Source organism: Urocitellus parryii, chromosome 7 (assembly GCF_045843805.1).
Source record: "Urocitellus parryii isolate mUroPar1 chromosome 7, mUroPar1.hap1, whole genome shotgun sequence".
Taxonomy (NCBI): domain Eukaryota; kingdom Metazoa; phylum Chordata; class Mammalia; order Rodentia; family Sciuridae; genus Urocitellus; species Urocitellus parryii.
In genome coordinates, this window is record NC_135537.1 from 130,714,489 (window position 1) to 130,772,688 (window position 58,200).

Here is a 58,200-nt window from a genome sequence, read left to right on the forward strand (position 1 = left end):
TGTGGTCATGGTTCTAAGGGTGTGATGGTATTAAGGAAGGAGATGATAGTGATGAGGGTGATGATGATGGTGCTAATGATGGTGGTGATAGTGAAGGTGGTGGTGGTGGTGGTGATGGTGATGGTAATGGTGATGGTGATGGTGATGATAGTGAAGGTGGTGATGGAGGTGGTGGAGGTTGTGATGGAGGTGGTGAAGGTGGTGGTGGAGGTGTTGATGGTGGTGGTGATGGTGGTGGTAGTGGCTATAGTGGTGTTGCTGGTGCTGGTAATGGTGATGGTAATGGTAGTGAAGGTAGTGGCGCCTGTGTTATTTATGAAGGTGATGGCAATGGTGATGGGGGCAGTAATGGTGGTATGATATTAATGATGGTGGTGATAGTGAGAATATGGGGATGGTGGAGACAGAGCAATAGTGGTGATTTGCTAACAGCAGTGGTGGTGAAGGAGGTGAAAGAGTGTATCATGGTTTCAGCTGCAGTTGGCATGAGTCAATGCTAGGTGGTAGTTAAACATTAATCTTTGGGATCCTTAACACTTAGACTTGAATCCCAGCTCCAACTCTTATTCTCAGCGTGCTCATTACCATGTTAGTCATTTCAGTCTGCCACACTTACTTACTCAGTGTGGTGGTCATGGGACTCACCTAAGGTGACTGGAGAGTAAATGGAATAAGTCTCACAATGAGCTTAGCCCAAGAATGGCATGGATGCCTTCTTCCGAATCATGGGTTTACAAACACCAGCCCAGACATGCAGCCCTACTAGCTCTAATGTCTCCAGATTTCCATTGATTTCTGGCTACGTTTAGTTCTTGTGACCTTACCATGACCCACCCATTTGTCCCCTAAATACACTTTCTTGGGTTGTGACTGAGCTCAGAGGTAAAGCACTTGACTAGTGCTGCCCCTGACCCACGCAGGCAGCTGAACTTAAGGTCGCTTATGTGAATTCCCAGGGACACCAAATAAAACACAGACACACACTTTACCTTTAAACAAGCTTCAGGATGGCTTCTCTGCTCTTGGCCTCAGGCTCCCCAAATGGGAGAGCAAGAGAAAGTCACAAGAGCAAGAGTGAGCAAGTTTAGAAGTGGGCTTTTATTGGGGGGACCCTTATTCTTAGAAAGTTCCATCCAAAAAAGGTCTGAAGGGGCAGGGTTACAGGGAGAGGTGAGTGTAATTCGACCCAAGGGGTGACAAGCCTACATCTGAAGACACGTCCTCAACTTCCTGAACCTGGACAACATCCAGGTCAGTACAAAATGTCATGACTGGTCAAAGCCTCCTGCTTCAGGATGGAAGGCATGAATCCTTCAGAGTGGCTCCTCATAGACCAGCATGTACACGGCCTTGGGTTCAATCTTCAGCACTGAAATAAACAAATTCATAAACTCTCTTCTGCCCCAACAAAGGTGAATTTATCTGGCACTCTGATGCCCTTCTGTGTGGCTTCTGGGGACACACTGCAGTTTGCCACAGGCTCATACACTCTGGCCCCAAAGGCCTTGAGAGTCAGACAGTTTCCACCCACTTTACTCATCTTTACCAACTCTTTGCAAAGGCTCTTTATATCCCTCCATGCCTTGAAGATATGACCATTTAGATGCTGTCCTCGGCCCAGGAGAGTCCATCCCAAACCTGTGTCCTTAGGCCACATGAAGACAGGAAAGCCCACACAAGCGAGACATCCATCTGCCTTCCTCTATTTATATCTAATTGGTCCCAAAGTTCATCCAACCCAGAATCCCACCTCTACACTGTTGCTGCCACAGCACAACTCTTTTCTGGCAGGGTGACACTCCTGCTTTTGTCTCTGGGCCACCACCCACTTTTCCACTACAGACACATGCCCCAAGCCATGCTGGCTCCCAGTATCCCCATGCCCCAATCCAGTGCACAGGTCATTCCCTGTGTACTTTAATGTCATCAATCTCGGATCAGGATGAGGAGATGGAAACCCAAATCGAGTGTGCCTGGTTCTAATACAGCTCTGCCACTTACTTGTTATGTGAACTCGAGTTAGTCAACTTCTCTGTGTGTCAGTTGCCTTATGTGTCAAATGGTTCTCAGGACAGCACCTACTTCCTAAGGTTTGGGGGAGTACGTGTGATACACACAGATCCTCTTAAGGTATAACTGCCCTGGTGCTCCCTAGACATGGTCCAATATAGTTCCAATATAGTTCACAGCATGCTCGCCTCCATGTTGTGTCTGTCTGCTGCAGACTGACCCTCTTGATAGGGGTGGGAGGGCTTTCCTGGGCTTCCTACTTACTATCCAGGCTGGGCAGGTCAGCTGCTCTGCTGTGGCCCAGACACTATGATGAACACAGGTGCTGGCCTGGCCTACCTGAGGCTCCTGGCCCGGCACAGCCCTCTCCAGGGGTGGGGGGAGCGCCTGCAGCACGCTACACTACAGTCGGCCAACTGCGTGCCAAGCAGCATCAGAGTTTCCATAGCCGTGATGGCCTTGTGCAGCCTTGGACCCTGAGTCACTCCGAAGTTCCCGTGGTGAGTCATGGCCTCTCCATAGCTCCAGAGGCAGGACTCCAGGTCAGCAGCCCACAGGCACACTCCTTATATCTTATTCCTTCCACCGCCACTGTATGAGCACACACCCAGGGACCTTGGACCCTGAGACTGCCATATGAGTCTTAGGAACAACTGTGTCTGCCCAGGAAACCTGAGGCAGTGGGGCTATCCACATGGCTGGGGGTGGGGGGGGGAGGATCTGTCCTCTCCCTGTGGATGAGGCATAAGTCCTGAGAGTCAGCCACCAGGTGACAAAAGGTCCTGAAGCTACAACTGCACAGCCCACACCACAACTCCTGCCCAAACTGAAGAGTCCCTAAGGTCCACTACCCAGACACTCTGCCCACCCCTCACAGCCCAGCCCCACCACCTGGTGGTAGGAGGACAGCTCAGAGCCTGTGGAGCCAATCCATGTCCCCATCATGGCCACACACCTGCCTCCTGTGTGCTCGATGCCTGTCTTCTCATCTGCAAATTGGAGGGAACAGCAACCCCTACGAGGCCAGGGAGCCTTGAGAAGCATGGAGTAAGGTGTGGAGTGTGGCTGGCTCCAGCCCTGGACACGTGTGCTGCACTTGCTGTGGTTAATTCCCAGATGCCAAGAGCTGCCCGCGTGGCTCTCCCCGTCTTCACTTCTCCCACCTCCTGCTCTGGCTCTTCCCTCTCACCCCCTCTCCCTCTCTCTTCCCACTGTCCCTGCTGGACTTGGCCCTACAGAGTCCCTCCTCTCTCCCCACCCCATATTGCCCCTTCCTGTGCCCTCTTGTCCTCCACTGTCCCTCTCAAGCTGTGTCCTGGGATCATCCCCTCCTGGATGTTGCCCAGTCACCTTCTACCAAATGGTTGTGATTTTCTCCTGTTCCAAGCCTGCTCCTTCTCATCCCCCCAACCCCAGTCACTTAACAATGCACCTCGTATCTGCATTAGCCCTGTGGTGCCCCAGTCCCAGAAGCTGCCACTGGTGGGCTGGTGCAACAGCACCCCACCGCCTCCCACCTGTCCAGCCCTCCATCCCAGCTGCATGGACAAGGCCCTGCCATTTCCCCTCTGTCCTGCCCTCCGTCCTCCCGTCCTCGCTGCAGTGCACCTCTGACCTGGTCACTGCCCTGCTCTCCTACAGGGACTTTTTATCCAAGAAGTGCTCCTCCCTCCCACCAGAATGAGCCCAAACTCCTGGGTCCCCACTGAAGCTAAGAGGTCCTCTGTGACCCCTGACCCACTTCACTCTATCTTTGGACCTTTTTCTGAATGCTTTGCTGTCGCTGTTGTGTTTCTCACCACTGAAAACAAAGAACAAACCCAAACAGGAAAACACTCAAAAGCTCTTACTTGAACTTTTACACAGGGATACACCCCTGCAACCACTCTCCTGAAGTCCCTGTGCTACCCCTGCCCCATAACCACTGCTCTGATTTCTGTTGCCAGCTCACAGTCTTTTCTACTTTGGAAACATCCTCAAATAGAATGCAGCGGTGAGGCTGCTCTGAACTCAGTGTTTACTCAATGCTGTCCCTGTGCGCCATGGTCCTGTCCCCTCTGCTCTGTGCTGCTGAGTGATGTGCTGTTGACGAGTGTGTCACACTGGGTCCATCTTTCTTCTGTTGATGTACAGACTGGGAATGAACACACACGTCCCTGGGATGCTGACTTTCATGCCTTCTGACTGTGTGGCTGGGAAAGCAATTGCTGGGGCACAGGGAGGCTGATATGGAATGTGAGATTAGCTTTCCATTACTGTAACACAATACCTGAGGAAGGGTTTATTTTGTCTCACAGTTTTAAAGGTTTCCAATCAGGGCTTCTTTGGGGCCTGTGGTGAGACAACATATCATGGAGGAGACCATGGAAGAGCCAACTTCACAACTCACGTCTGGGATGCAAGAGAGAAAAAGGAAGAAATAGGGTGACTTGAATGAAACCTTCCACTAGGCCCGACCTCCTAAGTTCCACCATCTGGCAGAAGGACCATCTGGGGACTGGCCTTTAACACGTGGGCCTGTGGGGCACTCTGTCCTCCAGGCAGTCCTGCTGGGATTCACTCCTCTTGCTGCATGAGTCACACCTACACTAAACAATTATTCTTGTTTCTGTGAAACCCAGATCCCACCAGTGCCCTTTCTGCTGAGGCAGGCCCAGGGCTATGGGGTTGCCCATCTTCACCCTGTGGGGAAAGCATGAGGGCTGCCACTTCAGGGGTGAGTTGAATGTAAGGGCAGGACAGAGCCACTGACATTTCCTGTTTCACTTGCCACCCCCATGGCTACCCCAGTGTCTGTCTCAGCCAGAGCCTTCCCTGCCTCCTGGATGGCATGGCCTCCCTCAGCCACTTCACCCATCTGGTCTAGGCAGATGGGGGGCAGAAGGGTGGCCCTCCTCTCTGGAATCTCCCTCCAACCCAGACTGTGCCCCAGTGACCTGCCCCAAAGCCCAGGAGCAGCTTGGGGTGGCCTGGGAAGGTGGGGCTCTGCCCTCAGGACGACTTGCTGTGGGAGTGTGGCAGAGGAGGAGAAGGGAAGAAATGTGGGAGTCCAGGAGGGGACTGAAGAGAGCCTGGAAGCTCAGACACTGCAAGTCCAGGCTGCTCATGGTCACTGGATGTGCAGGGAACATGGACAGCACCTCAGTGAGGGGCCCAAGGTCAGTAGCCTGGGGACACTTGGGAGTCCCAGCAGGGTCATAGGCACAGGAGAAGAACTTTTGTCTTCCTGGGGCCCAAGAATCTGCAGTCCCTACTGATTGACTGGGGTATTGGCCAACATCAGAACTAGGAGAAGACAGGGTAAAAAGGAAAAATGAATTTAATCACAATTTGGCCAAAACAGTGGAAGAAGCTGACCTGCATCTGCCTGTCCCACAAACACTGCCACCTACAGGAAGGAAGCCTGGGGACACAGATGGGTGGGCCCTGGGAACCCTGCTAAGGAGCATGGTCAGTTCCCTCCAGCCCTACTTTTCTTCCTGATCCAGGGCTTTGGCCTGGAAAGTGCTTCCATCCTGGTCAAGGAACTCTAGCCTGCAGGGAGCTGGGACATAGCAGGAAATGGCAAGGACGGAGAAAAAAGTAACTAGGAGCTTTTCTTTGAAATTTTCTGATTTTAATTGGGCGGTGTCACTGTCCTCCGTCTTGTCCATCCCACAGTCCTGAGGGATGTCGGGATCCATGTCATCTGGCCCTTTATTGAGGGGGTGATGCTGAGATCCCCTCAAGGGCACCCAAACCTTGTGAGTGAAAAAGCCAACCTGCAAAGATGTCCACTGGCTCCACCTAGTGGAGGACATGGGAACCGTGCTCCAAAGCCTTGTCAACACCTGGTTTGGGCCATCTTCATTTTGACAATTCCCGCGTCTCTGAATAATTTTTTCTGAAGACATTACTGATTGTCCACCAAGTGGTCTGAGCCCATGTCACCAGGATGGACTTGTCCCGTCATTTAGACTGATCTAAATGATCTTGTCAAAGGGAAAGGGACAGACTGTTAAGAGTCAGTGGCAAAAGACCAAATTTTTGCCAAATTTGAGCAACAAAACAGGCTTAGAAAGAGCGGTTCCCAGGATAAGCATTTACCTGAGTCCTGAAGCACCTGCCTGGGGTCTGCCAGGTGCAGCACCGGGAGGGCTTGCAGTGTGGAGCGGGCCTGGTCAGCATGTGCCCTCCTGCCCAGCCCCAGGCTCCAGGCTCCCTGGCTGCAGTCACTGTCCTGTGCAAGTTCCCAGGATCCTACTTCTCTCCAGGGCTCTGTGGGTGTCCACCATGAAGGTCACTGAGGAAGTCTGTGAGGACATGGGGCTCATAACAAGTGCTCAGACCCACCTCCCATCTCATTCCCCATCCTCCCAACCCTGGGTCCATGGAGAACTTTGCCATCAGAGCCCTCACTCTCTCCTCATTCACCCTTTGGCTACCTACACCTGAGTGCCATGCCAAAAGCCAGGCACTTTCTCTAATGGTAGAACTCAGAGTTCCTGCACCTCCTGTGCCTCATCCTCTCCCTTAAAAGTGTGCATCCAGCAGCTCTAGCTGGGAGTCCATCTGTGTACAGGAACAGGCTCACAGAGGCCCCAGATGTGGGGTCAATGAGGCATCAGCAGAGTGACCCAGTGACTGTGGCTACAAACTCACACTCAGGGTCTTTGGAAAAACATTTTATCTGCAATTAAATTCTATCTTTATTGTGTTACAAAACAGCACACGTCATTGGGGAAGGTGGAGAAGGTGAGAGCAGGAGGAAACGGTGGGCTGCACGGAGACGCACAGGAGACTTCAGCCCCGGAGCCAGGTGGGCATCTCTTCGGTCTGTGAGCAGGGAGATGGAGGCCAGCAGAGCAGCCAAACCTTGAGCACTCCGCTGCTGAAGCTGATCAGGAGGCACTTGGTAGACGCCTCCGCTCCACCTCTGACCAGGGCTGCATTGGCTTTTGCCTCCTTTCCACATGGCAGGGCTGAGCAAGGCCATTGTCTTAGAGGGCAGGGGACATCTGCAGTCCGGATTTTCCAAAAGAGCCAAGGCTGCCTTTCCATGTGAAGATGGCTTGTGTTACCTGTCACTACAGCCACTTTTTCCCTGGAAGGGCAGAAATAAGAACCTCTCAGGTCAGTGTCATCCCTCAAGCCATGTGGATCAGATCTTTTCTCTAGTTATAGTCCCCCCATCAGTCTGTCCCTTTCATCTATGGACTAGACCCATCATCTCAGGCCTGGTCAGGAGCACAATCTGCAGCCACACACTGATGTGCCAAGAGCCAACATTAGGATCCAGGATGATCCAGACCTGCCTGTGGAGGAAGTGAGTACCCAGCACACCACGCCTGTCCCTGCCTCCACATGCCTGGTCCTGCTGCCTGTCCGCTGTCAGCTGAGCTTGGCTCAGGTGTGTCTAGGATGGGGTGGCCCTGGTCTTTATCTTGGCATTTGTTTTGTCTTGACCTGGCTCAGCTCAGCCTGGACTTGGTCTGGGCTATTAGTCTTGTATGGACCCTTGGCCTTGTGACTTATCCTACTCTGTTTACACAGGCTTCTGTGTGCTCCTAGATTTAACTTCAGTCTAGGTATGTCCAAGTCTCTGAATGAGCCCACCAACCCATGGGGCTCCCTTGGGGACAGCTGCTTGGTAAAGCGCCTGTCATCTCACTGGAACAGTCAGGCAGAACAGCCTCATAGGCCACAGGACAGGACTCGGCCTCTCCTTAACCGGCCCCTGTCTGCATCCTTCCCTGGAGGGTGCTGCTAGTACCACACAGAGCATGGGCCCGGGGGCAGATGGGCCTGGATTCTGGTACCTGCTCTGCCCCTCGTTGCTTGAGTTCCACTGACAAAGTCACATCAATCCCCTGAGCACCTTTGCCATTTGGAAACTGAGGGGATCCCTGCTCCCTTACAGACTTGAGGCAGGTGGTCCATGACATCAGGTGTGTCGAGCATCCTGCTGGACTCAGGGCAGGAAAAAACCTCTCAACTTAGGAAAGCTCTTTACTCCCCAGTTTTACCCCAGGATGGAGCCAGAAGCTCTTCTTACCCTTGTGCCTTTTCAAGTCGGACCAGACCTATGAAGTCCCTTCCCAGTGCCCCTCAGTTCTTGCTCCCACACGGCCGACTTGCTCTATGCTCACATCCTCTCCCTGTTCCCCTCCAATCCTACTGCCTCTCTCCCCCTGCAAAAAGAGGCTCAGTCCCACGCCTTGAGCTGGGTGCTGGGGCAGAGGCCAGTCCTGCAGCTCAAGAGAGGGCCCTGCTTATTCTGGAGAGTGATGGTGCCAGCTCTGTGGCTGTGCCCTTCTTGAGGGTGGCCTGCAGGCCTGGCTGAGGGATGGAGCCTGCACAAGAATGCTCTAGGGGGGGTGGGCTGGGGATGTGGCTCAAGCGGTAGCATGCTCGCCTAGCATGTGCGGGGCACTGGGTTCGATCCTCAGCACCACATAAAAATAAAATAAAGATGTTGTGTCCACCAAAAACTAAAAACTAAATATTAAAAAATTCTCTCTCTCTCTCTCTCTCTCTCTCTCTCTCTCTCTCTCTCAAAAAAAAAAAAAAAAAAAAGAAAGAAGGAAAGAAAGAAAGCTCCAGGGCTACTGGGAGAGAGCTTCAGAGAGTGGCAGGCAGCAGTGCAGGGCTCTGGAGGCACAGGGCAAGCAGCCAGGGCAGAGGCCTGTGTGGGAAAGGCTGCTATATACCATCTAGTAGACAAATAGACCTTCTCCTAGACCAGCTAATGAATGCACGAATCATATTCCACAGACACATACCTGTGGGCCAAGGGACACAACTCCAAGGGCAAAACTTCATAACCAGAACTGTGCAGAGAGGGGGTGCCTTGTCTTGAGACCATCTGACAGCTGGGTCTGTTCCTGCTCCCTGTGGCCTTCTGTGCAGCTGCACCATGTTCTGCCCACTCTGTCCAGCTTCTCAGCTCCTTCACCTTCACTCTTCATCACACGGAGTTTCCTCCCTTGGTCTGAAATAGAATTTTCTTATCACACTGCACTGCCCATTTCATGGACTCATCCTGCCTTACTGGATAAACACTTCCTCCTGCCCCTTTCAAGTGCTTTACAATTTCTAGAAGTGGACAAGTGAGCCAGAGTTCCTTCTGATTGTTCCATCTGCATTACTGAGCCCAAGGCATGTGTGTTGAGGCTGGGTTGTGTGCTGGTCCAGTTATGAACTTACTTTCCATATACTTCCTACTGGCTTCTTGGCATTTAGTTTATTTGGAAATATCTATTTCAACTCATTCTCAGTGACACTTGATATTTTCATTTTAAGAAATGACTTTGCTGATTAGAGGGTGGCTTTGCTTTTATTTATGTTTCTGAGTGCCAGATCCTAAAGCCCTATTAAGGTGGATGCGTTTGCCCAATCTCTCAGTTTTCAGCGGTTTCTTTTTCTCCTGAAAGTCCCTGTTGGTTGAAGGTATATATGGTTTTCTTAAACTCTAACTTCAGGTTCAGAGGAGCCTTGCAGAGCCCAAGCCAAGCTGTGATCTTTGGTTTGGGTTCTTCTAGAGGGAAGCAGTGGTGGAGGCTCCAGGAGAAGAGTCATTTGGAGGGACCAGAGGGCCAGGAGAAGCCTGGGGAGGGAGAGCAGCCCTGGAAGCTGGATGGAAGCAGGGGAGACAGCAAAAGGGTATTAGCCTTCACAGCTGGGCTCTAGGACAGAGCTGGCCCTGTGGCCCCAAACCCTGCCAGCTCTGTGCATCCTCCCTCAATGCCATGTGCATATTTCCTTGTGCATGGGAACATGCAGTAGAAGCCATGCTCGGCCATGGCAGGGCTCATGCTTGGACATTTCAGCCCAGCCTATGCTGCTAGGACCAGACTCTGGGCCTCCTATTCCCTGCTGTTCTCATAGCTTACGACCTGGGGATCTCTCCACTGAGTCTTGCTATCACATGACTCTTTTTCAGTTGCAAACATGGCGTGCTCTACTCCAGGTCCCTTCCTAGCCATGCAGAGTATGGGTCGCATGAGGCATCTACAAAAGGAAAATTGGCAGTCACCAACTTTGCAGGCTAGTTTGCTGTTTTGATAATTGTCTCAATTTAATGATGAGATGGAGAAAAGATTAATAATGCAGGAATGTTTATGTCTGTAGCTATTCCATTGTGAAGAGCTACAAAAGTGTGTGGAACTACACTTCCAGTACTCAACACTAGCATCCATTCAACCAAGAGCACCCCTTTGCCCTACACAAAGTAGTGCAATGCACATGAATGTTCTGCTTGCTTTGTTTTTGTCTTATGTATAAATGAAATTATCAACCAACATTCTTGTCAGAACTACACTCAATATCAGCCAGTGAACACCACAAGCAAATTCTCTCTTGAATCAGATAGCAGTGAAGCATTTGCTATGAGATTGGTTCTGTGGCAACCATCAGCTGGCTACAGATACAAAAGTCCAGCCAGAACTGAAGCATTTGGTGAAAAGCCCTTGATCTGTGGAATTTACAATCAAGAGAGGTTTATTTTAAGATGACTTGTGAAGTGTGTGTCACATCCTCTGTACCAGTGAAGTTAATAATGAGTACACAAGTGCTCTTCAGAAAGCCTGCTGATCCACATCCAATGGAACCACAGGTCGGGTGCAGGGAGGGGCCCACTGGGGGCCTCTGAAGTCCCAGGAGGGCTACAGGGCATGGTGCACCACTGGGTGAGGCCCAGGACAAAGCAGGGCCCAGGCCCACCCCACTCAGATCCTTTCCCCACTCACCTGCTAGGCCTGGAGCTCTTGTTCCTCCCCTCAGTGCTGCTCCTCCCACTGGGTAGAGAGCAGAACATGGCGAGTATGTCCCCAAAATGCTGGAACTCAAGATGGGGAAGAAGAACCCACTCTAAATCCCAAACACTTCCTCCAGGAAGGAAAATCCAGAACAGCCAAATGTCTCCAGCAAACATCACAAGCTGGGGCCATGAAGGTCAGCTACACATTTAGAGCAGCCATGCACCGCACCATAGGCAGGCAAGAAATTCAAACTCACAGGATCTCAAGAGCCCAAAAGAAACCACATAACAAGCTCTAAAAAACAAGCAAAAAAGGAAATACTCAAAAGAGTCCAGGTGACTGAGCAGGCAGACCAGAGTGATTGAGAGCCCAGGAAAGAAGAGGACCTGGGATGAGGACAGAGGAGGACACTGGTACGCAAGGAGCACTCAAAAACAGAGACCAGACATCAACCACAGGCCTCAGAGAAAACCCACTGGAAACTGCTGAGCAAAGGGTGCTCACCCCTCAGGACCCTGAGGAGACTCACACAGGAGCACTAGGATTCCAGAAACAGAGGACACTGAGCCCTGGCGGGCGAGGGGCGCTCACCCACAGGGCCCAGGGCAGACTGAGCACTGGCGAGGGAGGGGCACCAGCCTCGGGCCTGGAGGACAACTGGCTCTCACCAGCAGGGCACAGAGCGCCCTGGGGACTGCAGGCCGCCTGGGGCGCTCACCCACAGCCAGCAGGCCAGGCCCTGCACTTTGGAAGGGAGGGGTGCTCACCCCCAGGAACTAAGGAAGCCTGATCCCCCCCCACCCCCGATGGCCAGGCCGGCTCCCCTCCACACTCAGGGCCGCCCGGAGCACTGCTGGGTGAGGGGCGCTCAACCCCAGGACCCCGAGCAGCCTGAGCGCTGGCTGGGGGGCTGAGGGAGCTCACCCGCAGCAGAAACCCTGGAGAATGAGTGCCGGTGGGCGAGGGGCGCTCATCCCCGGGGCTCAGAGTCCTGGGCTCCTTTGGCGGAGACGCCCTCAGCCCCAAGTCTCCCTTACCTGGGCCAGGGTGGGACAGTGGTGCCCTTTTCACGGGTCTCAGCAGGTCCTCCATGACAGTGGGGAGATGTCCTCTGCCAAATCTCCCCCGCTCCTGCCCAGGTGGGCGTTGCTCCGGATCCAAGGGTCCCACAGGGTTCTTCCCTGGGGCCCAGAGAGCGCCCGGTGGCGCGTCCCAGGTGATCCCCACAGGCCTTGGAGACTGGCCCCGCATCCACTGGTGCCAGGGACCTCCGCAATCCCGGGCAGGTTGGGGTCATGCACAGGAGCGCAGCCCCCTGGGCCCAAAGGCCAGAAAATGGTGTGTCCGGCGGGATGGATCCGGGTCCTGGGTGCCCTTGGAGTTGAGATCCCCTCACAGTGTTCTTGGGGTCGCAGGTTTTGAGCACCAAGCCTGCCTGCAGGGCGGCACCAAAGGCCAAAAGCCAGGTGTTGGCCAGGAGGAGCTCTCCACCTTGCTCCAAGTCTCAGGGGGTGGCTTCCTCCACAGGGACTCTTCACCCCTCAGGCCAAAGAGGGTGTCCCAGCCACACAGTTCACTCCCCAGGCGCCAGGTGGCCATAGGTTCTCAGAGGAGATTGGGCCCTGGCAGGCAAGGGCAAAGGGGAACTCCCCCACAGGCCCAGAGGACACTGAGCCCTGGCGGGCGAGGGGTGCTCACCCACAGGGCCCAGGGCAGACTGAGCACTGGCGAGGGAGGGGCACCAGCCACGGGCCCCAGAGGAGACCCACTGGGCACTGCTGGGCAAGGGGCGCTCAACCCTCAGGACCCAGAGGGGACTGAGCCAGGGGCGCTCAGCCTGGGGACACAGAGGACACTGGGGACCAGGGGGCGAGGGGCGCTCACCCGCGGGCCCCAGAGGTCACTGCTCCCTGGCGCGCCTGGCGGGCTAACCCCAGAGGCCCGGGCACACCGAGGACCCTCGGGCGAGGGGTGCTCACCCGCGGGGCCCTGGAGGGCAAGGGGCGCTCACCAGCAGGGCCCAGAGCGCCCTGGGGACTGCAGGCCGCCTGGGGCGCTCACCCACAGCCAGCAGGCCAGACCCTGCACTTTGGAAGGGAGGGGTGCTCACCCCCAGGAACTAAGGAAGCCTGATCCCCCACCACCCCTGAGGGCCAGGCCGCTCCCAACCACACTCAGGGCCGCCCGGAGCACTGCTGGGTGAGGGGCGCTCACCCCCAGGACCCTGAGCAGCCTGAGCGCTGGGGGGCTGAGGGAGCTCACCAGCAGCAGCAACCCTGGAGAATGAGTGCCGGTGGGCGAGGGGCGCTCACCCCCGGGGCTCAGAGTCCTGGGCTCCTTTGGAGGAGATGCCCTCAGCCCCAAGTCTCCCTTACCTGGGCCAGGGTGGGACAGTGGTGCCCTTTTCACAGGTCTCAGCAGGTCCTCCATGACAGTGGGGAGATGTCCTCTGCCAAATCTCCCCCGCTCCTGCCCAGGTGGGCGTTGCTCCGGATCCAAGGGACCCACAGGGTTCTTCCCTGGGGCCCAGAGAGTGCCCGGTGCCGCGTACCAGGTGATCCCCACAGGCCTTGGAAATTAATTGGCCCCGCATCCACTGGTGCCAGGGACCTCCGCAATCCCGGGCAGGTTGGGGTCATGCACAGGAGCGCAGCCCCCTGGGCCCAAAGGCCAGAAAATGGTGTGTCCGGCGGGATGGATCCGGGTCCTGGGTGCCCTTGGAGTTGAGATCCCCTCACAGTGTTCTTGGGGTCGCAGGTTTTGAGCACCAAGCCTGCCTGCAGGGCGGCACCAAAGGCCAAAAGCCAGGTGTTGGCCAGGAGGAGCTCTCCACCTTGCTCCAAGTCTCAGGGGGTGGCTTCCTCCACAGGGACTCTTCACCCCTCAGGCCAAAGAGGGTGTCCCAGCCACACAGTTCACTCCCCAGGCGCCAGGTGGCCATAGGTTCTCAGAGGAGATTGGGCCCTGGCAGGCAAGGGCAAAGGGGAACTCCCCCACAGGCCCAGAGGACACTGAGCCCTGGTGGGCCAGGGGCGCTCACCCACAGGGCCCAGGGCTGACTGAGCACTGGCGAGGGAGGGGCACCAGCCACGGGCCCCAGAGGAGACCCACTGGGCACTGCTGGGCGAGGGGCGCTCACCCCTCAGGACCTAGAGGGGACTGAGCCAGGGGCGCTCAGCCTGGGGACACAGAGGACACTGGGGACCAGGGGGCGAGGGGCGCTCACCCGCGGGCCCCAGAGCTCACTGCTCCCTGGCGCGCCTGGGGGGCTAACCCCAGAGGCCCGGGCACACCGAGGACCCTCGGGCGAGGGGCGCTCACCCGCGGGGCCCTGGACGGCAAGGGGCGCCCACCAGCAGGGCCCAGAGTGCCCTGGGGACTGCAGGCCGCCTGGGGCCCTCACCCACAGCCAGCAGGCCAGGCCCAGCACTTTGGAAGGGAGGAGTGCTCACCCCCAGGAACTAAGGAAGCCTGATCCCCCCCCACCCCTGAGGGCCAGGCCGGCTCCCCTCCACACTCAGGGCCACCTGTAGCACTGCTGGGTGAGGGGCGCTCACCCCCAGGACCCCGAGCAGCCTGAGCGCTGGGGGGCTGAGGGAGCTCACCAGCAGCAGCAACCCTGGAGAATGTGTGCTGATGGGCTAGGGCGCTCACCCACAGGGCTCAGAGTTGTAGACATGTTTTGCAGAGGATCCCTTAGCCCCATGTCTGTCTTACCTGGGTCAGGGCGGGAGAGGAGGAAATAGAACTTTAATGGGGATGCACCCTCCATGTGTCCTAAGGATCCTGAGCACTGCTTGGCAAATATGTCTATCACTAATATCCTAGGGGTATTGGTTACTCCTGTGTGTAAGGCACTATTTGCAAGACCCTGAGTTGTCTGAGTACTGCTGGGGAAATTCCTTTGTCAGCACTTAATATCTTATTCCTCATGTGAATTCAGCACTCAGTGTTCTCAGATGTCTCTTGTTCTGATGTGACATTGGCCCTGATCTCTAGGTTTTTTTGGGTTCTTCTCTGTTCATGTAAACAGGGCCTTATGTCCTGTGAGTCACTGTGTCCTCTCCCCTGGTGGTCTGAGAAGTGTCTCCAGGTAGTCTGTTGGGGCTCTGCCCACCCTCTCTCCTTTGTATCCAGGATGTTATTGATGTCATAATGGGTCGGGGAGGGGCAGGCACAGCTCATTGGAGAGGTGTCAGTGCCCTCAAGACTGACTGTCCTCCAGTCTAACCTTTTGTTAGACCTGATGACCTCTGCCCCCACTGGTTCAAGTCCGAGACCTGAAGAGCTCTGGCCAAATTCAGTTTCTGATTCTTATCCCTTGAATTGAATGATTCCATTGGGGGTGCTGTCCTGGGCATCAGGGGTTTGGGGTCACAGTGTAACTGTGGAGTGTGAGAGCCCCAGTTTCCCATCTAGTTCCTGCTGGTGCCAGGGGCATCTCTGCCTGCTGCTTTCTAAATAGGGACCCCACACCTGGGCTCTAAACCTTGTTTCCTCTGTGCTCAGCCCCGGGAAGCCTGGGTCTCCCCTTTCTCTTCTCCCCTTCTCCAGCCCTCCCCAGGCACATGCAGACTGCCATGCTGCACTGGGTCTTCTGACCCCGACAGGAGTCCCATAGGCTCCTGTGTGGTGCTCATTGAAGGGTGGGAAGAAAGTCCCACCACAGGCCTGGGATCTCTCATAGTCCTTAAGTTCCTCAGCCAGGGGCACTTGTGACCAGGCAGAGCCTGCCCCTCCACCACAGGCCAGCCCCAGTGTCCCCAGGGCTACAGAGCTGGGGCATGTCCTTATTACCAACTTTCACCCCGGCCACAGACTTCCCCAGGGGGCTGTGGTTTTAAAGGAGCCCTGAGGTGTCTGGGCCCCATGGGGATGGAAAGAGACCATGGTTTGGCTTCAGGGACCACAGCTCAACCACCAGACCAGCCTCTGCCAGAAACCGCAGCACTGAATCAGAACCCACCTGAGCAGACTTCCCGGAAGTCCCAGAGCAACTTCACTAGGATGTCCACGGCTGCCTCGCTCTTGTCTTTTTGTGCTTATGGGTTTGGGGGGTTTTAGTGATAAATTCACCCTTTGGTTTTGCACACTTAAATTATACATCTGTTTTGTTTCAAAGGAAGCTTTGGCTCTAGGGCCCTCTCTGCTCCTTTTCTGGTAAGCTCCTCTTATTCAAGGTTACTTAGGGGACTCTTCACCAATCCTCAAGTTAACTAGCCTGCACCCTTGAATGTGAATCTGCTTTCCTAAATAAATTGCCTCTCTGAAAAGAAAGGAAGGAAGGAAGGAAGGAGGGAAGGAAGAAAAAAATTAACTCTCAGACTGTTCGGGCATGGAAGACTTTGATAAAGACTTGCACATAGTATCCTAAAGTTAAATCATACGACCACGTGACCTCAGCTTGTTTCAGCAGATCACAGCATGACTCAGATCTAACTGCCTGTGTATAGACTTGGTACTTACATACATGGTGCTTTGACTCATGGCTAAAATCTTAACCTAGCAAGATCTCTGACAAATGGGTTAATTTAGATTCGTCACAGACAATAAAGTCGACTTCAAAACTGAAACACGTTTGTTTTGTTTTGTTTTTGTTTGGGGCTGGGGGTTTCCTGCCGTTCAGTATTATTACAGCAATTTTTAGGGTTTTAGGTTAAAGTATTAACAGTGCTTCTCTGGCATCTCAAAATTTCATGAGAAGGTAATCAAGAAATAACTTAAAAAATAAATTTGGTGGCCAGTCGCTATGGCACATGCCTATAATCCCAGCGGTTCAGGAGGGTGAGGGAGGAATGTGAGTTCGAAGTCAGCTTCAGAAACTTAGCAAGGTGCTAAGGAACACAGTGAGACCCTGACTCTAAATAAAATACAAAATAGGGCTGGGGATGTGGCTCAATGGTTGAGTATCCCTGAATTCAAACCCCAAACCAAATAATAATAATAATAATAATAATAATAATTTGGTGAGGATAAATATATGTGATAGGAATAAAACATCCAAATAATTTATAAGTGAGTTAAAATACTAAGCCATCCTCTGCTAAGTATTAATCAAGTATTCAGATTCATGAAGTCTGTTGAAAGGCACTGCATTTGGGTCTGTTCCATGTGGTTCACAGATTCTTGGTACAGAAAAACACTGATGTCATCAAGGATAATCTGATCTTTTGAGAATTACTAATCTAGAGGAACATGTAAGTATCTAGAAAAAAAACTTTAATTAGAAAGCAATCTCATATGGAGACATACTTCAGTGGACTTTGAGCAATGAAGTTTTAAGATATTTAAGGATCATTTTTGTCATCCATTTTAAAATATCTGGAAGTCAATAATTTGTAAAAGGACAAGTTATTGAATACTTAAGCTTTAAAATAGCCACCTTCTATTTTAGGTAGCAGTCAGTTTGAAGGAAACATATTTTGCTTTGTGGTAGATGGGCTAAGGAAGGCTATTCTAATAGAGGCAGCAGCTCTGGCTTTCCTGCCTGTTGAGAACCCTTTACTATGTGGCCCAATGCCAGCAGGGACGGCAGGGACTTCTCTGCAAAATGTCAGCTTCTGCTTTATTTCTATCGCTCCTTTGCTTACATTAGATTCTTTAAAATGTACTTTTTAAAATCCATTTGGTGTTTCAGGAACTTCTTGCAGGATTCAAAAATAAAAATCTTAAGCTAGGCCAGGTGGCACACGCCTGTGATCCCAGCAACTCGGGAGGCTGAGGGAGGAAGATTGTGAATTTAAAGACAACCTCAGCAACTTAGTGAGACCATGTCTCAAAATAAAAATGAAAAGGGTTGGGGATGAAGCTCAATCTCCAGGACCAACAAAAAACAAAAATCTTGACCTTTTCATACCCAAATCTGTTGTGTGCTGTTGCTGTTGCTGGTGAGTGACCAGCATTTGCACCTGCACATGGCACTGGTCCATCTGGAGTGTGCACATGGTAGGCATTAGAGGGTTTGCAACTGAACTGTCCCCTCAAAGTCCTGTGTTGAAGTCTTGGTCCTCAGGGCAGCAGTGTTCAGAGTGGGGCTTTGGGGAAGTGATTGGATGAAGACAACTCTGACCTCGCTGACGGATCAGTCCTTTACTGGGTCATCTTGGAGGAGAATACTGGAAGGTGGGGAGGAAGGACGAGGGGCGTAGGGAGAGGAAGGGTGATCTCATCCTCAGGCCCTCCCTCTCCCTCTCCTTCCCAGCCCCCAAGAAGCCAGCAGCTTTCCTCTGCCAGGAGCTCCCCCTCATGATGCTCTACCTGGGGCCCAGAGTCAATAGAGCCAGTGACCATGGTCTGAAATTCTGGAACCATGAGCCAAAATAACCCTTCCTCTTGTAAGTCGATTTCTCTGGTGTTTTGTCACAGGGACAAAACTCTGAGTAATAGCATCTGCATCGCCTTACAGGACCATGGACAGCTCCTGTAACATAACTAGATGATGGGTTCCAGGTAGGTTCAGCCTAAGAACCACTCCTTCTAACTCTGTCACCCAAGTTAGACCCAAAGGGCCTTTCCACACTGACTTCCCCTCTGATATGGGACCAGATCAGACCAAGGATGAGGCAAATCCACCTCAGCATTGAGGGACCAAACCACCTGATGGAAGATCAGCAAAGTCTTCAGAGAAAGCCCCTCAAGAGGAGGAAATTGTCAGAGTCAAAATGGAGTCACTGGTGTCAGCCCAGAGTCCTGAGGCATCCTGCACCAGGCACAGTCACTGGGCTTCCTGGGCACCTCTGCACCTGGGCTCCTTCTTGCCTCCTGCTCTGCAGTTGGTGACAGTGCTCTGTGTTCAGGAAGAAACATCTGCTCTGCCCCAGGTGCCTTGATAGGGTTCCCACTGCAGCCCAGCAGCACATGGCCAGTCAGATGACGGCACTCCAGAGCCCTCAAGACTGAGGAACAGATGGGAATGGGGAGCGGGGTGGACTGTAATGGTGCCCATTTAAAGTTAGAAAATTTCTAAGACTTTTTTTTTTCCCTCAGTCCCCAGGCATTTCCTGAAAACCTGTTCATCCTAAATTGGTGTTTGGGGCTACTGGAAGAGAACAAATGAATTCTACATGTTCGAGAAGGATGTGTACTTTGGGAGGAACTACATGGCCTTAATGCTTCCTGACCTCCTCCCCCAACTGAATGTTGAAATTTGTGGAGCACTGGAGAGAGGATTCGGTCAGGGGGGCAGAGGCTCTATGGGTGGCGTTAGTGCTCTCCTGAAAGAGGCCCAAGGAGCACAGCTTCTGCCATGTGAGAGCACAGCCAGAGGTGATGTCTGCCAACCAGAAAGTGGCCCTCTCCAGACACCAAGTCTTCCAGTGCCATGACCTTGGACTATGAGCCTGTGGAACTGAGCATGAATGTCAGCTGCGTGTTAGTCAGACTTGGATCACTGCACAAAATGCCCAGTGCAGCTAACTTTATGAAAAGAAGAGGCCAATTAGCTCAGTTTTGAAGGTGGAAAACCATGGCACCTGCCTCAGCTCAGTTCTTCTGAAGGCCTCATGATGATGGCGATGGGGACCTCAACAGCAGGGGTGTGTTGGAGCAAGCATGACATCTCAAGTGGGGGGCAGGCAGGCTCTGGCCACTGACCCAGGGACTTCCCTAGCATTACACCTGGGACCCTTGTTTAGAGCAACTTATTCTTTTATGTCTCCAGATTCCTAAGGCTGTTCACATGTCATCCCTCTCCAGAGATCTAACTCTAGTCCTGTGGGCCAGCTCTGCTATTCTGTGCCAGTCACATCTGGCTCCCTGGGGATTGCTTCCTGACAAGCAGCCATGAAAGAGCCTTCTGTCACCCCAGGGATTCCTCACCCCCAATCCCATTCTCACCTTCTTCCTCCTGGCACCCCAGGAGCACCCCTAGCACAAGACCACACTTTGGTGTAACTGGTCTGGCACTTCTGCCAGCAAGCAGGGACTGGACACAGCCCCTGACTGTGCATCCCAGGGGCTGCTGCTTTCAGCCCAGAACCCGGAAACACAGGTCCAGGCAGCCTCTGGTCTCCAGCCCTGGGTAACCCCTTTGCATTTCCAGGTTCTGGTGAGGTTTCTGAAGCTGGGCCTTCCCAGAGGCCTGGGCTTCCTGCCTCAAGTGTCCTGGGCCCACCGGGGTCCTGCAGCCACTTGTGGGATTCAACATCCTCTTTGTTCTGGCAGCACTGCCACCAACTCAGCTCCAAAGATTTTCCCCTTTATTTATTTTTATTTAATTTATTTAATCAATTCATTTAGTAGTACTGAGGATTGACCCCAGGGGCACTGACTGCTGGGTTACAGACCTATTTTTATTTTATTTTGAGACAGGGTCTTGAAGTTGCCCAGGCTACTCTAAAACTTGTGATCCTCCTCCTCAGCCATCCAAGGTGCAGGGATTACAGGCCAGAGCCACTCAACCACTGATGGCTTTTTAAAGAATCCTCAGCATCTTGTCCTGACCAGTAGTGTAAGGGTTTGTCAAAAATGACAGAAGGGCAGGGGTCTGGGGGTAGGAAGGACAGTAGAATGAATCGACATTATTACCCTATGTACATATATGACTATAATACCTGTGGGATTCTACATCATGTGCAAACAGAAGAATGTGAAATCAGACTCCATTTATGTATGATACATCAAAGTACATTCTACTGTCATGCATAACTAATTAGAAAAAAATTAAAATTATATTTTTAAAATAAAAAACAGGACGTTCCCTTAAAATTCTCTTGTTTTCCATTTCAACTTAATAATTAATAAATAAATAAATAAATAAGTAAATAAATAGATAGATAGATAGTAGTAAAGATAAACCCACAACTCACAACTTGCCTTGGCGTCGCCCACCTGGCCCTGGAGGTTTCCTTCCTGAACCCTCCGTCCTCTGGCCTGCGAGGTTTCCTTCTCGAGGGTTGGGGGCGCGCGCGAGGTTTCCTTCGGAACCTTTAGGGGTCGCTAGGCAGCGGGCACGCGGCGACCCACCTCCCTGCTCCCCTCAGGACCCCGCGGAGGGCTGCTGTCTACTATGGCGCCCGCTCAGGCTTCACAATGAGACTGGGGTGCAAAAGGTCCGGCACCACCCACAAGGGATGAAGACAGGGCGGCTTGCAGCTCCCTCCCCCAGGCTTCGGACCCTGACCAGCAGGGCGCTAGCTGGAGGGAATGCCTCTGCTCTTGAGCCTCTTCCTCCTGGCCACTCAATGGTTGGACACCCCTGTAAGGTGGACGCTCTCCAAGCCTGTGGCACACCCGGCCAGCCCATTTCCATCCAGGAACCGGCCTCATCCAGGGCCAATGTGGGTGGAGTTTGCCAGCCCCCATGCCTGGCCAGGGAGACTGCACCAGCCAGAGGAACAGGGACTGTCCCGCCAGGAGGCGTTGGTGGTTGCTATGGTAACATTAGCAGTGACCCCAGTAACTGTCCCAAATGGGGTCACCTTTGCTCAAGCAGCAAAAGCAGGGGCAGTGCCTGCGAGGATAGTCACTCAGCCAGTGGGCCAGTGCTCGCTAAGTCGCACTACCCTTCAAAGGGACAGTGAGACTGTGCAGGGGTTGACAGGCAGGTAGGATGGGTGTGAAGGTGTGAGAAACACAAAGTCCTGTGGTCCATTTTCAGAATGAGTATTTAGCTAATCTGGTGTAAGAGCCAGTTGCTGCCATTTTAACTACAGCCCTTCCCTTTTCCACAGTTTTAAACTGAGCCAATCACATAGATGGTAGGCCCTGAGGGCTTCTTATCAGAGCAAGGGGCAGTGCTGCCTTAGGGTTAAAAAGAGGCAGCCTGCCCACCCAGGGTAATTTCTCACTGAACTGTTCCAGAGCACATCCTTCTGCAGAAGTAATGTCTGCCTTGCTGAGTAACTTGAGCAGTGCCTGATTTCTTGCAGCACAGGGTATTTCCAACAAGGGGCTCACCAGCCTGAAGGCCCAATGCAGCTGCAAGGCAGGCACTGCAGGGAGACTGAACATGGGGTGGAGACACTGTGACTGAACCTGGAGCCTTTCCAGCTCAGACTCTTGCCTCACTGGCTGCAGGTGCCTCTGAATGTCAGCTGCCCGACCTTCACCATGCACTCAGCACCCTGGCCTGAGCAGGGAGACAGAGCTGGGTTTCTATTACTGTTTATGCATTGTCTCGGTCTAATATTGAGATTCCAGCTGGAGTAGCCAGTGTCCTCCTTGAGCAGCAGTTAAGTTCAGTCCCCAACCACTTTCCTCCTCCTGTTAACAGGAAGCTCTGCCCTAATAGCCCCAGGGCCCAATACAGGACAATTAGGGGCAGTCCTATGCCCCTTTGTCCACCCAAATTGTTCAAATTAACCAACCAACAGAGAGCAGGAAAAACCTAGCTACCCCTACCCTGTGAGCCATTGTCAGCCCCCACAGCTCCAGAGGGCCGTCACCCAGCCCCAGGGACACCCCCTGTGGCCCTACCTGGCAGCCTCCTCTTGGTTAGAGCTCTGCCTTCCATCTCCCCAGGGTCACTGTGGGAGTCCACATTGAAAGACCCTTTAAGTCTTCTGTAACAGGGCTCTGGGCAGCCTCTGGCCCCAGCCCCAGGAGGATGAGGCAGGGTGATCCACAGGAAGATGCCCCGAGTGTGAGAAATAGAAAGTCTGGTGGCTCTTTTTCAGTTTGGTATTCAGCCCTTATTGGATCCAATCACAGCCCTTTCCTTTTGCCCACCCTAATTCTAAAATTAGCCAATCATGTAGATTACATCCTGGAACTCCTCTGAAGGATGTGTAAGGAGGGTACAGGTAAGAACAATGGAAAGAACCCATATGGATAAGTCTTCTTTTCCTTTAAAGAGTTTTAAGCAAGCAAATGAACAGTGGCAACAGGGTGTAAGAATATGTAGTTAGTATTCTTCAGTCACAGGAAGCACACCTGGAGGCTAAGGGTAGACATTAATGAACACCATCAAGGCCTAATTCAAATGTAAAAGACCTGAGGCTCCCCTGTGGGCTGGACTGTCCTATGGAACAGTCCAGCCAACTCCTTTATCCCAGAGGTGGAAAACCAGAAGATGGGGGTGAACCCAGATGGAAGTTATAGGAGGACGTGGGGGTGAACCTGGATGAAAAGGAAGACAGTGGCTTTGATTCTGAGTGTTTAACATAGCTTTTGCTCCATGCTCTACCCAGAACCATGTATAAACTCCTAAGTTGACACACCACAATGGGTTTTTCTGCTATCAGGCTTCCTCCCACATGGCGGGACCTGTCCCTTCTCCCTTAAGTAAATCCTGATCCTTTTACTCTTCCCTTTTATCATTGCCTGTCGATCTTATTCTTCAATATTCAGGTGACAAGAACCAAGAGGAAATTGGCAAAGTCCTCCATGAGGCCACTGGAAGCCACAATCTTGCTGGGCACTGGCCCCACCAACCGACTGCCATGGAATCCTGTGATGGACACTTGGGCCTTGCCTTATATGTCAGTCTCAGGGGCATTTCTTGTCTGCCACATGATGTCCTGTGGACACAGGATCATTGCCATCACCATAACTGCCATTCGCCAGCAGGATGGGTGGCACCAGCTCTGCTCAGCTTGATCTGAGGGTCTGACTGTGCAAAGGCATAGTGTCCCTGGAATTGATGGAAAAAACACAGAGGCACACATCAGGCAAACACACACCTCCTTACACATCACACAACCCAATACACACATCACACACACCCACTCAACATACAGTACTACAACTCACATGCCACAAAGCACACCATCCTGTCCAAACTGTGCTTCACAAACAACACACGACATGCACAGCACCCAACTATCCACACACAAACACAGCACACACATGTCATGCACGCAGCTCACACACACTGCACACACACCACATACATAAACATTATACTACACACCTATACCATTCTTTGAACATTATTAAAGCTTTTTTGTGGCTCATTAAATGATCAGTGTTTGGAAAGGTCTGTGCATGTGTGTCTCTGTGTCCTGCGGCTGCGCATCAGGTTCCGGGGCCATGTGGTGTGACTATGGGGGGTCTTGGGTCCTAGAGGAGGGGCTCATGCCCCTGGGGCCCACCCTCCTGGGCCCTGCTGAGCCCCTCCCATCCCAGCTGCTTCTGGTGATACACTGAGAGATCAGGGCTGAGCTCTCATGCTACCTGTCAGCCAAGGACACCCCTGGGCACCCACAGGTCAGAAGCCACACCACACAACTCAGTATCCCCATGCTCTAGAGCTATGGGCTCCCTCCACCCATCATCCAAGTGGCCTTTCCTTCTGCTGGTCCAGATTCCAGGGACTTCCTACCCAAGGACTTTGCCTGGTGTCCTTCACATTTCTCCAATGCTCATGCCTCCCCCTGGAATGCAGAACTGGAGAGGGGAATATTAACCATGGGATGGGCCTCCAGGGTAGGCTCAGAGGCCCTCCTCTCTGGACTCTCTCTGCAACTCTAACTGTGCCTCAGCGACCTGCCCCAAAGCCCAGGAGCTGCTTGGGGTGGTCTGGGCAAGTGGGGAATCCATGTTTTTAGGGGGACATGCTTTGGGGGCCTGGTACAGGGGGAGAAGGGATGAAAGGTGGGGAGTTCAGGAGGGGACTAAGGAGACCCTGGAAGCTGGGACATTGCAGGCCCAGGCTGCACATAGCCACACCTGCTGTGCAGGGGACATGGACAGCACCTCAGTGAGGGGCCCAGGGTCTGTAGACTGGGGACCCTTGGGAGCCCTAGAAGTGGAGCAGGCACTGGGGAGGAACTTTTTTACTTCTGGACCCAAGAATCTGGAGTCCCTGCTGATTGATTGGGGCATTCACCAGTGTCAGAGAAGACAATATAAAACAGAAAAATGAATTGAATCACAATTTGGCCAAAATGGAGCATGAAGCTGATCTGCCTCTGCCTGTCCTTCCATCTGCAGGAAGGAAGTCAGGAGACAGAGGGAGAATCTGATCTTCCTCTTCTGTCCTACAGAAGCACTGCCATCCACAGGAACAAAGCTGGGAGATGCAGTTGTGTAGGCCCAAGGGACCCTGCTGGGGACATGATCAGTTCCCTCCAGCCCTACATTCCTTCCTGGGCCAGGGCTTTGATCTGGCCAAAGCTTCCATCCTGGGCATGGGATTGACTGCAGGGAGCTGGGATGTTGGTAGGAAATGGCAGGGATTGAGAAAAGAACAATATGGAATTTCTTTGAAATTTTCTGATTTTTATTGGGCCTTGTCTCAGTGTCTCCATCTTGTCCATCCTGCAGTCTTGAGGGAGGTGGGGCTCCCTGTCTTCTGGCCCTTTATTGAGATCCCCTCAAGGGCACCCTGAGCTTGTGAGTGAAAAGAGCCAACCTGCAAAGATGCTCACTGCGTCCACCTAGTGGAAAACTTGGGAAACTGCTCTGAAGCCTTGACAATGCCTGCTTTGGGTAGGGTTGGCACCTGCCCATCTTCATTTGACAATTCCCCTGTCTCTGAATAACCTTTTCTGAAGACATTACTGATTGTGTATCAAGTAGTCTGGGCCCATGTCGCTGGAACAGACTTGTCCTGTCCTTTGGTCTGATCTGGCCCCTCATCAGAGGAGAAGTGACAGACTGTTAAGAGTCAGTGTCAAAAGACCCTTTCTGAGCCAAAATTGAGCAACAAAACAGGCTTAGAAAGAGTGGTTCCCAGGCTAAGCTTTTACCTGGAGTCGTGAAGCACTTGCCTGGAGTCCATCAGGTGAAGCACCAGGAGGGCTTGCAGTGGAGAAGGGGCCCTGGTCAGCATCTGCCCAGCCCCAGATTCCAGGTTCCCTGGATGCAGTCACTATCATGTCCAAGTTACCAGGACCCCTTTTCACCTTATGGGCCTCCTCTTCTCTCCAGAGCTCTGGGGCTGCCCACCATGAAGGTCACTGGGGACATCTGTGAGGATGAGGGGCTCAAAACAGGTGCTCAGATCTACCTTATTCCCCACCCTCCTGATGCTACATGCATGGAGAATTTTGTTATCTGAGCCCTGAACCTCTCCTCATTTGCTCTTGGGGTACTTGCACCCAAGTGTGGTCCCAAAATCCAGACCCTTCCTCCAGTGGGAGAGCTAAGGGGTCCCTCATCTCCTCTGCCTCATCCTCCCCCCATCAAAAGTGTGGATTCTGCAGTTTTAGGTGGGAGACCATCTGAGATCAGAGGCAGGCTCCCAGGAGGCCCAGCTGTGGGGTCAATGAGGCATCACAACAGTGACCAGGTGACCCAGGCTGCTAACTCACACTCAGGGTCTGTGGGAAAACATTCTATCTGCTATTAAACTCTACTTTATTGTGTTACAAAACAGCACACATCACTGTGGAAACCTTGGGGAAGGTGGAGAAGGTGAGAGCAGGAGGAAGCGGTGGCCTGCATGGAGACACACAGGAGACCTCAGCCCTGGCGCCAGGCGGGCATCTCTGCAGTCTGTGAGCAGGAAGAAGGAGGCCTTACACATTCTGCTGCTGAAGCTGACCTGGAAGGAACTTAGCAGATGCCTCCACTCCACCTCTGATCAGGGCTGGACGAGGCCTTCACCTTCTTTCCACTCTGCAGGGTTGAGCAAGGCCATTGTCGCAGATGGCAGGGGACATCTGTAGTCTGGACTTTCCAAAGAGCCAACACTGCCTTTGCATCTGGAGGATGGCATATGTTTTTATTTATCTTTCCCTACAACCTATTCTTCCCCGCAGGGGCAGAAAGATGCACTTTTCAGGTCCGTGTCATTCCTCAAACCATGTGAGTCAGATCCTCTTTTCTAGTTAAGGTCCCCATCAATCTGTCCCTTTCATCCATGGACTGAACCCATCGTCTCAGCCCTAGTCAGGGGTATATTCTGTAGCCGCATTCCCTGCCAAACACTAAAATTATCCCACCCCTGACTGCCTTCTAGAAACTCAGGAGACTCCCAGAATCTGCCAGTAGATCACTCCAGAAGAGATGTGGGAACTCACCCTGCAGTGTGCACAAGTCTTCCATTGAGTGTGGTCACCAGGTCAAAACATTCATAGAGCCTGGTGCAGTGGCCACACCTTAATGCCAGGTACCAGGAGGCTGAGGCAGGAGGATTACATGTTTGTGGCCTTCCTGGATGACTTTGTGAGATCCTGTGTTGAAATTAAAAAGAAAAAAAATGTCTGGCAGAGTGCCTCTGGGTTCCCTTTCAGGTATCACACATCAACAAATATATATATATATTTAAAGATCCACACACTGATGTGCCAAGAGCCAGCATCAGGGTCCAGGATGATCCAGACCTGCCTGTGGAGGGAGCAAGTACCCAGCACCACCACACCTGGCCCTGCCTCAGCACGCCTGGTCCTGCTGCCTGTCCGCTGTCAGCTGAGCTCGGCTCAGGTGTGTCTAGGACAGGGTTGCCCTGGCCTTTATCTTGGTATTTGGTTTTGTCTTGACCTGGCTCAGCTCAACCCTGGACTTGGTCTAGGCTTTGGTTTTCATCTTGACAACTTGGCCTTGTGCTTTACCCTGCTCTGTAGAAACAGGCTTCTATGTGCTCCTAGAATTGACTTAAATCTAGATATGTCCAAGTCTGAATGACCCCATCAATTCACAGTGCTCCCGCGGGGACAACTGCTTGATAGACAGCATCTGTCATCTCACTGGAACACCCAGGAAGAACATCCTCACAGGCAAGAGGACAGGACCTGGCCCCTCCTTGACCAGCTCCTGACTGTGTCCTCCCCTGGAGGGTGCTGCTAGTACCACACAGAGTATGGGCCCAGGGGCAGATGGGCCTGGGTTCTGGTATATGCCCTGCCCCTTGTTGCTTAGGTACCACTGGCAAAGTCACATAAACCCCTTGAGCATCCTTTGCCATTTGGAAACTGAGGCGATCACTGTTCCCTTACAGACTGGAGGCAGATGGTTCATGACATGAGGTGTGTCGAGCATCCTGTCAGACTCAGGGCAGAAAAGGTGCTGTCAACATAGGAAAGCTCTGTTCTTCCAAAGTCTTACCAGCAGGGTGGAGCTGGAAGCTCCTCCTGCCTTCACACCCTGAAGTCAGCACCCTCACTGGAAGCCTCCTCCCCAGCAGCCTGCATTTCCTGTCCCCCAGCCCCCACTTGCTCTGCGCTCACATTCTCTCCCTCTCCCCCTCCAACTTCCACTGTCTGGCTCCCCCATAGCCTCCAGAACACCCATAAGGAGGCTCAGTCCCACTCCTTGGGCTGGGAGCTGGTGCAGAAGCCCAGGGAGGCCCAACCTGGCTAGGAGGGTGATGGTGCCAGCTCTTTGGCTGTGTTCTGGTTGAGCGTGGCACACAGGCCTGGCCAGGGCACTGCTGAGGGATGGAGCCCTGGAGAAGAATGCTCCAGGGATGCTGGGAGAGAGCCATAGGGAGTGGCAGACAGCAGTGCAGGGCTCTGGAGGCACAGGGCAAATGGCCAGGGCAGAGCCCTGTGGGGAAAGGACCACCGTCTAGCATCTAGCAGACAGACGTTCCCTGAAGACCCAAATAATGAATGCACACAGAGTACTCCATAAACACATACCTAAGGGCCAATGCATACAATCCACGGTCAAAACCTCAGAACCAAAAATGTGCAGAGCTGGGGTGCTTTGGCCTGAGTTCATCTGACAGGAGGGTCTGTTCCTCCTCCCTGTGACCTTCTGTGAAGCTGCACCAATCATGGCCCTGTCCACTTTGTCCAGCTTCTCAGCTCCTTCACCTTCACTCCTCATCACAGAAGTGTTTCCTCCCTTGGTCTGAAACAGGATTTCCACTTCACATTGCAGTGCACATTTCATGGACTCATCCTGCCTTACTGGATAAACACCTCCTCTTCCCCTTTCAAGTACTTGACAATTTCTAGAAGTGGCCAAGTGAGCAGAGTTTCTTCGATTGCTTCTTCTGCATTATTGAGCCCAAGGCATGTGAGCTTGAGGCTGGGTTGTGTGCTGGTCCAGTTACCAACTTGCTTCCCAAATGCTTCCTACTGGCTTGTTGGGCTTGTAGCATATTTGGAGACAATAACCCAGAGAAAATTGATGAATTCCTCCATGAGGCCACGGAAAACCACGATCCTGCTGGGCACCAGGCCCGCTAGCCACCTGCCATCTTGACACAGGAATTTTATGATGGACACTTGGGCCTTGCCTTATATATCAATCTCAGGAGTCCCTTGTCTGCCACAGGCTGTTCTGTGGACAAAGGGATCACTATCATTAACATAACTGCCACTCACCAACACAGGGTAGGTGGCACCTTGACCCTGAGGGTCTGGCTCTGCAAAGGAACAATCACACTAGAATTGACGGACAAAACTACACACACACATACCAGATGCACACACACCTCCTTGCACATCACACAACCCAACACACATAGTCACATATCCCCACTCAACACACAGTATGACAACTCAAATGCCAAGAAACACACCATCCTGTCCAAACTGTGCTGTACAAACCACACATAACATGCACAGCACCCAACTATCCACACACAAACACAGCACACACATGACATGCACACATCACACACACACTGCCCATCCACACCATACTTTGAATGTTATTAAAGCTCTTTTGTGGTTCATTATTCAGCCAGTATATGGAAAGTTCTGTGCACATGTGTCCTTGTGTCCTGCAGCTGCCGATTATGTTTCCTGTGCCATATGGGGTGGCTGTGGAGGCCTTGGGACCTGGAGGAGGGGCTTGCACTCCCCTGGGGCTCACCCTCCTGGGCCCTCCTGAGCCCCTCCTGCCCTAGCTGCATCTAGTGATACCCTGAGGGATCAGGGCCCAGCCCTCCTGCTGCCCATCCCTCGGCCACACCTGGGTATCCACAGGACAGCAGCCACACCACACAACTCAGTTTCCCCATGCCCTCAAGCTGTGGACTCCCTCCACCCCTCACCTTTCCTTCTGTTGACCCAGATTCCAGGGGCTTTCCATTGAAGGAATTTGCCCCATGTCCTTCACATTTCTCCAGTGAGCTGGACTCCAGCTGCTGCCTCTTTGAATGCAAAACTAGGGAGGGGGATATTAACCATAGGGTGGGCCTCCAGAGTGAGGCTCAGAGGCCCTCCTCTCTGGACTCTCACTCCAGCCCTGACTATGCCCCAGTGACCTGCCCTGAAGCCCAGGAGCTTCTTGAGGGTGGTCTGGGAAGGTGGGGGCTCCATGCCCTTAGGAGGACTTGCTGAAGGGGCCTGGCACAGGGGGAACAGGGAAGAAAGGTGGGGAGTCCAAGAGGGGACTGAAGAGACACTGGAAGCTGGGATACCACAGACCCAGGCTGGTCATAGCCTCTAATTATGCAGGGGACATGGTCAGCACCTCAGTGAGGGGCCCAGGGTCAGTTGGCTGGGGACCCTTGGGAGTTTCAGCAGGGGAGCAAGCATTGGGGATGACTTTTTTTTTTATCCCCGGGGCCCAAAAATCTAGAGTCTCTGCTGACTGGATAGGGGCACTCACCAACATCACAAATAAGAAAAGACAATATAAAAAGAAAAATAAATAAATTCAATCTCCATTTGGCCAAAACAAAGGAAGATGCTGATCTGCCTCCACCTGTCCCATAGAAGCAGTGCCATCTACAGGAACGAAGCTGGGAGACCCAGATGTGTGGATCTGCTGGGTCTGGAGCTCTTGTTCCTCCCCTCAGTGCTGCTCCTCCCACTGGGTACAGAGCAGAACACGGTGAGTATGTCCCCAAAAATCTGGACTAAAGACAGGGAAGAAGAACCCACTCTCAATCCCCAACACTTCCTCTAGGGAAGAGCTGACCAACCTGGGAAAGGGTCTTTTGACACTCACTCTTAACAGTCTGTCACTTCTCCAGATAAGACCAAAGGACAGGATAAGTCCATTCCAGCGACATGGGCCCAGACTACTTGATACACAATCAACTCCGCTAGGCCCTGGTACCTAATGTGTAAGGCTTAGTTCGATTTTCATCACTATGACCCAAATCCCTGACATAAGCAATTTAAAGGTGGAAAGTTTCTTTGGGTTCACAGTTTGGGGTTTCCATCCATGGATGTCTGGCTCTGTTGCTCTAGGCCTGAGGTGAGGCAGATCAAAATGATGTAAGGGTGTGGTGGAGGAAAGCTGCTCAGCTCATGGCAGCCAGGATGCAGAAAGAGAGTAAGGAGGGAGGGAAGGGCCCAGAGATAAACTTCTTCCAGGGCTTGTCTCCAGTGACCTGCTTCCTCCATCTAGGTCCCACCTCCCTGTGGTCCATTCAACCCTCAATGGATTAATCCACTGATGAAGTCAGAGGCCTTAGATCCAATCACTTCCCCAAAGCCCCACCTATGAACACATGAGACTGGTGTCCATTCCAGATCCAAACCATATCACCTTGCTTTGGTCAAACACCAATCTAGATGGTACTGGGAAGGCACTGTAATATGATTATCATTCAAATCAATAAAACAAATTGCCCTTCATGGGGGGGTGGGTCTTGCCTTAAAAGGAAAGTCTGCTGATGAGAAAAGGGTTCTACTCCAGTTTGTCTTCAGACCCAAGATGGTAGCATCAACACTACTGGGCAGCCTCTCTACTGACCTGCCCTGTAGATTTCAGACCTGCCAGTCCCATGATCATGACAGTTAATTTCTTAAAATGAATCTCTTTCTCACTCTTTTTTTTAAATATTTATTTATTTTTTTAGTTTTCGGCGGACACAACATCCTTGTTTGTATGTGGTGCTGAGGATCGAACCCGGGCCGCACGCATGCCAGACGAGCGCGCCACCGCTTGAGCCACATCCCCAGCCCCTCTTTCTCACTCTTTATCCCAGTTCTTCTCTACCCCTTCCTCTTTGTCTACAAATATTTATCTGTGTAAATGGTCTGGTTCTGATTTCTGGAAAATTCTGACTCTTATATAGCCCATTGTACCCAAATCTGACAAATAAATCAGAGGAGGGGCATTAAGAGATGTAAGGAGCTCCTTAACTAAAAAGACATAATGGAAGCCAACCACTGGGATCTTCACCCTGCTAGTGGTGTTTAATTCTGCTGCATTAGCAGTTTTTACACTTGAACATTATCTGCTGACATTGCAATGGGAAGAAAATCTCTACTGCAAATCATATACCTGGTTTCTCACAATTTTTCTTTCCTTGTAACTGAGGAAATTCCATCCCAAATGTCAAGAGTGTGACTAGGAGTCACAAACAAGAGGCATCACTTTCAGCTGCTGTGCTGAGGATGGATTAACCTTCATGTCTCCCTGACCCTTAAAATCAGGAATTCTCAGTGTGGGGTGCACATAGGAATCAGTGATGGCAGTGCTTCTAGACTTTAGTGTCCATGCAGCTCACTTGGGCAAATTGTTAAAATACTTATTCTGACTTCATGGTTCAGGTTTTATATTTTTCCTTAATACCCACAGAGAGTCAATGCTTTGGTAGATTGGTTGAACAGAAATAGGAAGGACAAACATTTTCTTTAAATTGCAGATTACTGGATCCTCTCAGAAAAATTTAATCACAATGTCTTCAGAGGGGGGCTGTCCAAAAAATGTTAATTCTTTACAGATGATTTGAAAAGAAAGCAATTGCATTTAAAGCCTATTGCATTAAAGCCTACCTAGCTCACAGAGCTGTCATTATGTTGAAATGATATAATCTTGTCATTGTGTCATAAGATATACTACACATTGATATTTATGAATGTTATCATTAACAATTCAACTTGCAGACATTAGACAAAATACTTATAGAATGTTGGGAAGATGTGAGAGGCAGAGGGTTATAGAACAGATAAGCCATCCCATTAAAAAAAAAAACATCCTAGAGTATGCATAACCTGGAAAAACTATACCTTCAAAATGAAAAGACACTACAGGTGAAATAAGCACACCCTTCTTGATTTACCTAGGATTTCTAAGAGTGACCTCTGACCTGAGATCCATCTCCCCTCATTCATTGTGGGCATGTGAAGTAAAAACCTCTATAGTCATAATCTGTATCTACACCACCCCAGCTCATATCTCTTGCTACTCATTGCTGCACCTTAGGGAACCGGCTCCCGATGGACTTCAGATCCTGGGATAACTAATTATAAACAAAGTAATTAATCAGGACCTCATTAAGACAATTCTCTCAGAGTCCTGCCGCAGTGAGTGATTATAGCCATTGATCACACCTGACTATACTTTGGGGAACACTGAGGATGGAAACAAGCTCAGGGATGGATGCTTAATCACTGGCTGCTTGGGGAATGGGCAGGAGTTCTGTGCTGGTGCAGCCTGCTCATATATGCCTATATAAGGAAAGGACAGGAATAAAAAAAAAAAAGATGAACACCTCCACATCATGTCCAATACTTTCTCAGGTCAAGTTAGAAAAAGAAGCTCAGATTCCACATTATTTAGTTACTTTTGCCTCCTTACCTCTCTAGGAAAACCTTTGTAGCACCCATCATTAACACCATCCCAAATACTCTTCATATATATCAGATGACTTCCTAATGTCATGTTCTATGTTCCTGAAATTGATTACAAGGCCATACCATCATTTATATTCCCTTCGTCAACTGCCTGCTCCATATGGCCCCAGAAATTGGAAGTCGCCAACTAAATTAAGTTCTGTGCATGGTGATACTGTGCAAACTTCATTCCTAAGGAATATGCATCCTCTATAGTCTTGCCTTTATTGGGTTGTTATAGATCATATTAACATTTATTTCTGGACATGAAAATAGGATGTGATACCCAAAAATTACCCCAGGTTTTCAGACTCAGTCCTCCCCACTCTAGTTGTGTACAAACAACCTTTTCCTTGGTATCAGTATTAATCGCCTCTGCTTTTTGTGCATTGGTTTAGCCAAAAAACAAAATACAGAGAAAGAGACTGTACTATATTTCCAATTTCCAAATCAGTGAAACAGTTGTTACATCCCTGGCAGAAGAGCACATTCACTGAGAAATACATATTTTGATACACCATTTTAGGTTCATCAGTCTCGTCTCTTCTTTCAGCCACAGCTGCAGGAGCCAGCTCTGCACTGGCTTCAACCAGCTTGAGTGGTTGCAACTTGACATCACCTTCCTTCAATCCTTCTCCACCTGCTCCTTAATTTTTGTTCTGGGACTTTTTATTTTATTTTGGTACTGGGATTGAACTCAGGGACACTCAACCACTGAGCCATATCCCCAGCCCTTTTTTTGGAATTTTATTTAGAGATACAGTCTCATTTAGTTGCTTAGTGCCTCACTAAGTTGCTGAGGCTGGCTTTGAACTCACAATCTTCATGCCTTAGCCTCCCAAGACGCTGGGATTACAGGTGTGTGCCACTGCACCTGTCTCTGGGACTTTTATGACTCCATAGAAAGATGTCATGGGAACTCTCCTCATACTCACACAAATAACAAGGTCTATGATGCATTTTAAGTTAATTATTTTAGAGAATGAGAGGAATGGAGTAAAGGGCTTTGTTGTTGTTGTTGTTTTGTTTCTTTAGCATGAGAAATCTGATTTTTCCAGCATCATTTGTTGAAGGCTATATTCTACTGATTTGCCTTGCTTACAGTATTAAAAATCAATGGCAGATATAAGAGTGAATCTAGTTCTGCATTTTATGCTACTATGACTCTCAACAGTGATATATGTTTCTATCTTTTCTTTAATATCACACTTACTTGGTCATTGTCACTTAACAGACTAGAAATAAGAAATGTGAAACTTTCTATTTTGTTCTTCTCTTTCAAAACTGATTTTAATTTCTAGCTTTGCCTTCACGCATAAATTCTATAGTAAGATCATCAATTTGTACACAAAAGAATCTTGTTGGAATTATGATTGGAATTTCGCTGAATCCTGAGAGAAGTTTTTGAAGAGTCAACATCTTAACAATATTGAGTCTTCCAGTCCAGACCATAGTATGCATTTCCATTTCTTACATCTTTTGTTTCTTTAATCAGTGTTTTATAGTTTTGAGACACAATAGTCCCACTTATCCATGTTCTCATTTTTCCTGATTTCAGTTACTTCCACTAAACCACAGTCCTACAATATTTAATGAAAAATTCCAGAAATAATTATCATGTTCTTTTTTGCCCTTTCTCATCACATAATAATAAAAGGGTTGATTTTTCAATTCTCAAATAATCCTTAAAATTACTTTGAACTCAATGAAAAGGAAAGTACATTTTATAAAAATTACCAGGATGCAACAAAAGCAGTTACCTAGAGAAAAACTTATGGCATTAAATGCATGTATTAAAAAGTAAGAAAGATCTAAAGATGATTGTCCGAACTTCTATTTTTTTTTTACAGAGTACAAAGCCTAAATATTTCTTTATTTATATATGATGACATTTCATTGAGTAACAGATATCAAAAGATTTCTGAAGGTAGACGACATTGTCGAATGTACTTAATTCCTTTTAGGAAATCAATATCATATCTCCGAACTTCTATTTTATCAAGTTATAAAAAGAAGAGTAAATTAAATTTAAATTAAATAGAATTAGATAAATAATAGAATGAGAATAGAAATCAACGTAATTGAAACAGGAAATCAATAAAGAAAACCAGTGAAACTGAAAGCTGCTTCTTTGAAAAGATCTATGAAATTAAGATGCCTCTAGTCAGACTAAGAGAGAGAAAGGAAGAGATAGAGAGAAATGACATAAATACTTACATCAGGAATAAAATAATATTGTGAACAACTATATTATCATCAGTTTGATAATCTAGATGCAAGAGACCAATTCCTTGGAAGAAAAAAAAATCTCACAAGTGCACCCAGGAAAAAATAGATGATCAGAATAGGCCTGTACCAATCAAGGAACTTGAGTCAATAAGTAACCTTCCAAAAGAGAAAGTACCAAACCCAAATAGTATATTTGGGTATATTCTACCAACATTTAAGGAGAAAATGATACCAATTCTGTAGAACCTCTTTGGAATAAAGAAGAAGAGGGAATACTTCTTATTTCATCCTATGAGAACAGAATTACCAGAATACCAAAACCCAATAAAGACATTACAAGAAAAGTACAGTCAAATATCTTTCATGAATACAGATGTAAAAATTCTCAACCAAAAATATTAGCAAATGAAATACAATCATGTATAAAAAGAATTATAAACCATGACCAAGTGAAATCTATCCAAGTGATATATGAGGCTGGTTTAACATTCAAAAATCAATAATGTAAAATCCTTCACATCACAACCTAAAGAAAAAAAATCACATGATCAAATCATTAAATGCAGAGAAAATCGCTTGACAAAATCCAGTACACATTCATGAAAAAAAAAAAAACCCTTGGTAAGTTGGATATAGATAGGAAGAACTTCAACTTCAGAAAGAACAGCTACCAAATAACCTACAGCTTATATACTTAATGGTGGGAAACTTGATACATTCTTCCTAAAATCATAAACAAGGCAAGCATGTTGCTTATCATCTCCGCTTTTCAACATAGTACTAGAATCATGGCTAATGTGATAAGAGGGGAAAATCAAATAGTGATAGATTGGAAAAGTGGAAATAAAACTGTGTCTGATGCTGACATGGTCCTCTAAGTAGTAAACCAAAAAAAGTTCACAAAATAACTCCATAACTAGCAAATAGTTATAGGAAGTTTGTATGATTCAAGCTAATATACATGAGTCAATTGATTTCCTGCACTCTAACAATGAGAATGTGGAATTTTATATTAAAAACACAATGTCATTTTTATTCTCATCCCCCTAAAATGTAATATTTTGGAATAAATCTAACAAAAATACATCAAAGATCTATAGGAGCAAGAAATATAAAGCACTGATGAAAGAAATAAAGAAAAATAAAATACACAAATATTCTTTGTTAGCAAGTCATGCATTTGATAAGAGATTAATATCCAGTATATTTAAGGAACACAAACTCTATTGAAAGAAAATAGATAATCCCATTAAGAAATGGGCAAGGGTCCTGAAATAGATATTTCTCAAAAGAAGACATACAAACAGTAACACATAAATTACTGAAAGATTTAAATATGAGAGCTAAGACTATGAAACTCCTAGAATGTAAGAGTAATCTTCATGAAGGTGGATTTAGCTGTGGTTCTGTGGCTATGACCAAAACAAAACAAACAACAATAACAAAACAGAAAAAAAAAAACTCACAACAGAAGCAAGAATAGATGAATAAAAAGCATGTATGTATCAACAAACACTATCTGAAAAGTTAATAAACAACCTACAAATGGGAGAAAACATTTGCATATCAGTTTGTAAGAGTATTAATATGTAGAAATGTATAAAGAATTCTCACAACTAAGTGATAAAGACAAAAAGCCCAATTAAAATGTGCAAAGGAGCTCAATGAATATTTCTCCAAAGGAGATGTATAAATGGCCCCATTGGCCCCGTGTCCATGAAAAGATGTTCAGCGTCATCAGTCATCCTCTACAGATCTTAAAAAGTTTCAAGGAAGGCTTTCCAAAATACTAGTTGTATACCAGTTTGATTTTAGCTTTTAAAAATGGAAAAAAATATTGGTAAGAAAGAATGCGGAGGAATTAGAACTCCCATACATTGCTGGTGGGGATGTAAAATTGTGCAGCTGCTCTGGAGAATTTATTCAACAAATTCTTCAAAAACAGAGGAGATGGCGCCCCTGGGCTGAGCGAGCTAGCCAGCTGGTCCAGACGCGGGTGGAGAGCAGTATGAGCAGTAAGAAGTACTGCAGCCTAGAGGAGGAGTTGGAAGATTGCTTCTTCACGGCCAAGAGGACCTTTTTAAGAAATGTGAAGAGCAGACATCTGTCAGAGAGCATCTGTAAGATGGTGGAGGAGGGAATCTCAGGAATCTCCTCTGCCTACACTGCAGGAGATCAAGCATATCAACAGCCACAACAGCCTGGAGAAGAACTGCCTGGACATGAAGCTTAGCAAACATGGCACCTACACGGGTTTCATCAAAGTGCATTTGAAACTTCTGCGGTCCATGGCAGTGCCTGCTGGGATCAGGCCCCAGTCCATCAAGGATGCCATCAAGGAAGTGAACCTGGGGTGATGATGGGCAAGCAGACATCTTTCTACATGCCACTGGATGTCATCTAGTAGCTGCACATCAGCAGCACAATCACAGGCTGCTCAAGAGGTTTATGGTTGTGGAAAATCCCCCAAAGTTTGCACTTTTTAAGCAAATACACAAGGATGGTCAAGTGCTCTTCTAGAAACGCTTTGTTGCTGACTGCTCCCTCTATCTGTGCCTCCTTGCTGGCCAGACACAGATGTCCTCAACTTTGTGCTAAAGGAGAATGAAACTGGAGGAGGGAGTGGGACACATTCTCCATCCCTGAGTTCCAGAACTTCCTAAGGATCTTGGAAAAGGAGGAACAGGACAAAATCCAGCAAGTGCAGAAGAAGTATGACAAGTTTAGACAGAAATTGGAGGAGGCTTTAAGAGAATCCCAGGGCAAACCTGGGTAACTGGTCTTGCTTCCTCTCCTCCTAACGCTCTCAGATTTGTTTTTATTAATAATTATTATTTTGCAGCAGATACTTTTTCTCAGGACACCTCTGGTGGGTGTATTTGTACCCACCCAGCTGTTCCAGACGTGGCACAAAGTCTCTTCCATGGACAAGTGTCTGTGGGGGGGGTTGACTCCTGCCCACTTCCCATGCTGTGCCCCCCAACAGACTCCGCCAAGGATCAGAACTCATGAGATGGACAACATTGGCATCTCTCAAGCTGCAGGCCTTTCACTGACCAAATAGTTGCCTCTTTTGTTACCAAACTAGAACTTCTCACACCAGCCAGCAAAAGGAAACGAGTAAAAGGTTTTAGAACTCTATGTTCTTTCTCTGGCTTTGACTCATCTTTAGTTTCTCTTATTTACCACCTTCAAAACCTTTATTTAGGTCAAGTGTTGTAGCATATTCCTTTAGCAGGTCTGAACTAAGTTCCTGAAAACAGAATAATGTTCAGAAAAGGGTTGTCCCACACTGCCCAAGGCACCTGCTGTTCCTGCTTAAGGGAAGTTCATGTGGCCTCTGGCCTAGCTGCTGGGGTAAGGAGCACCAAGGCTGAGGCTGGCTCAGAGATTTGCAGCGAAGTTGCTGCCTGCTCTGGTCCTGGTCCTCATTAGCAAGACTGTGCATGAGTAAACCCAAAGGCGTACATACATGTGTTTGATCGTCACATCTTTGTCAATGCTGTTTGTTTTTAAGTTACAAATTTGAATTTAACATTGCCATCATCCTCATGTGTTTCCATTAAGGGGAAACTAGCCATTTACCATTTTTAAAGTCTCCTGTTGAGTCCAGAAATCAGGCTGCAAGAGAAAGCCAGAAAGCATTGCAGAGAAACATGTCTAGGGGGGAACATAGTGCGTTGGCGGTGGCAACTTTACATGCCTCGTCCATCTTGGAGAGGACACCTGTGCAACTGGTGGGTGGCAGCACAGGCGGAGACCCGGAGCAGTGGGCGGGCACTGTGGAGTAGAGTCTGGATGAGGAATTCAGCAAAGAACAGCCGGTCCTCTCAGAACCTTATCTTGGCTTTGGATCTTAGAAGAGAATCATTAAGCAGAGATCAGACACAGTGAGTGAGCAGATGTTTTGGACACTGGACTGACTGAGCCAATCTCTATTTTTAAAATGGCTCAGAGCAACCAGGAGCTAGTGATTGACTTTCTGTCCTACAAGCTTTCCCAGAAAGAATACAGCTGGAGTCAGTTTAGTGATGTGGAAGAGAATAAGATTGAAGCCCCAGAAGGGACTGAATCAGAGGAGGAGCCCACCAGTGCCATCAATGGAAACCCATCCTGGCATCTGATGGACAGCCCCATGGTGAGTGGAGCCACTGGCCACAACAGGAGTTTGGATGCCCCTGAGGTGACCCCATGGCAGGAGTGAAGCAAGCACTAAGGGAGGCAGGTGACAAGTTTGAACTATGGTGGTGGAAGGCATTCAGTGACGTGATATCCCAGCTCCACATCACTCTGGGGACATCAGAGCTTTGAACAGGTAGTGAATGAACTCTTCCAGGATGAGGTAAACTGGGGTCACATTGTAGCCTTTTTGTCCTTCAGGGAACATAGTGTGTGGAATGCATAGACAAGAAGACGCAGGTATTGGTGAGTCAGATCGCAAGTTGGATGGCCATTTACCTGAATGATCACCTAGAGACTTGGATCCAGGAGAATGGCAGCTGGGACATTTTGTGGAACTCTATGAGAATAATGTGGCAGTGAAGAGCTAGAAGGGCCAGGAGTGCTTCAACCATTGTTTCCTGATGGGCATGACTGTGGCTGGCATGATTCTGCTGGTCTGGCTGTTCAGTTGGAAATGACCAGACACTGACCACCCACTCACCCTCCCTCCCACTCCACCCCACCCCACCACATCCCTGTGTCCAACCAGCATTGCCACCAGGAGAACCATTACATGCAGGCCACACCCACCGTCCATCACTGGCTTGGGCCTATACCTGGGTCCCTGCAGTTAGTTTTCTAGATCTACCACGATTCTATGACAGCCACCTTCCTGCATACCTCAGTTCTCTTGGCCTTGAAGTCTACAGATTTTCCCTAAAATCTGTCCTATGAAGGCTGGCAGTGGGTAGGGGCAGCTAGGAGCAGAAGGGCCCTACCTGGTTGGTAGAATCCTTACTACCCCTTAGCCTCTAAGACTGCTTTCTTAGAAGCTAGAACAGTTTTTGACCCACTTCCCTAGAAAAAGACTATATTGCCTTTTTTTTTAATGTTAGTAACCTCAGAGTTGATCATCATTTTCCATCCCATCTGGACCTATTCCTTCCATCTCTACCCCCAAGAACCATTTAGAGGCCACTTTTGACTAATTAGGAATAGAGGCTGCTTGGGATAAAGAAGCAAGGATCAGGACTTCCTCCTCCCCTCTGGCCTGGACCAAGTCCCCACTCCTAGTGTGAATATTTTCCAAAGGCCTCTGGCTAGAAGCCAGTCCTAATTAGGAGGGAGGGTGCTATTGCTGCAGGAAGTACCCCCATGCTAAACCTAGGGTGGCCCTTATAGTTTAACACCCCCCGCTAGTCCCTTTCCCTCCTCTCTCCTGGCTCCCATGAACATGACCGAGGGACCATCTGGGCCCAAGACAGTTGCCTCAGAGCTATTTATGGCCTCAGCTGCCTCACTTCCTACAAGATCATCCTGTGGCATCGTTTCCCTGGGCTACTGTCCATTGGGTACAGGGATTCAGGGGACTCCCCCAGATGTAAAGGGGAAATATAGAGAACAGCAGTAGGAGCCCTGGGGTCTTCCCTACCTCAGGAAGGAATGGTGGGAAGGAGACCTTAGGGCACAGGCCAGTGGGTGGGGGTTGACTGGAAGGGCCTGTGTTGCCTGACCAGGTAGATATTGCCCTACTGTCCATCCTGGGCATCCAGGCTGCCAAGGTCAAAGTGGCCTGGCCCTTCAGTCCTCCCTCTACTCCAGCCTTGTCCTGTCTCATCCCTGGGAGTCCCAGCATAGCACTGTCCACCCCAGGCCCTCTGTTGTACATATTCCAGACAAGTTTTCATTCCTTGTGAAGATGATATACTATTTTTATTAAGTGTGTGTGTGTGTGTGTGTGTGTGTGTGTGTGTGTGTGTGTGTGTATTCATGTGTGAGGAGCTGCTGGCTTGCTGTGAGCGTGCAGGTGGAGAGCTGGTGCCTGGAGATTGGCGGCCTAATTAATGCTCCTTCCCCTGCCCTGTTCCAGGAAAGCTGTCCTAGGGGTCTTAGCTCCTGAGAGGTACCTGTCCCCCCTCTCTCCTTCAGTTGTTGTAGCTCTTTAAAATAGTCTGTGTGAAAGTGAAAGTGCAGGTCAGTAATAAACTGTGTTGACTCAGTGGGAAGAAAAAAGTTAGGCACTGAGGTATAGCTCACCTACCTACCTAGCATGCATGCAGCTCTGGGTCCAATCCCAAACACAAAGACCTGTAAAATGATCAATCATGCAATGTGAATGCTACTAGCATTGCATTTGGCATAAAACTTGCCAAAGTCAATAAAAGGGTCTTCAAATCTAAAGAGTAGTTTCAACGTTATTTTTGTAGCTTACTATTTCAAGCTTATTTTTTCCTTCAGGATTTATAAAATCAAATGGTGAGATTTTAATCTTCATAATATTTGGATGACGTTGGATTTTTGTACTCTTTATTCAAATTAAATACTAAGTTGTCTAGAGCCTTGCCTCCGTCATCAGCAGAGAAGGGCCTGGCTGCCTTAGGTTCCCCCTGGGCCTCCAGCACGGCCTCCTCCTCCCCCTGGAACTCTCGGGTCTCCAGGTGCTGCCAGAGGTGTGGCCTTGATGACAGAGGGAGATCCTCCAACTGGGCCAACTTGGAGTCCTTGCTGTTGTGATGCTGGCCAGGCATGTGCTCAGTGAACCTGTGGGCCTGGCTCCCCATTGACCTCAGTGCCTTTTGTTGCAGAGAGATGGGAGCAGGGTGTGTTTGCATGAAGCTCTGCTGCTGGCTTGCTTCTGCCGGGAGGTGGACATCAGCAGTGTGGGAGACAAGGCCAGGGGAGCCCTCACTTGAAGCATAGGGTGAGGGTCTCATACCTCCTACCTATCTGGCTTCCTGGACTTTGACTTCCCAAGAAGTAATATCAGGGTTTTTGACAGGGAGGATCAGATTCCTGACTCTGAATATTTGTACTGGCTCCTTGTTCAGGGTCAAGCTTAAAATAAATTAGCCAGATGATTCCAGCAAGTAGCCAGGACCGCAGAGACGCTCCAATGCAAAGGGAGAAGGACTTGCCATTTCTCAAAAATAGAACTGGTGTCCTCAACCAGCCTCTGAATGACTGTTTATTTGCTGTCCTCTGCTTTCCCAAGTCCCTCTTGAGTCAGTTCCAACCCAAGCTTCATGTAGCCTCAGAATTTTCCTCCTTTACCAAGGCCGAGTCCATAATGTCCCATCCCAGAGCAATGCTAATCCCTTGTCATAAACCCTGTGCATCATCTTCAGAACTACAAAAACAACATGAGATAACAACAATTTTTTAAGCCACAAAAAGCCTGTTTATCTGCTGCCTCATGCTCAGTCTTATCACTTTCCTCCCTTAAAAAGAAAAATCTCTCCCTGTCCCTGCTGCATATTATTCCCTTTGTCCTGCATGTCTCTGCTGATAGTCTCTTGATTGGGATGGCTATTTTATTTTTGAGAAGGAAAAAAAAGTTGTGTGTGTGTGTGTGTGTGTGTGTGTGTATATATACATACACACATATATATATATGGGGGCATATAGCTATATATAAAGAGAAAGGGTGTTTATAAAATAAGAAAATTACAGGAAAATTCAGACTTTAAAGCACAGTTAGACCTGGGACCTATGCTGAGATCTGAGCCTTTGGAAGTGACGTTGGGTTTCCTTCCCTCCCAGAGGTGGTGTGACTGCTGGTAGTGCCTTCTATGGTTGTGTTGCTCAGTGTGCAAGTGTTTGTTCAGAGGATATTTTCTTTTGTCCACATATAAAAACTGTTGGTGTAGCTGTATTAAACACCATCAGCAGAGTGAAGGTTCCAGCAATCTGAGCTCAGGTATGAGCTTCCTACATCTCTTAATGCGCCTCCTCGGTTTTATTTAACAGTTTGGGTTGTGCAGAAGAAAACAGAAGTGTGTGTGTTTGGGTGGGGGATTCATTTTAAAGATATATTTCACATGGTCCTGGGGACTGATAAGTCTGATATCTGCAGGGCAGGCCCACCTACTGGGATCCCTGGAAAGAGGAGAATGTTATAGTCTTGAGTCCAGAATATTCTGGAGGAAGAAATTTTTGTCTTTAGAGACTCAAGATTTTTCTGTTAAGTCCTTCAAATGACTGTACAAGGCTCATTACATTAGGGAGGGTATTATGGTTTGAGTGTGAGGTGTCCCGCAAAAGCTCACATGTGAGACAATGCAAGAAGGTTCAGAGAAGAAATCATTGTGTTACAAAAGCCTTAACCCAATCAGTGAATTAATCCCTTGAGGGATTAATTGAGTAGTAACTGAAATGGTAGGGTGTGGCTGGAGGAGATGGGAATTGGGATGTGGCTTTGGGTATATATTTGTATCTGGCAAGTGAAGACCTCTCTCTCTCTCTGCTTTCTGATCACCATGTGAGCTGCTTCCCTCTGCCACACTCTTATGCCATAATGTTCAACCTCACTTCAAGACTTGAGGAATGGAGCTGGCCTCCTGTGGACTGAAACCTCCGGAACTGAGCACCTAAATAAACTTTTCCTCCCCTACAATTGTGTTAATCAGGTCCTTTAGTCACAGCAGCAAAAAAGCTGCCTAAAACAGAGGGTAATCTACTTTACTTAAGGTCTAATGATTTAAATTTTAATACTTTTTAAAATTTTTAAATGTATTTTTAAAATTAATTAATTTATTTTAACTAGGTATATATGACAGAATAATAAATTTTGATTCATTGTACACAATTGCAGCACAACTTTACATTTCTGTGGTTGAACATGGATGTAGCGTCACACCATATGTGCAGTCACACATGTACCTAGGGTGATGATGTCCATCTCATAAAATACCTTCGCAGCAACATTTAGAACTGTTATTTGGTATCAGGGTCTAGCCAATTTGACACATAACAATTAACCATCACTTACGGTGTGAACATCTGTAGAAGAATTGAAGCAAAGTCTTAAAAAATGCGCCTTTTCCACCCCGATACCTTACAAAATGTTCATCATATTTATTTTTCCCACATCAATGGAATCATGTGGATTAAAATAGAAGGATGTTTGTTTTGAGTCACTGGTATCACTGAAAAGAATAGCACATTCCATGTACCCTAATATTTTTTGTAGATACAAAATTACATGTGTGACCTTGGTACTAGAATGTCAAAATTTAGGGCTAAATGCGTAAGTCTAGTGAATTCTAATTCTGGGAAGATTTAGCAGGAGAGTAATTCTAACTTAACGGGACTTTGTTGCCTTTAAAGTTGAAGGAATCTGTCTTAGCCTGAAGGACAGCCAACAAATACTGAAGAAGCCTTGGCCACATCAGGCACCATGCCAGGGGCTGCCCTGCTGCAGGTGTGAGGCAGACACGGAGTTTCCTGCATGGAGTTTACAATCTGGTGGGAAGTCAGCTACCCACCAGTGATCAGAACATCCACTGGTGTGACATGAGTGCAGGAGGCTGTGGGACCTGCAGCAGGACTCACCTGATCTGGGGAAAAGAGCAAGGTTTGTACTAGCAAGTGCCATATAACATCCCTGAAGGGTAAATCAGGATGGGCCAGGCAAAGAGGAAGCAGAGGGGAGAAAGTGATAGGCTGGGGGAACACTGAGTCTAACGTGCTAGAGACAATAATTTGCAACCTTAGGTCCAGCATTGCTGGAGAGTGGGATGCAAGGGTCACGGTGGGGACAGAGGAGACAGTGGGGGTAGATACAGGTCAAATAATGAAGTACAATTTGTCCCTTGAAAGTGACTTTGCCTTTGTCTTAAGACCAATGATAACACAGTAAGGTACTCACCAGACAAGACTTGATTGTTATGTTCAGAAAACACTCTTACGTTCAAGTTCAAATCAATGAGAGCTTTATTAACCTGGCCAGGGACTGTCACCCTGGGCCCCAAAACAATGGAGTTGGCCAACCAAGGACTGAATCTGCAAATCTGAGCTAAAATAAACTTTTCCTCCTCTAAGTTTTTCTTATTAAGTCACAGTTTTTCTTGTGTGGGTCACAGACAAAAAAAAAAAAACAAAAACAAAAACCTAGCACAATGCACAACCTCAAACTCTAGGTTCCAAACAAGTGTTCTCCTTTTCCTTTTCCTCATACAATGATTAATGATATCAACCTCCCATGTGGTGACCTGAGAAACCACTTCTGTGTGTAAGTGGTGGGGGGTGTATTCACAAAAGTAGATTATGATGATTTGGGGGGGCTTTGGGTGCCGCCCCCGATCTGCACGGGCGCTGAACTTCAGGTCACTTGTAATTTTCAGGGACACCAAATAAAACCCAGACACAAATTACCTTTACACAAGCTTCAGGATAGCTTCTCAACTCTCAGCCTTGGGCTCCCCAAAGAGGAGAGCAAGAGAAAGTCATGAGAGACTGGCAAGAGAGAGAGAGCACGTTTGGAAGTGGGCTTTTATTGGGGGACTCTTGTTCTTTAGAAAGTTCTATCCAAAAAAAAAAAAAAGGCCAAAAGGGGCAGGGTTACAAGGATCAGGTAAGTGAAACGCAACCCAAGGGCGACACCTACACCTGAAGACCCACCTTTACTATCTGAGCTGGGCAATGTACAAGTCACCAGGAAATGTAGTGATTGCTCAGAGCCTCCTGCTTTGGGACCGGAAGGTATGGGTCATTCAGAGCAGCTCCCCACATTTGGGACTTGCACTTTCCCCTTGATCTTCTCTAAAACTATCTTGAAAGGGCCCTATTCTGCCATTGGCAATGGCCCCCATTAATATTTCTGCTATCTCCCAGTACCCTTGATCTTGAGGCTGCAGTATATGTCCTTGAGACCCTCCTTGTGCCAAAGCTGCATTGTGTTCCTTGAAAAGGCAAAGAAAGTCTCTCTCTCTCTCTCTCTCTCTCTCTCTCTCTCTCTCTCTCCCTGCCTGCACACTTTAACACTTGACCCCTGAGCAGCCCCTGTCTATGTCCTATGCCTCACAGAGTTGGCTGAAAGCAGAGCTTGTATCCTTTCTCCAATCCTCAGACTCTTTGTTTTTTGTTTGTTTGTTTTGTTGTTGTTGATGTTGTTGTTTTGAGTGAACCAGGGGATATGACAGATCTCACACTGACCAGTCCATCCTGCTTCCCTCTCTCCCCTGCTCAGGCACACACCTAGCCCCCACTCCTGTCCCAATTACCTAGTAGAAATAGGTCCCATTATATCCTGTCCCACCAGCATATCAGACCTAAACATCTGTTATTATGGGTTGAATTGTCTCACCCAAAAAGGTATGTTGAAGTCACAACCCACAGCACTTGTGAATATGACCTTACTTAGTACTTTGTATTCAAGTTAAAATGAAGCCATGGGGGTGAACTGTAGGCTAATATAAGCAATGCCCATTTAAGGAGATAAAAAAAAAAGCTATTTGAAGACAGAGACACAGAGAGTACACCATGTGATGCTGAAAGCAGAAAACAAAGAAATAGAGCTACCAGCTAAAAAACCCACGGCCTGATGACTACCCCTAGAGCTGGGCAGAGGCAAGGGAGGGTCTGCTCAGTCTGATGGGGACCAAGGCCCTGCCGACACCTCACTTTGAACTTCTTTTCTCGGGAACACAGAGAAAATAAATTTCTATTATTTTAAACTGCCCAAAATAAAAGAAGCAGACTATGGTTCACAAAATTTTGCACTATACATACAATATTCCTTTGAGTATTATTCTCAATTGTTTTTTTTTTTTAATTTCCGGTGGTTGTTAAGGTAACACCAGTTTTTATCATAGATAAACTCTGAAATATCAGTGTCAAACTACAACAAAAAAGTATTAGTGACAAGACAAAGGATTAATATTTCAATTAAATCAATTTCTTTTACACCAGAAAAAAATCTAACAAAAAATGAATCCTATACTCAATTGCACTGAAAACTAAGTACAAGAACTATAGGGAGGAAAAAAAACTATCTCCTGATAGATACAAAAGAATATTACAATAAAAGGACACATAGAATGACCTCAGAAATCTTGTAACATTTAAAGATATTTTTTCATTTTTATTTTCATTTATATTAAACTGTCACAGAAAAAAAAACATGAAAATTGTACATATATATTATCAGGACAACTTGCAACATTTTGACAAATGTAAATATTGTATAATGTTTAAATTAAGATTTCTATGTCCTCAAACATTTGCCATTTCTTTATGGGGAAAATTTTCAAAAAAATTTTTCCAGCTTATTGAAATACACAGTATATTATGGTAACCTATCAGCCAAATAGCACACTGAACTTCTTGTTCCTACCTTACTATAACTTTGTAGCCATTGATCAATGTCTCTCCATTCTTCCCTGCCCCATCCTACTTTCTCCAGCCTTGGATAACCACCATTCTACTCTCAATTTTTATGAGATTGACTTCTTTAGATTCAACATTACAGTGAGACTTGTCTATCTTTCCCTAACTGATTTCACTTAACATAATAGTCTCCCGTTCCATCCATGTTGTCACAGATGAAAGGATTTCATTATTTTCATGTCTGAATTGTATTCCATTATGTATATATGCTACAGTTTCTTTACCCATTCATCACCTGGTGGACACTAAGGTTGTTTTCATCTCTTAGCTGTTATGAATAGAACTGCAAGGAACATGGGAGTTCAGATGTCTTTTCATCATACTGACTTCATTTCCTTAGATCTATACCCAGGAGTGGGATTGCTGAATGTGGTGGTTCTAGTTTTAATTATTTAGGAACTTTAACATTGTTTTCCATATCAGCTATACTAATTTACATTCCCCTCCACAGTGAGCAAGGATTCCTTTACTTCACATCCTTGCCACCCAGCACTTGTTATGTTCTTTGATAGTAGCCATTTTTACTGGAGTAAGGTGATGTCTAATTGTGCTTTTGATATGCATTTTCTTGGTGATAAGTGATGTTGAGCATTTTTTCAAATGTTGGTATGTCTTCTTTTGAGAAATGTCTGTTTAGCTCTATTGCCCCCTTTTCAGTCAGGTTTTTGTTTTTTTGCTATTGAAGTTTTTTATTACTTATATACTCTGTATGTAAAAATATTGTCAGAAGTATACTTTGCAAATATTTTCTTCCATTGTGTTGCCTGTTTCTTAACTCTTCATTCTTTTATTTGCAGTGTAGAAATTTTTTGGTTTGAAGTAATCCCATTTGTTTATTTTTGCTTTTGTTTCATGTGCTTTGGGGATCTTGTGCAAAAATTCCTTGCCCATTCCAATGTTCTAAAGCATTTCCTCTCTGTTGTTTCTAGTTGCTTCATTTTTATTTTTAAGTTATTAATGTGTTTTGAGTTGGTTTTTACTAGATAGAGTGTAAAGAGATAGGAGAGAGAGAGAGAGAGAGAGAGAGAGAGAGAGAGAGAGAGAGAGATATCTAGGTGGATATTCAATTTTCCTTGCACCATTTATTGAAAACACTGTGGGTCCTCCAATGTTTTCTTAGGACTTGTATCAAAAATCAATTGGTTGTAGATGCATGAGTTTGCTTCCAGGTTCTCTTTGTATTGTTGATTTATGTGTGTTTCTATGTCAATACCATGCTGTTTTAATTACAACTTTCAGGTCATACAACACCTCCTGTTATTTTCTTTTTGCTCATGATAGCTTTGACTATTACGGGTTTTTGTTCTCATATAAAACCTAAAACTACTTTTTCTAGTTATGTGAAGAATATCATTGATTTTTTAATATTTATTTTTTAGTTATAGTTGAACATAATATCCTAATCATTAACCCAATTAATAACTACTCTTTATTTTTCCATATGTACGAATACTCAGCAATTTGCAACAACATTCTATCTTTATGATTTTCCTAGACTTAATATTTCATATGAATAGAATTATACAATATATGGTCTTTACAGCTGTCTTATTTCAATTAACATATTGTTTTCAAGGTACATGTATGTTTTTTCATTTATTTTATAGGTGCATTAAATTATATAGAATAGTGAGATTCATTGCTATGTATGCATAATATAATTTGGTCACTTTTGTTCCCAGCTCAAGGTACATTTATGTAAAAGTATGTATCAATATTTTATTTTGTTTCCGGTAACTACATAGAAGTTATGCGAATCAAGAAACAGAATGTAGGATAAAGAATATATGTGAGTAGATAATGGAGCTCAAATTTCTGTGACTCAGAAATCATCAGGTGAAGATATTCATTGAAAAATGAGGATAAAAACTATTATGTTTTGATATGGAGGAGGTCTAGGCTGCAGAGATGTGGAGGTCAGTGGCATTTAAGAGAAGGTGAAATGATACAGTTGGTTGTCATCACTTGCAGGGGACAAGGAAAACTCATGAGCCAATGATAACAATCCAGACAATGTACATGTAGCTCACATTGGAAAATGTGAGGCTGCATATCCTATTTCTGAGGTGAGGGAGAGGTGAGAAGAACCCCCACAATCAAATATCCTGCAATCTTAAACAGGTTCAGTACTGACACATAGTGGAGCATTGGCATGTTCAAATCCCACATTTTTCAATCTTTGGCCCATATTAAGATTCCCTTTCCTCCATGGATTCATCACAAGAGTTAAGTATGTAAATACTTAAATACTTAAATACTTTAAATACTTAAATGAATGTAAAGTTTATTGATAACTTGTAAAACCAAGGAGGGAAAGGTGATCCTTGAAGAGTAAGGTTGAAAAGTGTGTGGGCTCTCTCTCATCCAGCGAGGAGGTCCACGGAACAGGGTAGAGGAGAGTGTGGCTGCAGAGTCACTAACCAAGACCTCCAGAGACCAAGCAGGAAGCAGGTCTGATTTTATTGCACAGTTACCATGTATATATACTCAGGCAGTAGCTAGGCAGATTACAGGCAGCCATCAATGCAATTCTGCTAACTGCTCTTGCAGCGACCAATCGAGTAGTGGGCTGTGGAGCAAGCACAGGGACTACAACACATGGCCTCATGCCCAGGGTTGTGCCTACAGGGTAAATAGCCTGCCGCTTACATGCCTAGCACAAAGGGAGTGGCCTGCCACTCAGATGCCCTTAACGTATGCCATGTATGCAGTACTCCATGTACTTGTCCCCACAGAAAAACAGACTCAACAGCACTTAGCGCCTCAAGGGGACTTCGTTTCCAGCAAATACAAACTAAACTGCTATAACACAGTAAATGGAAAGTTTATTTTAAGTACAGATTGGGTACAAAAGAATAATGCAGACATGGAAAAAAGGTAGAAGTAATAAAGTTTAGAATGATGTGAACACTTTCTGAGAAAGAGATAAGTAAACACTTTCTATTCAGGTATAAAAAGTTCCATTTAGAAGAGCAAGCATTGGCCTGAGTTGTTTGAATCTTGGCATTGATGTGGAAGAGCAGTATATCACTTTAAAAAAAAAGTTATAGTTTTGGGGCTGGGGCTGTAGCTCAATGGTAAAGCACCTGCTTTGCATGTGGGAAGCACTGGGTTTGATCCTCAGCACCACATAGAAATAAATAAAGATACTGTGTGTTAATCAACAACTAAAAAAATTTTTTTACAAGTTATGGTTTTTTAAAAAGGAACACATGGTAAATTATTGATTTAACAGATAGAAATTTCAATTAAAATATTTAAATTATGCTTCCAGGGTCAGCTAGAATTAACAAGCAAGAAACCTTCCTAGCAGATTACTGATAACAGACTTTACATCAACTACCCATCTCCACTTCAGCTCTTTTCTTTTCACTTCAGATTTTTAACATTGGAAAATGATGTGATATTTTATTTGAACAGAAAACTTTGGGATGGGAAGAAAGAACTGCAAAAATATTCAAATGTACATCACAATATTTATACTGGACAAAACTGTAGTACCTATTGCAAGAGTTACCATGATACAGAGAATAGAATTGTCTTCTTACAAAAGACTCTTCTTAGGGCTCCCTTCATGTCTCTGTTCCTCAGGCTGTAGATGAAGGGATTCAGCATGGGAGTCACCACCGTGTACATCAGAGACATGACAGTGTCTTTCACAGTAGAATTATTAGCTGATGGACATAAATAGAGACCAATAATTGTCCCATAGAACAGTGACACCACAGAGAGGTGGGAGCCACAGGTGGAGAAGGCCTTGTGGATACCTCGAGCAGAAGGGACCTTGAGGATGGAGGAGAAAATTTGTACATAGGACCCAAGGATGAGTAGAAATGGGGTGACAATAACAAGTCCTCCCATGATAAATATCACCAATTCATTGACATGAGTATTGGAGCAGGCCAGCTTCAGTAAAGCAGATATTTCACAGAAAAAGTGGGGGATCACGTTGTCTGAACAGAAAGACAATCTGACCACAAGCAGAGTGTGCAACAGGGCATGGAGCGTGGTCAGCACCCAGGACAGCACCACCAGGGAGAGACAGAGCTTGGGGCTCATGATGGTGGTGTAGTGCAGGGGGAAGCAGATGGCCACATAGCGGTCATAAGCCATGGCCACAAGGAGGAAGCTCTCTAGGTCTGCAAAGCACAGGAAGAAGTATATTTGAGTCAGGCAGCCTGCATAGGGGATGGAGGGGACTTGACTCTGCATGTTCTGCAACAGTTTAGGAATGGTCACAGAGGAAAAGCAGAGGTCAGAGAAGGACAAATTGCCGAGAAGCAAATACATGGGAGTGTGCAGATGGGAGTCCAGGTGAATGAGGATGATGATGATGAGGTTCCCCAGGATGGTGGTAAGATACATGGAAAGGAACAGGGCATAGAAGAGGTTCTGGTGCTCTGGCTGGATGGGCAGGCCCAGGAGGAGGAATTCTGAGACGGGAGTTTGGTTCCTTTCTGTCATGCTCTGTCTACTGTATCTTTTTTTTAAAAAAAGAAAGACTTGGGTCCCTTAACAATTCAAATAAATGAACATTTTTCTCTTATATGTCATCTGGTACTCATTCTACAATAACTGATCCCACCTTGATTACAATAATTATTATCTTTAAAATCCAATTGTCCATCATCTCTATAATCATGAATGCCTTTTTCTTAACTTCTTTGTAACATGTTTGAATATTCCATCCTTTCCTAAACACTTACCTATTGGTTTCTGAGACAAAATGCATTACTTTTTTACATACATGCCTGGCTGGTAATCCTAGGGAACCATAATTGGCTCCTGTTCTATCAGTAACTTGTATGTTGATATTCCTCATGGATTTTGCTAAACCCTATCTTATCATAACTCTACATGGAACTCTCCTAATAAACCTGATATGCTCCAATGGCTTATATCAGTATTTAAAACTCAGACATGAAAGCTGGGGATATAGCACAGTGGTGAAATGCTCATCCAACATGCACAGGGCCCTAATGCAATCCCCAGCACCTCAAAAAATTAATCAATTAAATAAAAATAATAATCAGTAAATAAAACTCAGGTATAGACGCCCCTAACCTATAAATTTCTATATCCCATAACAATTGTCTTCCATTCAATGAATCATAGGTTCCTTAAGCTCAACAGGTCTCTAATGAAAATCATCAGATTGCACTTCCTCTGTACCTCTCTCTTCCTCCTCTACTCTCATATTTTAAAAAAGGAATGCAGCATCAGATCAGAAGTCGTGAATTGTTTCATTCATTCTTTTCTCTTACTGTCAACTCCAACATACCATGTCATGTATATTCTACACTTTGTTCTCCTGCTACTTCATCCACTTCTTATCACAAGGCCACGTTCCTCATCCACAATGGCATCTCTTCTCACCTGTACTATTGAAGCAGTTTCTCAAGTCTTGTCCCTAATAGGGAAAATTGTGCACCTGGTTTCTCAGAATGCTGAGTCCCTTCTGAGTGAGTAGGATGATCTCTTGAGTCAGGAATATATGCTGGGATCACAAACTGGAGACATCACCTGCTATTGTCACTGCTGACCCAATCAACTATGATCTTCTCCTGTGGGAAAATCCATAATTCACATCCTGCACTGACATAAGAAACACATATGGCACTATTTATAAATCTTATATATATGCAAATACCTGGGGATTTGTTTTAAAAATTCATTCTGGTTCTATTGCTCGACTTTTATATATTAAATGAACATCCAGGTAATGGCAATACTGTGGTCAATAAACTGCATATAAGTAACAAGTACATACACTGCCATCAAAATATATATTACTGTAAACTTCAGATATAGTTTAATAATAATCTCTAAGAGAGGTTTGTGAAAAGCTTCTTAAATCTCTGAAGAAAAACCCAAAGAAGAAAGAGGAGGAGGAGGAGGAGGAGGAGGAGGAGGAGGAGGAGGAAGAGAAGAGGAAGAAGGAGAATTAAAAATTACAACTTTCTACCCAAACTTAAAGAGCTATTATTATTTCAAACTGATAGAATTGTCGATATTATTGCACAATAAGTTATAGCAATAAACATTATTATTAATAAAACATAAAAATGTTAAACATTAGTCAAAGTATTAAAACCATGTGAAAAAGTCTTGGGAGGCAGAAAGATGGAAACTTAACAGACCTGAAAAATTATTCTGCAGAACACCACACAACCTGGGAGTTCAAGACAATCACGTTTGAAAGACAGACAAGAGTTCATTCACTCTGCTACCAACTCATCCAGGTGGCTGAGAGTGACTCCAGGACCCAACTCAAGATCCTTTTCCCCTTTATTCATTAGAGACACAGGAAGTAACAGTCTCCATAGTCTTCACCTAACTGCGCCATCCCTTCTCATTCTCCCCCTTCTACACACAGAAGTCTGAGGAGCTCTGCATCCCAGAGGAGTACCAAGGCTGGAGGAACTCATTACAGACAAAATAATTAGCCAGGACCTCTCAGAAACTAATTCTCCCAGAGTCCTGTAGTGGTGACTCATGACAGCCTCAGTTCACACCAGACCATCCTTTGGGGGAAGGTGAAGATGCTGAGCAGCTCAGAACAGATGCTTTCTCATTGCCTGTGTGTGGAGGGGGCAGGAGACCTGTGTGGCTGCAGCCTACATTTCAGAAGGTGAAGGTGGAAGGCTGCAGAAACCATGAAGTAATCAGGGACCACATTGTGAATGTCCCAACCTATCTTAGGAGTTTAAGAGTTTAGGCTTTATCCTGTGGATAACAGGGATCCATACATCATACAGTGGTCTTTGAGTAGAGTACTGCCATGAAATTCATGTTTCAGAAACATTGCAAGGATGGCAGAACCTGTTATTTCTCCCATCTTTCTGCCCACAGTCCCTAGGACAGAGAGAAATGCATTTAACAAGGATCAGACTTCTATGATTAAAGCACATGCAGATATAAAGAATCACAAGAATAAGAAAAAATAAACTTACCTGAACATGTTCAACCCTTCCTCATGCAGATTTGAAAAATGGACCTTTGCATCACATTTGGCTCATTTGTATGAAAATCTTTAAGAAGCCCCAGCATGACCATTGTCCCTTCCTCCATCTATGTCATGTCACTTCCCTCTGCCAAGATTATTCTGGCCCTGTATTTGATTGTGAAGCCAGATTTGGCATATATAATTCACTTTCCCACCATCCACTCACTCATATTTAGCCATCATCTCTGCTGCAGGATCTTTAAATAGTAACACATTGCAACTTTCCATTGTAGGGACCTGAATCTTTATTGGTGTTCCTTTATTGGGATTTATACTTTTCATTAATATTTGTCATGGACCTTGAATTGTAAAGTGGTACCCAAACAATTCTGCAAGATTTCAGATGCCACCTTCTCTATTCCAGTTGTGTAGAATAACAAAGTTTCCCCTTGGTGATCAATATCAACTAACCCACGCACAATAGCAACCCGCTGTTTGCACATTAGCTCACATCTGAAACAGAAAATGGTCAAATGATAGCCTAAAGGATGGTTATGTCCCTTGGCAGAACAGCATGTCCCTTCAGAACTACACACTTCTAATGCACTGTCCTAAGGTTTCTCAGCCACTTATTCCAATCAGTGTTGCAGTGATCTCAACTGACTTCCGTAGCTACCACGTAAAAGCACTGCACATCTATCCTGCTCCATCTCACCATGGCCTTTGCTTTGAGACATCTCTGGCTCCACAGAGCAGGATGTCATGGGGAATCTCCTCAGCACTCATATAAACATTAAAATCTACCATCCATTTTCTGTGAACTGTTGTACAGAATGTGAGGTGTAGATTAAAATTAAAATTTTTTAATAAGGGGAATCCAATTTTTCCAGCACCAAATATTAAACAGACTCCTGAACCAGCTTTCCACCAGTACAATGAAATATCTAGCACAGTCAACTTATAAACAGGTTCATTTAGCTCACAGTTTGAGGAATTAGAATGGCAAATGGCCTAGTGCAGCCTTGGCCAGGTCAACCCTTGCATGATCACCTCATGGGATAGAGATGGAAGAGCACATGCAGCTGAAGAATAGTATCTCAAACTAGAATGGAGATTCCATGATCCATTTTAAATCATCCACAATGACCTGAGGACTTTCCACAAGTTCCTGCAACTCCTATACTGCAATACTGAGTCTAGGCCTTTATGTATGAGCCCTTGTCAGACAGCCAACATTAAAACATGGTAAATTAGCACACAGGAAAAGATTAACAACAATATCTAAAAATAATTTAGAACAATTAAAACAATATACTGTAACAAAACTTTCTTAGTGATCTCTCTCTCTCTCCATATATCTTTTTCTCTCTGTCCCTCTCTCCCTAAAATATTTTTTACTTTTAGTTGGATATTGACACAATAACTTTATTTTATTTCTTTATTATTTTTTATGTGGTTCTGAGGATCGAACCCAGTGCCTCACGTGTGCTAGACAAGCACTCTACCAATGAGACACAACCCCAGTCCCTCCTCCTAAAATCTTATTGTACTATATTTATTCTTCTTCTATCTGTCACACTGTATCATGATAAAGTGCCCACAGGGAAAGATAAAGTGAGGTTAATGACCTAGACTTTGTTATGTAGCATTTGCTACATAATATAATGCTCACCTGAAGGTTCACTTGAACCTTAAAAAGTAAGTTTCATTATGTGAGGTTTACTTATTGCACAGCAATGAAAAAAAAGGGCAATCTAATGCCACTGGTATAAACTGCAGTACTCCTAAGATATTTCAAATCATTCTCAGTCTAGTATTTGATTTATTTTTATGGATTATCCAACTATTTTTCTTCAAGTCCCCAATATAGCCTCCAACAGCACAGGATTCCTGTCCATTCCCTACGTGGGCAATGATTCATCATACATCCCTGGGCTCTCCATCCCCACCTTTCCCCAGAGTACAGAAGGGTGTGATCAGTGGCTTTCATCAATCACCATACAGGACTCTGATAATTTGCCTTGAAGAGGTCCTGGATAATTACTTTGTGCCTAATGAGTTAGGCCTGAATCTGGACTCCCCTAGGATACAGAGCCTCTGGGGCCCGTGGATGGCTAGAAGGTGAGACATGAGAAGGGATGGCAGAGAAGGGATGGCAGACATGTGATGCCTACAGAGGACGTTACTTCATATGCTTGTAATGAATAAAGGGGAGCAAGATCTTGGATCAGAGCCCAGAGTTACCCTCAGACACCCTCGGTAAGTTGTCAATATGCCAGGTTGTATGATGTTCTGCCAGGTAAGTTTTCAGGTGTGACAACTTCCCTCTTTTCCATCAAGCTGCCTTCCAAGACTTTGCTACAGTATAGAAATATTTTGACTAAAGTTCAACACTTATAACACTTCTTATTAATAATACTGCTCATTAATGTTACTTACTGTGCAGTGAATCCTCAAAGATCACAGCATTTTGACATACCGGGCCTGTAAGACAAGGTTCAGTGCAGTAACAGTTCTTAACCTTTCTTTATTTTACATTCACCTAAGGAGCTTTAAAAAGCTTTGCACAAGCCACTTCACAGAGATTCCAATTAAGTTATCTCAAGGTGCTCAGTAATCGGAGTTAAACGGCAATGTGTGTATTTGCTACTCAAGTGCAGTCCAGTGATCACAGTATTGACACCCCTACTTGGGTGTTCATTTAAAGTGTAGAGTCTGAGCTATAGCACCAGAACCAATGTCTTAATGATAGGTAATTTGCATGTGAGTTAAGTGTAGAAACACTGCCCTACATGATTCTTGTGTGCATCCCAGAGTGAGGATATTGGATTTAATGGCCGAAGAAGAGGAAGCTCAGTGGATCATCTATGAAAACGTCTGCAGCTGCTATCTCTGGTTTTGTGATCCCTGCACAGCTTCTAGACACAAAGATAGACCCACAAGCTCAAAAGGTAAGAAACAGGCTGAGAAACTAGGTACATGATTTTCTCCTCATGTTTTGTCCCTTTATGATGCCAACACATGGTGTCCAAAGTCCAAAGGTACAAACTGTTAATGCAGTTCTGTTAAACACCATCAGCAGTGGGGTGGACTTCCCAGAAGTAGGACTCATTTATATCATTTGTGAATGAGTTTCCCACATCTTTTAATGTTCTTCCTCTGCATTTGTGATGACTTGGAGACAGATTGGGGTTTTGTTTGTTTGTTTGGTACTGGGGATTGAACCCAGAGGAGCTCAACCACTGAACCACATCTCTGGCCCATTTTTTATGTTTTAGTACAGACAGCGTCTCACTGGGTTGCTTAGTACCTTGCCAAGTTGCAGAGGCTGGCTTTGAACTTGTGATCCTCCTGCCTCACCTCCCGAGCTGATGAATTACAGAGACATGCCATTGTGCCCAACCATGCTAAGCTTTATCAATCAAGGTTACCCCCCAAAAAGTGGCGTGTGTGTATGTTTGTCTGTATGAGAGAGAGAGAGAGAGAGAGAGAGAGAGAGAGAGAGAGAGAGAGAGAGAGAGAGAGAGAGAAACCAATTACAGTTTCGAAGAATGACCAATCAGGCAGGGAAGAGAAAATCCAACACTCCTTTTGT

The 58,200-nt window shown here is 47.0% G+C and overlaps 1 protein-coding gene and 2 pseudogenes across 1 annotated transcript; 2 read left to right on the top strand and 1 right to left on the bottom strand.

Annotated features, from left to right (window-relative positions):
- The first annotated feature begins 228 nt into the window (after positions 1–228).
- Positions 229–38,108, top strand: LOC144256149 (ras association domain-containing protein 5 pseudogene; annotated as a pseudogene).
- Positions 38,109–39,266: 1,158 nt separating this feature from the next.
- LOC144255950 (bcl-2-like protein 1 pseudogene) lies at positions 39,267–39,972 on the top strand (annotated as a pseudogene).
- An 11,200-nt stretch (positions 39,973–51,172) lies between these two features.
- On the bottom strand, positions 51,173–54,678 carry LOC144255773 (olfactory receptor 1468-like). The gene is made up of 2 exons (XM_077800670.1): positions 54,668–54,678; positions 51,173–52,130 (listed from the first exon to the last, which is right to left on the bottom strand). The coding sequence occupies exons 1-2, from the start codon at positions 54,676–54,678 to the stop codon at positions 51,173–51,175; spliced, it is 969 nt and encodes a 322-aa protein (XP_077656796.1).
- Between the last annotated feature and the right edge of the window lie 3,522 nt (positions 54,679–58,200).